At 33.8% G+C, this 60,948-nt stretch overlaps 3 protein-coding genes and 1 pseudogene across 3 annotated transcripts in view; 1 reads left to right on the top strand and 3 right to left on the bottom strand.

Moving 5' to 3' along the window:
* The window catches only part of LOC146945677 (chitinase 2-like), a 1,191-nt gene extending 726 nt beyond the window's left edge, over positions 1 to 465 (bottom strand). The window contains exon 1 of the mRNA XM_085743978.1: positions 1 to 465. This exon is cut by the window's left edge and continues 726 nt beyond it. Within this exon, the coding sequence (XP_085600104.1) occupies positions 1 to 346 (346 nt within the window). The 5' untranslated portion in view covers positions 347 to 465.
* A 20,885-nt stretch (positions 466 to 21,350) lies between these two features.
* Positions 21,351 to 23,141, bottom strand: LOC146945678 (UPF0481 protein At3g47200-like). The gene has a single exon (XM_085743972.1). The coding sequence runs from the start codon at positions 23,098 to 23,100 to the stop codon at positions 21,619 to 21,621; it is 1,482 nt and encodes a 493-aa protein (XP_085600098.1). The 5' UTR covers positions 23,101 to 23,141; the 3' UTR covers positions 21,351 to 21,618.
* Positions 23,142 to 30,163: 7,022 nt separating this feature from the next.
* Positions 30,164 to 31,132, bottom strand: LOC146945679 (uncharacterized; annotated as a pseudogene).
* Positions 31,133 to 55,832: 24,700 nt separating this feature from the next.
* On the top strand, positions 55,833 to 60,697 carry LOC146945680 (putative inactive cadmium/zinc-transporting ATPase HMA3). Its single transcript, XM_085743991.1, has 9 exons — positions 55,833 to 56,097; positions 56,385 to 56,642; positions 56,766 to 56,863; positions 57,211 to 57,466; positions 57,719 to 57,856; positions 58,409 to 58,733; positions 59,027 to 59,229; positions 59,372 to 59,574; positions 59,705 to 60,697. Exons 1-9 carry the CDS (start codon positions 55,917 to 55,919, stop codon positions 60,560 to 60,562), a joined length of 2,520 nt encoding a protein of 839 aa, XP_085600117.1. The 5' UTR covers positions 55,833 to 55,916; the 3' UTR covers positions 60,563 to 60,697.
* Positions 60,698 to 60,948: the final 251 nt, after the last annotated feature.

The following is a 60,948-nucleotide window of genomic DNA, read 5'->3' on the forward strand; positions in this document are numbered from 1 at the left end:
CATTGAAAATCCATACCTTTTTCTCCTTAGGATTGAATGGATATTTAGTGCCATGGCCTCCGATAGTTATCATAACCTTCATATTCTTATGTTCTTTCTTGTGTTTGAACACTTTTTCTGGGCTGAAGTAATCAAAGTTCCAATCGCGAACGAAATGTCCCGTTCCTTTTCCATCTTTATACACCTCAGTGGCGAAGCCTAGAATGAAGTGGAATTGATTGACATCATCATTGATGATATTAACAGGAAAATCATCTAAAGTTTCTGGGTCATCCTTCACGCCAATGTATTCTCGAAAAATTGTTGGCCTCAAAACGGCATTGATATTGTGAGAGTGATCAGACATTGTGATCGAAAATGAAAATATGGAAAATGGAAAAAATTGATAGATAGACAAATGCAACAAACTTATTAATTGATTTTCGTTGGTGGGTTTGATTGGTTTGTGTTGGAATTCCAAACTCTTGGTATGCCTTTTTATAAGCCTGCAAACTCAATTTAATAATGTATATATATGCAACTACTTCTAATTAAATATTGACTATACGAAGTCTTTTTTTTCTAATTTTTATTAGGAACACTAGGGGATGTCTTTGTATGCCTATTATTGGTATTTTAATTAAGTCTATATATATTTGCATTCTATTAAATCAAGTATTTGGTCATGGAATATTAGAACTATTTTGTAAACAAATCAGCGAGCAAACAAGAAAAAAAATTCAACATTAAGTATGTTTTCAATTGTTGCAAATTTTTTCAGTATAGAAAAATACAACAATAACCACTTAAATCTCACATACGAGTAGAGGAGATGAGGTTCGAATCAGATCATGACGTCTTGTGCTTCTTTCACTATTATAACAATGTATAAATCTATATACGAATTTGTACTTTTTTTTTATAAATACTAGCGAAAAGACAGGCACCGTCTTTCCGCTTTTTTTATTACGCTAACGTTTGAAAATTATTAACGGTGTTTTTTTTATGAAATTTTGATTTGGATTAATACTAAAAATATAAATGTTTGTTGCTTTCAAGTTATAACAAAGCAAACTAATCATGATTATAACAAAAAAAATATAATCTAAATTCTTTTTTTTTAATGACACCAACAACGATCTTTATTATAGAAAAGGTTGTTTAAGGGTATAATTGGGGACAATGAAAAAGTAAGTATAAATATATTCATCTAGTTTGTTACACTTTTTAAATGATAAAGGAAAAAAACAATATATATATATATATATATATATATATATATATATATATTCATATCGTGTTTGTTACTTTTTTTTAATATTTAAATTTATTCTTATCTATTTGTTACATGTGTTATTTGTATTCAAAATTGAGGGTATTTTTGGAAAGAAAAAGTCAGCCCAAATTTTTTTGAAAGGGGTTGTTTTCTTTATATATAGTATAGATAAAAATTTAGAGACGGATAAATTATTTTACAAAAAAAAAACACAATAACGGTAGTTTTACAGTTGTCTCGACGATGATTTGAACTCAGATTCCTGATTTTAGAAATGACATATTCCTATTCGCGAGCTATCAGCTCAAAGGCTCTAATTTTTTTTTTTTATGAGTTTATGTTTTCGGATTATGTTTTTCTTTTCAAATAAAAAGAAAATATATTCAAGTTATTTGACTAATTAATTAAGAGATTAGAATGATATCAATAATTTAAAAAAAATTATTTATGAATTAGTCTTACACATCATGTACTCATTATATTCACACTATGGTTGTTAGGGGAATTAGATATTATGGATATAATGCATAACATAATTCTAAATTGGAAATGGGGATGAATGAATCCACTCTATATATTTTTAGCAAAAAATTATATTCAATTGGAAGGACTTTTTGCTTTACTAAAGAAAAGGACTTGTTGCTATTTTTTTTTTCTTTCTGTGTTGACCCTTCAATTATATGAGGCAATGAATCTAAGAAATCTAGAGTTTGGCTGCAAGGTACGTAAAGTTTTGTCAAATAATGTTCTTTATTGGAAACGAACTCGGAATGTACCAAACAATTCATCACAAGGGGAGTTCATTAACAAATTTAGTTCAATCACTTGATTGCTTTTTGCTAATTAAAAAAATACCGCTACTTTCTTTCTTAAATAAATTATCGTCTTGAGCTTTTTTACAGTCTCTTTATATTTGTTCCTTTTCAAATGCATTGATCATTTCTTTAGGAACAAACTTCTAGTTATGTTATATTTTGCTTATTAGTCAATTATACCTTTTTATGGAACTTGTAATTTGTCCTAAGTAGATTGACATTTTGTTTAAACAAAAGTAAAGTTATATATTAAATAAAACGAAAGAGATACAAAAAGTTGGGGTATTAGATCCGACCTATGGTACCACTCAAACGGAGTATATCGTGCTAAAACAGATTAAGTGCCTAAATGCGATAGATCTGCCACGAACACACACGAAGCCAGACAAGTTACCACAACTGAAGATAAAGTAGAAACAAAACCAACCCAAACTCTCCAGCCCAAAGGATACAACAAGAATGGAACGGTATCTGCAGACCACGAAGCGCAACCACCGTTGCGGAAAGATAATCGGCATATCTCCAAAAAAAAATATGAATCCAAAATCACGACCCACAACTAGAGAAAACTGAATCCTAAGTATATATTGACTAGATAATATACTAAAACAATGTCAATAACTTAATATATAAATAATTTTGTATTATGACTAGCCTTTCATTAAGAACTTTTTGTGTTCACATTATGGTTGTTAGGGAATTAAATCTATTAACTTAAGATATAAATAATTTTGTGTTACTATTAGTCTTTCATTAAAAATTAAAAACTTTTTATGTTCACATCATGGTTGTTTGAGGAAAAAAAAGATTGCTTACCATCTCATCCAAGTGCTCTTGTCTTTATTATCACCGGATTTTAAGTCATCAGCCCCTAGCTCTAGGAAACACCACTTTAAACCATCATCACAACTATTATTAAATGTATAATATTGAAATCTTTTTTTTAATAATTGAAAAATATGTTTAATATAATTTTTTTATATCAAAGTTTAATATATTATGTTCAATAAAAAAAATACATTCATTTTGATATTGTGAGTTTCAATGACGGTAGTGCGTTTTCAGACATTGTTATTTTTTACGTGTCAATATTTTTTTATATTTGTCGAGCACGTTGAGGAAGAAAAAAAATTGAAACTCTAAAGAAATTGTTGGAACATTAGTGTGATGTTGGAAAATAAATTGGAAGATTAAACACCAAGTAATCATACTTTGATCTAATGTTGTGTGAATTGAAAAAATAGAGTGTGGGGGTCCCACATAAAATAGAACACACACATTAGTAGTGTTTAAATTGCGGTATTTAATTTTAAATACTTAATAATAATAAAAATAATAGTAATTATTATTTTTATTCAAGGATATCACTTCCCATAAATTTAGCTTATGGTGGTTGTGATAAGAATAAGAATTTAATTGAATTTCTTATATTTCCTTCATTCAAATCTAATAGTTTATTTCCTCCACTTTTGTGGATTTGTTTCTTTTGATCCTATCCACAAGTGTTGTTGAACTGATTAATGGATAAACTTCATTTTAACTTTATCCATTAAGAGTAACTGTTGTCGCAATTTGTGCTAAAACAGTTACAGAATCTCTATATACATAGAGGACTCCACTAAGTTCTAAAAACACACCAAATCGCACAGTTGATGCTTCCTATGCGGTTTCTCTCTTCTCCCTCCGACTTATGTTAACGAGTTTCTTCTGCTTCTACTCCTTTCTGTCCCTTCGGAATTAAGAGTGTTCTTAAGACCATAGTCCCTTTTCGGTTTAATGTCCCTTCGGAATTAAGAGTGGTCTTAAGTTCATAGTCCCTTCAATAATCTAAGTGTAACACCCACGACGTGGCTTTTGATATCCCGCCAGTTGGATACGAAAGGTTCCCGCCAGTTGGAACGGACACTATCCGTAAGGATGACCCCACGTTAATAAGAGGAACCGAATCACATCGGAATGAGAGGGATCCGGAGGCCGTGTAGGTATGGGACTACATGGTTGAAGGAAGGCTTATAAGAATTGTTAGGTACTATCCATATCAACAAGATGCATCTTCTTTTCGGTAGCCCATTCCATAAGAACTCCACAGTTAAGCATGCTTGGCTTGGAGTAGTACTAGGATGGGTGACCTACCGGGAAGTTTCCCGGTAAGCATGTGAGTGAGGACAAAGCATGCTGAAAAGACTTGTGTTGGTTTATGGGGTTAGTCGGCAATCCTGAAAGCAGTCTGGGATGTTACAAAATGGTATCAGAGCAGACCTCTCCCAGTACGGTGTGGTTCGGGGACGAACCAGGCGGAAGCTGGTAAGCATGTAACACCCACGACGTGGCTTTCGATATCCCGCCGGTTGGAACGGACACTATCCGTAAGGATGACCCCACGTTAATAAGAGGAACCGAATCACATCAGAATGAGAGGGATCCGGAGGCCGTGTAGGTATGGGATTACATGGTTGAAGGAAGGCTTATAAGAATTGTTAGGTACTACCCATATCAACAAGATGCATCTTCTTTTCGGTAGCCCATTCCATAAGAACACCACAGTTAAGCGTGCTTGGCTTGGAGTAGTACTAGGATGGGTGACCTACCGGGAAGTTTCCCGGTAAGCATGTGAGTGAGGACAAAGCATGCTGAAAAGACTTGTGTTGGTTTGTGGGGTTAGTCGGCAATCCTGAAAATAGTCTGGGATGTTACACTAAGTCCCTTCGGAATAATGAGTACTATTAAGATCATAGTCCCTTTCGTAATAATAATGTCCCGTCGGAATTATGAATGATCTTAACAGTATATAAATTATTTAAATATTTTTCTATTTGAGGAGAAATGGTGGTATCACCATATTTGAGTGGTCGTAGTACCATATTGAAAGTTTGGAGAACTTAAAGGTTAGAATGGTGGAAACACCATATTTGAGTGGTCTTAGCACCATATAGAATGGTAATAATACCATATTAAAGTGGTTTCAGTATTAAAGAGTGGTCTTAGTACCATATTCGAAGGTGTAAATCTCTCTTAACAGTATATAAATTATTTAAATATTTTTCTATTTGAGGAGAAATGGTGGTATCACCATATTTGAGTGGTCGTAGTACCATATTGAAAGTTTGGAGAACTTAAAGGTTAGAATGGTGGAAACACCATATTTGAGTGGTCTTAGCACCATATAGAATGGTAATAATACCATATTAAAGTGGTTTCAGTATTAAAGAGTGGTCTTAGTACCATATTCGAAGGTGTAAATCTCGAACGATTTTCTACAGTGCAGTAGTTAATCGAACAGTTGTAGATGGGCTTGTTTTATCCTGGAGGCGGCGTGGTTGATAGTCTACCTTGCACAATTTTAGGTAGTGCCACGAAACGTCTTAAAGAGAGCGACCTGGTCGTGACTCAACCTAGTAACAACTTCGGTAGATAATAGAATTTGGAAATCCAAATACAACAGTTTGGAAATCCAAAAACAACAATTTTAAGACGTTTTGATCTACTATGTTTACCGAAGAAGTTACTTATTAAGGTTAAGTTGTCTCTAAATATATTAAGGGTAAATCAAGCTATAGAAATACATTTTTTGACTGAAACGATGAAGTGATTGTTGTATTTAAATAACAACACTAAAAATTCAAATACGTTGAATTTGTTTGAAATATGGTTTCGAAATCAGATCCATATAGTGAAACAATAATTTGTTACAAAACAAATTATTTGTTACAGAACCAAACAAGTTTAGTTTGTTACAAAACATATGAAAAATGTTTGGACCGCAAAAGAAATTAATTTGTTACTAATTTGGTTTCGTCACGTACTCTTGTTACTAACAAGAAAAATAATTTGTTTCATTTGTTACTGAAAAGTAACAAGAATTACAATGACAAAGTTTTTTTATATAAAACTTAATACTCTTACGTGATGTATTTTTCAAACAATTTACGTGACGTTCCATAAGCTTATGCATTAAATTACACCATTGACAAATTGGGTATACATAGTCGCTGGTCAGCATATTAAAACGGAAAGAATTTATATGAGAAATTTGCTTCAAATATTTCATATAAAAATAAGAAAGAATCTGAATTTCAGATTTCTATTGAATAAGACTGAGTTAACTCAGACTTAAAGAAAGACTTGTGTACCATGCATTCTTGTGGGAAAAGACTGCACTTTGATGGTATGTTAAAAATTAAATTCTCCTTCTATTTCATTAGTTGTGTGATTTTAATATTTGACATATCAAAATTGATCATGAACAAATGTTTAATTTTAAACTTGAGTAACTTGGACTTAATTCCAACGTTATATGATTAGACAATTTTATTTATTGCAGTCAAGATATATGAACCAAAAGTTCATATAAATCAGAATTTAGAGAATATGAATCTCTAAACATAATAAATTATGATATGTGTGAATTTGATGACACATAAATTAGAAATAATAAAATGATATTTTTATCATATTTATTGATGACTGTCAATGTTGGAAAAAATAAAATTGATACGCTTGATATGTTCAATTTTTATAACAAAAAAAAATTGAAATTTGTATTGTATAGAGTACCCAAGTCTATGAACAAAAATTCTAATTAAGAATTTTTTGAAGAAAAGAAAATCCAACTTGTCTTATTTTTGAACTTGGGATTGTGTGGAATATATTTGGATTCTGGACTCCAAGAGAGATAAACTCACTAGTAGAGCCTATGAATGTGTATTCATCGGGTATGCGATAAATAACAAAACATATAGGTTTTATGACCTAAATGTTAAAGTGATCATAGAATTTAAAAGATGTCGATTTCTATATGTAAATGTTTACCCCTTTAACTAAAGAATAGTGGGGGCACTAGTGGGGGCTCTAATGGGAGCACGGCATTAGTCGGGGAATAAATTCCCTTCTAAAAATTAAGAACTAGTGGGGGCACTATATCTAATCACATTCATGTAATTAGAAATAGTTATGAAAACCTCATACGAGATGTTATAGAACCTCAAGGAGGTAGGAAAGCTAAAATTGCTAAAGAGTATGAACTTGGTTTATACATTGGAAGAAGATTCATTAAGCCTTAAAGAAGTTATATCCTCATTGGATGCTGAATTATGGCAAAAAGCAATAAACGATGAAATGAATTCTCTAGAGTCTAACAAAAACATGACACTTGGTTGACTTGTCTCATAGTTGCAAAACCAATCGGTTGTATTTGGATTTTGGAAAAAGGAACTAAAACCTGATGGTACGGTTAATGAATACAAGGCTCTCCTTGTAGTCAAAGGTTTTAGACAGAGAGAAAAATATAGACTTCTTCGACATTCATTCACCAGTCACGAAAATCAAATCCATAAGAGTACTAGTCCCTTTAGCCGCCGTTCATAACTCGATAGTACTCCAAATGGATGTGAAAGTTGCCTTTTTATGGTGAACTAGAAGAAGAAATCTATATTAAACAACCTAAAAGTTTTGTGATTCATGGACAAGAAAACAAGGTCTGTAAGTTAGATAATTCTTTGTGAGGTCTAAAATAAACTCTTAAGGAATGACATGAAAAATTTAACATTCTAATGCTATCGAATGAGTATAAAGTGAATGAAAGTAACAAATAATATTTGCACGATCATATGTCTCTATAAAGACGACTTGCTCATATTTGATTTAAAGATTCATGTTATGAATTATGTGAAATCATTGTTTATCAATAACACTGATAAGAAATACCTAGACAAAGTTGAAGTAATTTTTGGTTTCAAGATTACTAGATCAAAAAAGAGAACTTTTTTGATAAATCTCACAAAGTTGAGAAGATCTTAAGAAAATGTTATTATTTGAATGTAAACCTGCAAGCATATATTATGATCCAAGTGTAAGAACACTTGAGATGAAGTTAAACAAATAGAATATGCGAGCATCATTGGCAGTCCTTAGGTAAGCCAATGAATGTATTAGACCCGACATTGTCGATGTTGTAAAACTCTTGTGCAAGTTTACTAGTAGACAAAAGAAAAGCATTGCCATGCTATAGAAAGAGTCATGAGGTGAGAACAAAAAGTCCAAGGAGTGATTTAGGGGACATAAGATTTGGTCCCCTAAATCCCCTAATTGTGATATTAGTTTTGTTTCAGATCTCATTCACCATGATATTCGATGTTGGAATGCTCCGTTAATTAATGAAACTTTTCTCCCTTTTGAGGCTCAACAAATTCTTCAATTGCCAATTTCTTTCTCTCAATTGCAAGATGGATTTCTATGGGGTGCTTCACGGTCAGCTACTTTTTATGTGAAGAGTTCATACCATTTCTTAAAGGCAAGGCGTGAAGCAGATCGCTCACATAGCTCAATGCAAGACAATAATCACCAAGTGTGTAAAAAATTATGGAAAATAAAAAGTATTCCAAAACACATCCACTTTTCTTGGAGGATTCTACATGAAAAACTACCAGTAAAAAATGATCTGTTTAAAAGAGGAATAAGTAGTGATCCATTGTGTGTTCTTTGTGGGGAACATAATGAGACAATTTCACACCTCTTTATGGAGTGTCATTGGTCAAAGCAGATATGGTTTGCTTCTTCTTTAGGTGTGGTATTTAATTTGCATGATTCCAGGTATGTTCCTTTTCATAAGTGGTTAGAGGAAAATATTATTGATGTCGATGAGGATATTATAGTCCATGTTTTGGCCTTGTGTTATGAGATATGGTGTGCTAGAAATAAGAAATGTTTTGAGGGGACTGATGTTGATGTGGCTGCCACTATTCAAAAGGCACAAAGATCTATTGTGAATTTTAAGAGTGCTAGTAAGGTGTTGGTGGAGACACTAAGTGAAGGTCCAATTTTGCCAATATCAGATGTTCATTGGACACCTCCTTTTAGTGGTTTCTATAAGCTTAATGTTGACGCAACGGGTCCGGTAGAGGGTGATAAGTGGGGTATTGGTGTTGTTGGGAGAGATTATGAAGGTGTTGTTGTTAGTGCTAGTTCTTGGCAAGTATCTTCATTACCAGATTCAGAGGTTGCAGAAGCCTTAGCTATGCGGAAGGGTTTGAAATTTGCAAAAGACATGTCTTTTCTGAAACTTATAGCAGAATCAGATGTTTCAAATGTGGTTTTAGCGTTGAATCACTACTAGAAAATATACATTTCACAACAACGATTTCACATCAGTTGACAAAATAACTAAGGGGAAACATAACACGGTGGCATTTTTGAAATTAAATTGAAGTTTGATTTATCTTTACCATCAGTGGACACAAGTAGCCGAGGGAAAAACTAAATAACTAATAACATTTCCCATCAGTGGATTTTTGAAGTGAAGGGAAAACAAAAGCGGTGGCAATTCCGTAATTTTGACTAAACTTCTCTTAACCATTAGAAAACGATTCTTGTAGATCTTAGATCCCCTTTCATCTTTCAGATCCCATTTCTCTTAACCTCTGCGTTTCAAAACCTTCGCGTTAAAACCCATCTTATGGTAATAATCTCACTCATTGAAAGCAATCGTTCTCATGCAATATATCGACGTCGTTCTCAACATTTCACGCAATCTTGTTGTCGTGTTCCCTCAATCAATGGCGAGCCGTTGTTCTCACTGTCTCGCCGTTTCTTGCTATGGTTCTCGCTGTCACCGGAAGCAAAGCTCTTCTCCGGTAAGTTTTCAAAAAGTAAATGGGTTTTCATATTGTGATTTCTTGTTAACCCTAATTTTTATAAAAAAATTCAGGTTATTAAATTTAATTTATATAATATATTTCATTATGCTGGCTCACCTGAGACTTTTTTTGAATCCGCCATGAGCTTAATTTTATTTATGTTTCAAAGTATATTATTTACTTATTTAATTTATATAATATACTTTATTTTGGTGTGATTTACTTGATTTTTTTTGGTTCAGCCGTAAGCTAGTTTTATTTATGTTTCAAAGATTCTGAATGATATTATTGAAGAAAATTCTGAAAGATGATAAAGTTGGTGTTCGTGAGGTTTAGAAATGTTTTGACCATCGTGAGAAACAAAATCTATCATCATTGTTTTTTTTTTTTACAGAAAAAAATATCATTGGGTTTTCACTACAAGTAAATGGGCTTTCATAACTGTGATTTCTTGTTGTTGTTGTTTACTCCCTCTCTCTTTTTTTTATGAATTTTGCCTTGTTGATGATGTGCCCTTTTTAATTGGCTCACTGTTGTAAAATTTTCCTCTTTTTTCTCTCAATGTTTTCTTCCCAACATAGTGTCTTGTAAAAACTCTTTGGTAAATGCTTGTGGAGAATACTATATGTCTTTGTATAATGGAAAAACTTCCTGAAAGTATTGAATATTGCATGTGGTGGTCCTTTTGTTCGTAAGTGAGTGGTATGAACTTTGATAGCTTCTTTTGAATTATTAATGACTTTATTTGACATTTCTTAAACATTTATTAAAATATCTATATGTTACCTTTTCTTTTTGCCACAAAAGATCAATTGTGAAAGTTATCTATGTGCTTTCAATTTGTTACAGTTGTTTCATTCACTGTGATTATATTAGTGATGATATAATCTACAATTCACTTAATTTCTATCAAATGTCAGAGCTAGCAAGTTCTACAATAAAACTGAGAATGTATATAGAAAAATTGTTATGTATTTTGAATTTTAGTTAATCTTAATCTTAGTGTACTATGCTTTGTTGTTTATATTCAACGTAATCGCTCAATGAGTTAATTGAATTGAATCATTTTCCTTTTTAGTATGTTTAGTTTTCTTTTGACTTTTTAAATTCTAACCTTATTTTTATTTATAAATTGTCTTATACTTGCATTGTCTGTATGCTTTATTGCTGGCCTGATATAGTTTGGCTCTGTTGTCACATCATCGGACAACAGTTTGTGCAGCCTGCCATCTGCTGCGTTTAGCTAGGGTAAATGAGCAGTGTTAGGGGTGTGTGTGGCCTATGGTCTGATGCGGCTAGAGTTGTTGTCCAGAATTCTGAGTTGTGTGATTTTTGTTAGTGATTCTTGTTTCTTCATGCTGGTGTATCACTGAACTTTTTTTATTTTCCGCTGTTTCTGCCATATGATATAAGCTTGGCTAAAACTTGTGTGAATTATATCTTGTTTACGCAATGAGATCTTAACTTTATTTGGTTGAAATGGAGTCGTTTTGTTATTCCTATGTGTTAAACTTGTACTAAACCATAAGTTGGCTATTTCCTCATGTCATCTATCTATATATACATGTGATTGTGCAAAGTTTATAAGCAAGATTGAGATGTACTTGTTGGCTTTCTATGTTGATTGTACCACTGACAGAATTCTCAACTGTGGTCTTCCTCACATGATTGTTACTCCCCTTGCTTATTATTTGTAGGAAGAAATGATCTTAGTATGCATAGTTTGATTGATGTTGTTGATGGTCTATTTACTCAACTCAGGATCCTTGGACTTTGTCTTTCAATTGATGAATAAACTGACAATTTTGTGGTCTTAGGACAAAACAATATCCCCCTGTATTTCTAACTTATTTTAATCTACTTCTGTTGTAGTTACAAGTTTTTGGGTTGCTTTGAGCTTCCTCTTGCTATTTGTGTATCCAACTCCTGAACCTCCTGCTATTTCTCATACCTACTTGTCAGCTAAAGTTGTTCTGCTTCTGGTGTGACTAAGAGTCAGATTGGAAAGAGATAAATAGTGGCTGATTTATCATCTAAACAGATACATGTTGACCAATGTACATGGACCCTGTTTTGGATCTTTTTGCCTCGTGTCAGGATTTTGGATCTTTTTTTAACGAGGTATGTAAGTGTATTGCCCTCGATTTTTGAGGTATGTAAGTGTAACAATATGAAGTTTAATTAGGCACATGTTATTGTTCGAGAACATGAGATTTTTCTTTGGTATACTTATTGTTAAAACTATGTAGTGTAATCTTCGGAACTATGTAGTGTAAACTTTGATCTACTTAGATCATTGTCAACTAATTTATAGGGGTTAGTCTAATGGTTGTAAACTATAAAATTTTGATTGTGATTGATTTAAAGATGAAGTGAGGTGCTAAACGTTAGTGATTAGTCTTCAGGCATGGCATTCATTAAGAAAAGTTTCAGTCGATTAAAGCAACACACACACACACACACACACACACACACACACACACACACACACACACACACATATATATATATATATATATATATATATATATATATATAATGTTTAATGAATTCTATTAGATATATAGCTAAACATTTTTACATAAAGTTCATAATTAATTATTTTTGGAGTTTAATGATAGTGAAATGGAAATTCAACATGGTATAGTAGTTACACACATAATCTATAGTTTCCGTTATTTGAACCTTGGTCATGGTCAGAAGGCATCAATGGGAACACTTACGGTACGAAGTGAAGCTTTGATTTTTAGTTAAATTGCATCTTTGGTTCAGAGGGCAAGTCATGTCTCTCCTCCTGAGGTTTTCTGTAAGTGTTTTGAACCTCTGTTTTTTCTCCCTTCTTTCTGCCATCTAGGCTTTGTGGTAACCATTTTCCAATTAATAGAAACTAAAATTGAATATTTCCACTCTTCCATTTCCATATACAGTTAAGATTAAAAGTTTTTATTAGTGACACAACTTTACTCATATTATTTCATGTTTAGATTCAACGGAAAGATTTACTCCTCCTTCTCACATGAAAATTACTCTCACCTGACGGTGAAGGATGCAATGTCAAACAAAAGCTTTTCACTGTTGTGCTGGACGGGAAGGCTATTAAACTTCAAATTGTAAGTTACTACGTTAATGTGATTTAAATACTGAACAACTTGTTTTTGATTCTGTTATATTTAGGCTATTTTGTACATGTCTGAATATGTGATCAATGTTGGTTTTAATTTTAAGTTACTAAGTTAATTTTTAGGCTATTTTGTACATGTTTGTACACCTTGTTAATTTTAATTTATTTGAACCAGACTTTGAGAAAAGGCTTTGATACTTGTTTATATTTATTGAATATTCATCAGTTTGTTATTGTTATATGTGTTATATTTCAATCAACTTGGAGGGTGATCGAAATTTGCTGTAAATATTCGCATAGTTCCTTAATTTCGCTACTTGTTATGTTTGTCGCACTGTGCTTAATCATTTCCCTTTTCAGTGAACTTATACCACTATACCACTCTTTTCTGAATACTTCTGTTAAATTTGACCGAATTTATGTGACAACTAACAACATGACATTGTATCTGAAGTTGCAGGAAACGATCAAGCAAAATTAAGAAGAAATTCAATTTCATGCTAGTGAACTTTTTTAAGCTGATGGATTAAGTCTCCAAGTACAAAGAACATGTGTAAGAACTAGAACTTACAGATATATTTACTTTTAGTAACATCAGATTTTGGATAATTTTATGTTAACTGATGTACTTAAATTTTGAATTGTTGACATTTGTGTTATGCATGTTTGTTATGTGGGTAAGGACTAGAACTTACAGATATATTTACTTTTAATAACAATTTTTTTTGGATAATTTACATTATTGTGCACTTAAATTTAGAATTATGGATAATTTATGTTATGCATGTTTGTATATCATAGTAAGAAAAAATTTGGGTTTGATATGATATAAGAAAAAGACTAGATCTAACTTGGTAATGCAGTAAAAAAGTGGCATACATATTGTTTTTTTTTATTTTAATAAAGTAAGATTTCACATCAGTTGAGCCTGATGCTGATGGGAAAAATATTTTTTTTATTTCGAAATATTTGACTTCACATCGGTGGTTTCATTATTGCCGATGTGAAAACCCTTATGTTCATCTCTTAACAACGCTTATCACATCAGCGCTCAGTACCTCGATGTGAAAAAGCATATTTTACATCGGGCGTAGACCCGATGCGAAAAGGGGTGGACATACAACATCATCTTTAGTTACATCGGCTGGGACCCGATGTGAAAAGTTGAATTCCACTGATGGGACCCGATGTGTTATGAGATGTGGTGTGCTAGAAATAAGAAATGTTTTGACGGGACTGATGTCGATGTGACTGCCACTATTCAAAAGGCACAAAAATCTATTGTGAATTTTAAGAGTGCTTGTATGGTGTTGGTGGCGACACTAAGTGAAGGTCCAATTTTGCCAATATCTGATGTTCATTGGACACCTCCTTTTAGTGGTTTCTATAAGCTTAATGTTGACGCAACGGGTCCGGTAGAGGGTGATAAGTGGGGTATTGGTGTTGCTGGGAGAGATTATGAAGGTGTTGTTGTTGGTGCTAGTTCTTGCCAAGTATCTTCATTACCAGATTCAGAGGTTGCAGAAGCCTTAGCTATGCGGAAGGGTTTGAAATTTACAAAAGACATGTCTTTTTTGAATCTTATAGCAAAATCAGATGTTTCAAATGTGGTTGTAGCGTTGAATCACTACTAGAAAATATACATTTCACAACAACGATTTCACATCAGTTGACAAAATAACTGAGGGGAAACATAACACGGTGGCATTTGTGAAATTAAATTGAAGTTTGATTTATCTTTACCATCAGTGGACATAAGTAGCCGAGGGAAAAACTAAATAACTAATAACATTTCCCATCAGTGGATTTTTGAAGTGAGGGGAAAACAAAAGCGGTGGCAATTCCGTAATTTTGACTAATCTTCTCTTAACCAGTAGAAAACGATTCTTGTAGATCTTAGATCCCCTTTCATCTTTCAGATCCCATTTCTCTTAACCTCTGCGTTTCAAAACCTTCGCGTTAAAACCCATCTTATGGTAATAATCTCACTCATTGAAAGCAATCGTTCTCATGCAATAAATCGACGTCGTTCTCAACGTTTCACGCAATCTTGTTGTCATGTTCCCTCAATCAATGGCGAGCCGTTGTTCTCACTGTCTCGCCATTTCTCGTTATGGTTCTCGCTGTCACCGGAAGCAAAGCTCTTCTCCGGTAAGTTTTTGAAAAGTAAATGGGTTTTCATATTGTGATTTCTTGTTAACCCTAAAAAAATTCAGGTTATTAAATTTAAGTTATATAATATATTTCATTATGCTGGCTCACCTGAGACTTTTTTTGAATCCGCCATGAGCTTAATTTTAGTTATGTTTCAAAGTATATTATTTACTTATTTAATTTATATAATATACTTTATTTTGGTGTGATTTACTTGATTTTTTTTTGGTTCAGCCGTAAGCTAGTTTTATTTATGTTTCAAAGATTCTGAATGATATTATTGAAGAAAATTCTGAAAGATGATAAAGTTGGTGTTCGTGAGGTTTAGAAATGTTTTGACCATCGTGAAAAACAAAATCTATCATCATTGTTTTTTTTTACAGAAAAAAATATCATTGGGTTTTCACTACAAGTAAATGGGCTTTCATTACTGTGATTTCTTGTTGTTGTTGTTTACTCCCTCTCTCTTTTTTTTATGAATTTTGCCTTGTTGATGATGTGCCCTTTTTAATTGGCTCACTGTTGTAAAATTTTCCTCTTTTTTCTCTCAATGTTTTCTTCCCAACATAGTGTCTTGTAAAAACTCTTTGGTAAATGCTTGTGGAGAATACTATATGTCTTTGTATAATGGAAAAACTTGCTGAAAGTATTGAATATTGCATGTGGTGGTCCTTTTGTTCGTAAGTGAGTGGTATGAACTTTGACACTAGCTGCTTTTGAATTATTAATGACTTTATTTGACATTTCTTAAACATTTATTAAAATATCTATATGTTACCTTTTCTTTTTGCCACAAAAGATCAATTGTGAAAGTTATCTATGTGCTTTCAATTTGTTACAGTTGTTTCATTCACTGTGATTATATTAGTGATGATATAATCTACAATTCACTTAATTTCTATCAAATGTCAGAGCTAGCAAGTTCTACAATAAAATTGAGAATGTCATATAGAAAAATTGTTATGTATTTTGAATTTTAGTTAATCTTAATCTTAGTGTACTATGCTTTGTTGTTTATATTCAACGTAATTGCTCAATGAGTTAATTGAATTGAATCATTTTCCTTTTTAGTATGTTTAGTTTTCTTTTGACTTTTTAAATTCTAACCTTATTTTTATTTATAAATTTTCTTATACTTGCATTGTCTGTATTCTTTATTGCAGGCCTGATATAGTTTGGCTCTGTTGTCACATCATCGGACAACAGTTTGTGCAGCCTGCCATCTGCTGCGTTTAGCTAGGGTAAATAAGCAGTGTTAGGAGTGTGTGTGGCCTATGGTCTGATGCGGATAGAGTTGCTGTCCAGAATTCTTAGTTGTGTGATTTTTGTTAGTGATTCTTGTTTCTTCATGCTGGTGTATCACTGAACTTTTTTTATTTTCCGATGTTTCTGCCATATGATATAAGCTTGGCTAAAACTTGTGTGAATTATATCTTGTTTACGCAATGAGATCTTAACTTTATTTGGTTGAAATGGAGTCGTTTTGTTATTCCTATGTGTTAAACTTGTACTAAACCATAAGTTGCCTATTTCCTCATGTCATCTATCTATATATACATGTGATTGTGCAAAGTTTATAAGCAAGATTGAGATGTACTTGCTGGCTTTCTATGTTGATTGTACCACTGATAGAATTCTCAACTGTGGTCTTCCTCACATGATTGTTACTCCCCTTGCTTATTATTTGTAGGAAGAAGTGATCTTAGTATGCATAGTTTGATTGATGTTGTTGATGGTCTATTTACTCAACTCAGGATCCTTGGACTTTGTCTTTCAATTGATGAATAAACTGACAATTTTGTGTTCTTAGGACAAAACAATATCCCCCTGTATTTCTAACTTATTTTAATCTACTTTTGTTGTAGTTACAAGTTTTTGGGTTGCTTTGAGCTTCCTCTTGCTATTTGTGTATCCAACTCCTGAACCTCCTGCTATTTCTCATACCTACTTGTCAGCTAAAGTTGTTATGCTTCTGGTGTGACTAAGAGTCAGATTGGAAAGAGATAAATAGTGGCTGATTTATCATCTAAACAGATACATGTTGACCAATGTACATGGACCCTGTTTTGGATCTTTTTGCCTCGTGTCAGGATTTTGGATCTTTTTTTAACGAGGTATGTAAGTGTATTGCCCTCGATTTTTGACGTATGTAAGTGTAACAATATGAAGTTTACTTAGGCACATGTTATTGTTCGAGAACATGAGATTTTTCTTTGGTATACTTATTGTTAAAACTATGTAGTGTAATCTTCGGAACTATGTAGTGTAAACTTTGGTCTACTTAGATCATTGTCAACTAATTTATAGGGGTTAGTCTAATGGTTGTACACTATAAAATTTTGATTGTGATTGATTTAAAGATGAAGTGAGGTGCTAAACGTTAGTGATTAGTCTTCAGGCACGGCATTCATTAAGAAAAGTTTCAGTCGACACACAAACACACACACACACACACAAATATATATATATATATATATATATATATATATATCATGTTAATGAATTCTATTAGATATATAGCTAAACATTTTTACATAAAGTTCATAATTAATTATTTTTGGAGTTTAATGATAGTGAAATGGAAATTCAACATGGTATAGTAGTTACACACATAATCTATAGTTTCCGTTATTTGAACCTTGGTCATGGTCAGAGGGCCTCAATGGGAACACTTACGGTACGAAGTGAAGCTTTGATTTTTAGTTAATTTGCATCTTTGGTTCAGAGGGCAAGTCATGTCTCTCCTCCTGAGGTTTTCTGTAAGTGTTTTGAAGCTCTGTTTTTTCTCCCTTCTTTTTGCAATCTAGGCTTTATGGTAACCATTTTCCAATTAATAGAAACTAAAATTGAATATTTCCACTCTTCCATTTCCATATACAGTTAAGATTAAAAGTTTTTATTAGTGACACAACTTTACTCATATTATTTCATGCTTAGATTCAACGGAAAGATTTACTCCTCCTTCTCACATGAAAATTACTCTCACCTGACGGTGAAGGATGCGATGTCAAACAAAAGCTTTTCACTGTTGTGCTGGACGGGAAGGCTATTAAACTTCAAATTGTAAGTTACTACGTTAATGTGATTTAAATACTGAACAACTTGTTTTTGGTTCTGTTATATTTAGGCTATTTTGTACATGTCTGAATATGTGATCACTGTTGGTTTTAGTTTTAAGATACTAAGTTAATTTTTAGGCTATTTTGTACATGTTTGTACACCTTGTTAATTTTAATTTATTTGAACCAGACTGTGAGAAAAGGCTTTGATACTTGTTTATATTTATTGAATATTCATCAGTTTGTTATTGTTATATGTGTTATATTTCAATCAACTAGGAGGGTGATCAAAATTTGCTGTAAATATTGGCATAGTTCCTTAATTTCGCTACTTGTTATGTTTGTCGCACTGTGCTAAATCATTTCCCTTTTTAGTGAACTTATACCACTATACCACTCTTTGCTGAATACTTCTGTTAAATTTGACCGAATTTATGTGACAACTAACAACACGACATTGTATCTGAAGTTGCAGGAAACGATCAAGCAAAATTAAGAAGAAATTCAATTTCATGCTAGTGAACTTTTTTAAGTTGATGGATTAAGTCTCCAAGTACAAAGAACATGTGTAAGAACTAGAACTTACAGATATATTTACTTTTAGTAACATCAGATTTTGGATAATTTTATGTTAACTGATGTACTTAAATTTTGAACTGTTATATTTGTGTTAAGCATGTTTGTTATGTGGGTATATTTGTGTTATGCATGTTTGTTATGTGGGCAAAAACTAGAACTTACAGATATATTTACTTTTAATAACAATTTTTTTTGGATAATTTATATTATTGTGCACTTAAATTTAGAATTATGGATAATTTATGTTATGCATGTTTGTATATAATAAGAAAAAATTTGGGTTTGATATGATATAAGAAAAAGACTAGATCTAATTTGGTAATGCAGTAAAAAAGTGGCATACATATTGTTTTTTTTATTTTAATAAAGTAAGATTTCACATCAGTTGAGCCTGATGCTGATGGGAAAAATATTTTTTTTATTTCGAAATATTTGACTTCACATCGGTGGTTTCATTATTGCCGATGTGAAAACCCTTATGTTCAGCGCTTAACAACGCTTATCACATCAGCGCTCAGTACCACGATGTGAAAAAGCATATTCCACATCGGGCGTAAACCCGATGCGAAAAGGGGTGGACATACAACATCATCTTTAGTTACATCGGCTGGGACCCGATGTGAAAAGTTGAATTCCATTGATGGGACCCGATGTGTTATGAGATATGGTGTGCTAGAAATAAGAAATGTTTTGATGGGACTGATGTTGATGTGATTGCCACTATTCAAAAGGTACAAAGATCTATTGTGAATTTTAAGAGTGCTAGTAAGGTGTTGGTGGAGACACTAAGTGAAGGTCCAATTTTGCCAATATCTGATGTTCATTGGACACCTCCTTTTAGTGGTTTCTATAAGCTTAATGTTGACGCAACGGGTCCGGTAGAGGGTGATAAGTGGGGTATTGGTGTTGTTGGGAGAGATTATGAAGGTGTTGTTGTTGGTGCTAGTTCTTGGCAAGTATCTTCATTACCAGATTCAGAGGTTGCAGAAGCCTTAGCTATGCGGAAGGGTTTGAAATTTGCAAAAGACATGTCTTTTCTGAATCTTATAGCAGAATCAGATATTTCAAATGTGGTTTTAGCGTTGAATGCTCACCAACAGTCTTCCATGGCTCTATTATTCGAGATTGTATTAGTTTTAAAGGTAGTTTTCGTAATTTAATTTTTTTTGCATATTAGGCGTGAAGCCAACCAAGCTGCTCATTATTTAGCTAAATATGCTCTTAAGAATTTAGATTGCATATGGGTCGAAGAAACTCCGCCTTGTATTTCTGCAGTCTTGACATTTGATTTATTGCCAGACTTTTGTTAATGAAATTGTTTTTCAAAAAAAAAAAGTTATCTATTATCTGTAATAAATATTAGGCTTAATAGCAGTTTTAACCCCCTAACTTTCCCAAAGTTGCGATTTTGGCCCCCTAAGAAAAAAACTACAAATCTGCCCCCTAAGTTTTGCACCTATGGCAGTTCTGGCCACCAAGTCCAATTTTGACTCGGTCTACGCTGACGTGGCATCCTAAGTTTGGTGCCATGTGTTTTTTTTTTGTCTTGGGGGGCCAAAACTGCTACAGTTGCAAAACTTAGGGGGCGGTTTTGTAGTTTTTTTCTTAAGGGGCCAAAATCGCAACTTCGTGAAAGGGGGCGAAAACTGCAATTAAGCCTAAATATTATCAGTAATAAAATACACTTTTTTTTTTACAAACGTACAAATCTTTTTTTTCCGTGAAATATATACTTGTTTTGTTTAAGAAAGCATCTTGCTTGAGTTTCTTGTAGTAATTGACCTCTTTCTATTATAATGACCATTTGCATCCACTAGTAATTGTTTAAAGTTGCTCTGTTAATTTCAATTCAAGGACATGCAGTCATTTCCCTTATTGTTTTTAAGGAAAAAAATCATATTTTGTTATTATTGATAAAGTTTATGTCCTATTCTGTTTTCTGGAAATGATATCTCAGCTTTCGAGGAAATATAATATTTTGTACTTGCTCGGTTTTAAATTGCTTGGTGTAAAAGGCAAAAACTGAAGCATTGAAGTCAAATTTAATTCACTGCAACTGTTACTTAATTTAAGGAAGTCTTTGTATTTATTAGTATCAAGACATGTCTAAATAATTCAAAAACTAGTTTTTGAATTATTTAGGCATGTCTTGATACTAATAACCTTGTATATGTTTGGTACTGTCAAATTTCTTGTAGTGCAAGGTATTCACCCTACACAAATAATTGAAATCAATGGAGATCTTGATGTAGCAACAAACACTCCACAAAAAGTAACAACAGTTACATATCTTAGCTCTTCGAACACATCCAAATGATCAACAAACCACCCATCAACCTGCACTAATACACAAAAGGTTCGGTGTGCTGCCTAGTTTAATGATGAAAATGAAATTTGGTGGAAGAATTTTCAAGTTTGTTGTGATCAACAAGGAAAATTTTGTGTCGAAATTCTTTCGAGTTAATCTTCAAGACAAGAAATAAGCTGTTTTCTAATTCCTAAATCAAGCAACTGTGCTTGTTGGAAAGTATGCTACTAAATTCGAGGAACTGTCTCATTTTTATCATCCTTACCGTAATGCTAACAGTGATGCAAAGTGATTGAAGCTCGTGAATGGACTGCGTTCAGAGATCTTATATGGAGTTGTGACTTTAGACGCGAATAATTTTGTGGATAAGAACGTTGTTGGAGGGTCTGCGAATCCAAGGGTACCACGGAATTCATAAAACGCCTTGATTTTCCTTCTCTATGAAAAAAAAAACTATAAATATATGCTCCGACTATATATAAATACAAGAAGAGATTGCAAGGTAAAACTATCTCACAAACAATATCACAAAGAAATAAAATACTTAGAAAGAGAAAATAAGATAACCACCACTTCACCTAAAAGTGATTGTATCTAAAAGCTCTTAAAATAATAGTCTTAAACAATCAACAAACCATTCATAGAAGAGACATCAATCACATGTATGACAAGCATCAATCCCTGATATGTAGATGTTCAATTATTAGAACCATGGTCGGTTTTTTTAGTGACATCGTCGAATACTGTATAGTGAGGAGGGTCACGAAATGGAATTATAATCAAACTTCTTATCACGGAACTGAACTTTGCTTTCTCCAGTTTTGTGGCCGCATCTGCGAAACCACAAATTGCTTGTATGAATGTGAAATAAAGAGCCAAAAGAGCACCTAATGTAGAAAGTCCCACAGCCCAACTTGTTAAATAGTTATGAACAAGCGAAGCTCTGAATCTCGCACGCCAACAACCCAAATACTCATTCGCCTCATTCACAACTTTGTACAAATATGACTCATTCATATCAGGAACTATTTCTTTAGCTATGTTGTTGATTAATTCCGCGACGTGTTCATCACTCCCTAAAGAATGATGAATAACCCCTTTATAATGAAGAGCAGAAACATCCTGAGCTGAATTTATGAGTCTGTTTAAGAAAAACATGTAAGTTGTCATGTCTGGATTGCATCTCTTGTGACATTTTTCAAATGCAACTATGTTGCGAAAAACAGTACCTCTGTGATCACCAATGTACAAAGGTGGAATAGTTAGTTCCTTTACCATAACTCCCCATTTTTTTCCAAAGCTTATATCCATTAATTCTCTACTCTCACATGCTTTAATTTTCACACCCCCTTCTTTTAGTTCTGTTATTGAATGAATCATCTGGCTCTGACATCCTCTTGGTTCATCGCCAATGAGTTTTGGCCTTATGTTGTATCTTAGAAGATCAAGAACATGTTCTATTTTGAACTTGTAAGATGTTTGACATTCAGGGGTTTTTCGTGATTCGGATTGAAGCAATTGGTAGAAGAATTTGAAAGAAAGATTGTAGAAACTCATTTGTGGATGAAGACTATTGTTTTTATCGGTTAGCTCGAAAAGTTTTGTTAAAACAAACATTGGAAGTTGGTTTTCAAGCATTATCATCTCACGACGAATGGTTGGTAACATCCATCTACTAAGAGAAGGGACATGTTTGAATTCGTTATCCGATAAATCCCTCAAGAGTTGAATGATGAAAGAACCATCAACCAACATCATCTTTAGAAACTCATCACTGCTTAATTTGATTTCACCCTTGTAACAGCTTCGAGCATTGATTTCTTCTTTCTCAAGAAACTTGCAAGCCTCTTCTAATTTGGCTCCATTTGCACCGTTTGGATCGAAGAGACGGTGAAAAAACTTGTTTTTCAGAACTTCCATTTCTTGCAAGTGTTGTGATCCATAATGGTAAGGACCTATTGAGATATTGCTAGGTATGTAGGCTTTTGGTTCAACATTTAACATATTTGGTGGGACTCTATATATGCATACACTCTCATTTTTTTCTTCAGGCTTTATACTTTGTAACTCTTTCTCAATAAGACCCCTCCAATATTTTGAACTTCTCATAGCAGTGCCATGGAATTTTCTTTTGATGAGTTTCTGAAAAGTAAAACTAATGAGCTTATTAGAACTCATGCTGGAAAATTGAGAGAGCAAGAGAGCTAACAGGTTATCTTGTCATCTTCATAATAGAAAAATCATGGCTATTTAATCTGCAACTGGTCAATATTTAATATTCAAGTCAACTTTTGTTATGCAAAGTAAAATGTACATAATATCTTACACGTTATTTTTTTTTTTTTTTATGGTCAAGTCTCCTATTTACGTTTATATTTCACCTAAAAAAAGTCTTCTATTTATATTTGGTAAAGTCACCTATTTAAATTATTATAATTGTACCCCTCAAAAAATTTATTATAATCGTAGTCAGTAAACCAACCACATATTCCGGGAAACTTGCCAATTTTAGATTTGCAATTTGCAAAAGTAATTATGACAACACTCATACCGTATTTTGCAATTTTAATAACAACAAATTGCAGGTAATTAGTTTCATTGGTTTGATGGTCAGAATATCATTCTTAGACCTTCCAAAACATTGGATCAAAACAAGCATAAGGAGGAGAATATAGAAAAAATAAAAAATTAACAGCAAATTATTTGAAGTCACGTTATTGTTTTTTATTAAATAATTTTAAGTAAGAGAAATGCTTAAAAGCACGACGGCAACTGTCGTGGGATCTGCACGACATGTATTCCACAGCATGCAGCTTCAGATTTTTTTTCTTTTATTTCAATAAAAAAATTATTTAAATAATGGAGGAGATGCCACGTTAATTGTCGTGCGGGTCGTGCGGGTGCATTTGTCGTGCACAATAGCACCGCTCTTTAAGTAATAATTTTGTCTTATGTACCGATAGTCACTTTTTTCTTATGGGTTCAAAGTATTCTTGTTTTTTTATATATTTGTGTTTGATAGGGCAGTTAAGAAATACGAGGAGATGTGGAAGACTTTCATTCGAAACAAATAGGGTTTTGTATAAAAATAGCAAGTTGCTTGCTATATATATATATATATATATATATATAATGACTTTGGAAAAAGGGGATTTTACGACGTAGATGCCTACTTTATAAGTGCCCTTCCAAGATACTAGGTCTTAGGAATTAGTAATAGGGTAATGTCTTGATTTATTTCATTATAATTTTTTTTGAAAAACTGAGTGTTATTATAAATGAAGAGAAATACCAACCTTATATACGTAAAGCTTCCTATTATATGATCCTCTGGTATCTTTGAACAATGCTCCTTTATCTTCATTTAAGGGCATACTAGCCATCAACTTAAGCAAGCGTCAGGGATAGAATTGACCCAATCATAGACCTCATCATGGGGTATGGGGACGGGTTACTACATAATCTCGTGTATTGTCTTTATATATGGTATAGATATTGAATTGAACTCTATAATTTTAAATTTAACTCCAAATCGAAATATATGTAAATGAAATGTCAAACTATTTTTGTCCATTGCAATTTATTTTTTGAGAAATAATATTAAAACACAATTATTGATAAAAACAACTTAGACACCATAAGAATTATTGTGCTTGATGCGATTCATACCTCTCTCTTCTCTCCTTCTCAAATCCTAGCTGTCACCCCTTTCTTTTTCTTCTTCTTTTTCTTCTTCTTCTTCTTTTTCTTCTTCTTGTCAGAGGGGTGATTTAGGGTCAATTATGACCCAAAAATCACCCCTTCGAGTTGTTTTTCCTTCTATCCTAATTGAATAAGTGATTTCACATATTTTCTGTTTTCTTTCGTTTGTTTTTGTGATTTCGTCTATGCACGACTCTGTTTGTTTTTATTTCCGTCTTTGTGCGGTGTGTTTTTGATTTCCCGTCTTAGTGCGGTGTTTATTTGATTCATGTTGAAAGATTAGCTTTGAGCAAGTGCAGATCCGATCAATAACAATGACTTTGACGTCATCAACGTTGCAGATCTGGAGACATGAGTATTCCGGAAACTTGAATATAGTCGTATTAGTCATATTTGTAGGCATAGGTACTTTACCGTTTTATGCTATTAATATGGATGCTGTGAGTTTTTTCACATATTCATCCTTTTTGTTTTTAGCGAATTTGGATTTGTATTGTATCCATGTACTCTATCAATTTAAATGAATGAATATAATTTATTTTTGTAAAAAAAAAAAAAAAACACTTAGACACCATATGTGGAATAGAACTGATCCATATTTATTGTGTGTGCAAGACAATTTGATAATTTTATCTCTTTCATTTAAAAAGGGACAATGATGTCCTAACCAATAATATGAAAAGGACAATTAGATCCTTGACAATAATTAGAAAAGAAAATCAAGTCCCATACAATATTTAAAAATGGACAATTTAGTCCCTTTGATAACAAAATTAATAAATCTTTGTAAGATTTTTAAGAAAGAAAGACAGTAGTATCCAAAATCAACCACAAGGTATTCAAAAATCTAAAACATAACCAAATGAGTCTTCACTAGTATATTTTACTAGACATATTTTTTTAGAGGAATTTTACTAGGCATATTTGTATGACTAATAATAAAAAATAAACCCTTGTACTAATTACAAGCTCATTTCATTTTTAAAATAAATTTTAAAGGTGATAGATTGTTTGTTCAAAGCAACTTTTCACATCACAAACAATGAAAACACTAAGAAATAGAGAATGATAGTTATATAACATCACAACTGTTTCCTATTTATTTTTTTATTATATCTGATGTGGTAATTCTAAGAGTTTACATTTATTGTCTATGCAAAGTTGTTTTGAAGTGATACACCACCACCTTTAAACTCAAAAAAAAATTACAAGTCCATTTCCCCCTAAATATATTACAAGCCCATCATCTTTCCTTTTTATTTTTATAAAACCTTTAAATTTATCTTTCACCTCTAAGAAAAAAGTCTCCTATTTATATTTGGTCAACAAAAGAAAAAGTCACCTATTTAAATTATTATAATTGTACCCCTCAAAAATATATGAATATAATCGTAGTCATTAAACCAACCATATATTTTCCAGCTATAGTCACATTTATTTTCCAGCTGATATTGTACCAACCGTATTATTATAATCGTAGTCAGTAAACCAACCATCTAGAGTTTAAAGGTTATTGTACCAAAAAAAATAAATAGTTTAAAGGTGATAGATTGTTTGTTCAAAGCAACTTTGCACATCACAAACAATGAAAACAATAAGAATTGGAGAATGATAGTTACATAACATCACAACTTTTTTCTATTTATTTTTTTATTAATCTTTTGTGGCAATTCCGAGGGTTTTCATTTGTTGTCTATGAAAAGTTGTTTTGAACCGAGGCGACACTCCACCACCTTTAAACTCTAAAAATAATTACAAGATCATTTCTCCCTAAAAATATTACAAGCCCATCATCTTTCATTTTTTTTTTTTAAAAACCATTTTGGGTATAAAAAAAATAAAAAATTGCTCATCTCACATACAAAATTGCTCTCCTGCACCATCAAAAAATCATTATACCCCTAACGACAGTTAACTATCGTTGCACTCTGATGTGCAACCAGCAGTAGTCGGTTTGTCTTAGTACCTATAACTCATAACCACTTTATCTGTATGTTTAAAGATCATGGAATGCTTGCAGTATCAATTAATAAGAATTATGAGTATCAGGAAATTTAGAAGCAAGCAAGGAGAGATAAGATAGCAAGCCAAGTCAAAGGGTTCAAGAAAACAGAGAAAGTAGATTCGCTAAGGGAGATCAAAGCGAGTCAAGTCAGAGAATTGAAGATGGATTATTGGAAGATAAGATTCCTTAAACGAGCATAAATTTACTTTAGCGATTTAAGGTGAAATTAGTGACCTATTGGATGAGCCGACAATTACTTCATACTAAAGAAATCTCAATTTAGCACTTGTTTGCTTGGAGAATTTTAACTTTTCTGCGAAGTATAAATAGCAACTTAGATTATAAATTTTGGCATTCGCAGAATTTCTAAAGTTACAAAATATAGAGTTTGAAAGGCGACCAAAAATTGTGGAAAGACATTGGAATACTGTATCATCAAGATTTTAAGCTATTTCGTCTCATTCTCATCTATTTGTACTTGCTACCATGAGTATATGTAGAATTGAGATTAGGTGTAGTTAGTTATGTATATTATGTAAACTCTTGATCTAGATATGTGTGTGTGTTGTTTCATTAAACTGTATCAATGAAGATATTTTTGCACTTAATGGTTTTCCAACATGAAAATCCAAAACAGAAATTTTGATTAGAAAGTAGTAGAAATAGACTTTTTACATAAGGGATCTCGAGTAGTTACATATGCAGATGCTAGTTTTTAGACATAAGGCTATATTTACATTCAAAAACTACTAACCTAACTTAATGTTATTGATGAATTAACTGAGCGAGACATCTGAAGTTGATGGGTATAAAAACTATCTTGTCGTTTTTCAAACATGAAAATATATGATGAGTGATAAGTAAATATATAATTGAAACAATGAAATTATATAATCAATCAATCAAGATGATACATTAACTTAGAATATCGTTGAATTTTCTGTATATTAGCAAGTTTGTGTGGATGTGAAAATTAAAAATATTTTGATACCATCACACTAGGCGCAAAACAATCGGCACCCAACAAAATCACAGCACCGCTAGCAATAGATGTACGATTTTGCCTCCCCCCATCCACACCTTCAACCTTTATGACCAACACCATCATCAACACCCATATCTCGGAATAAACAAAATCTCCTCCCTTGGAACCACCCAAAGGTTGCAGCCGGTGACCGTATAAGTGCACCACTCTCGATTGAAGTTAAACAACCAACGCGAGAACCGCCTCAAAACGAAAGCCACAACGAAAACCATAATGACGCCACAAACGAAACGCAACGAAACCACCCATCATCCATGGCGCAAGATGAAAGAGCCTCCAGAGTTGCTAACCCATCTCTCTCTCTCACACACAACAAAATGCACGTACATAAGAAATGCGTTGATGGTGGTGAGAAAAGGTATAAACCTGATTCATCTTGATGTAGACTTTCACGGCGACGAGGTGGAAACCAAAAACAACAAGGGTGATGTCGAGGCCAGGAGTTTTATGACACATCTGATTGTCAAGCATGGGATGCTTCCTCCTCTCGTCCCTCCTCCTGTAGAACTCTATTGTATGCATCTCTCGATCCCAATTTTTCTGATCGAACAAATATCTGGAGACCGACCTATTTCTCTACCAAAACCACCTGAAACAAACTGTTAGAGGATGGTAGTGCAGAGGGCCAGAGCCACTCCTTGCACCACCACAATGGCTGCTACATCTTATCCGAGAATTGTTTGGATGAAAGGGAGATGGCAGTGCGAACTTAAAGTATAATATTTTTTTAATACATTTATACTAAAAATAGGGTACTTCAAGATTTTTTTTTTTTTTTTTGAAGAAGCTAAAATATTTTTTTAATACATTTATACTAAAAATAGGGTACTTCAAGATTATTTTTTTTTTTGAAGAAGCTAAATTAGCCCACCTAAATTGGCATCAGAGAGAATCGAACTTGAGACCTTGAGGAGACCTTGAGGAGGAGCACACTCCCAGGTCTCAAGCCAATACCACTTTTTTTACATGCAGTAGTAGACTTTTTTTTTAAGGAATGTAGTGGTAGACTTGTTTTGTTGTTGCTGATAACTTCTGTATCGTTGTAGACTTTCTCTCATGTGCATCCAAAAAAAAATAAATCAAAATAAAGTAAGCATGGTTGTTAAGGTTTATTAAAATAAAGTAAGCATGGTTGTTAAGGTTTAGGCTTAATTAATGATTTGGCCCCTTAAGTTATTTGTTGGTTACAATTTGGTCCCATAATTTATTAACGTACGTTTTGGTCCCTTAAGTTAGACTCTGTTAGCCAAATAAATCCTGACTGTCATTGGTTGTCATTTGAAAAAAAGATCAAACGCTTAATATTAAACAAACTACTGAGGTCTTTGGTAGACCACTTACAATGTGTATACATCTTAGCCATTATGTTAATGGTTTTGACGGTCAGGATTTATTTGGCTAACAAAGTTTAACTTAAGGGACACCAAAATGTAAAGTTAATAACTTATGGGATCAAATTGTAACCAACAAATAACTTAAAGGATCAAATCATTAATTAAGCCTAAGGTTTACTTATCTTTAGGCCAAACTATGAATTACTAGAAACCTTTTCTATAAGAAACAGAGGGTTAGTAAAAAACCTATGGTTTTGTAGGAATTTATTTTTGTTGAAAAAGAAAAACAAACTGGATGTAACAAATTTATGGCTTAATTGCAATTTCAGTTCTCGTATTGGTCTTCCTAGCTATTTGTTCAATTTCTGCATTTTGGTCTCCCAAATTTTAAATCTGCAATTTTAGTCTTTAGTTTTTTCAATCTTTGAAATTGAAGTCAACCTTTCAACCGACGCTGATATTGCACAATTTTAAATGACATGGCATGAACTTGGTACACACAAGAAAGCCATATCATATTAAACTTAAAATTTTTAACATCCCGAAACTGAACAAATGGGGGAGACTAAAACTTTAATTAAGCTTAAATTTGTTTAAAGCATAAGATGTGTCAAGAATAGGAAAAGTGCAATAGAATTCACAAAATTTAAAATCAAAACAGCCCAAAGCTACTACAAAGCAAAAGATTCAGAGATCAAATGATGTGGCTTATTTGCTGGTCTCAAATTAATGATTCTATTTTCTCCAAGCCCGGGATTTCTTGTTTTTATTATGAGTGGGAGGTGGAACGACCTATTCTATGTTTGGGCTGATCGAGATTTGTGTAGGGGGTTCACTAGGGTGATCTATGCTCGAAGGTGTCGGCTGGTTGGTTCTTGTACCTTTTCTTGGCAAGAAGGTTTTCCTCTGTTCTTTTGCTTGGGTTCTTTGTTCAGTTCATTCTTTGTTGCTCTGGTTGCTTGAGGTGCCTAGCTCCGGATACATTTTTTTTTTTTTTGAGAACAGCTCCGGATACATGTTTTCATTGTTTTTGCTTTTGCCTTACGATTTGGTTTGTTTGTCTTCTCTTCCTGTTTGCCTTATCTCTTGCTATCTTTAGCTTGTGTTGCTAATGTTAATTTGACATTCAAAAAAATAAAGAAACGATAACTCATGTGCCTAAACACACTTTTCTCCATTAGAAAAAATATGCTTTAATTTTACGTACGGATTCTAGTTCTCTTCTTGGATTTGCATGGCCAACATCGTCCCATGGCCATTCTTGGCTTCTCAGCCACGTTATTTGGTTTCTCCCTCACAATCGCAGAATTCAACCCCACTCTTAGCTTAGTCTTCTCAGGATCCTCCCCATCTCCCTCTCCATCTCTCTCCCCATCATTCTTCGGCTTCGTTTCTGGCCTCAAAGTGATAGCAGCATCCCCAATAGAAGCTGGTCCCGGCTTACCATCATCAAGCACAAAACGGATCTCCTCAGCACGACGAAGATACTCTGTGCATTTCTGAGTAATAGCTAGCTTCTCTGATTTTAGTGTTTTTCTCGTATTTGAGGTGTGTTTTGAAATACTCTAAAGCGTTCATGTATAAAGGAAAAGCTTTTGTGTAGTTTCCAGCATTATCTTCTTGCACAGCTTGTTTCACGTATTCTATTGCTTGTTCCTTGAAAAAAGCGGAATTAAACCCCGCTCTTAGCTTACTCTTCTCAGGATCCTCTCCATCTCTCTCCCCATCATTCTTCGGCTTCGTTTCTGGCCTCAAAGCAACAGCAGCATCCCCATTAGAAGCTGGTCCCGGCATACCATCATCAAGCACAAAACGGATCTCCTCAGCACGACGAAGATACTCTGAAAATTTCTGAGTAATAGCCTCTTTGATTTCAGGGTTTTTCTCGTATTTGAGATGTGTTTTGAAATACTCTAAAGCGTTCATGTATAAAGGAAATGCTTTTGCGTAGTTTCCTGCATTGTCTTCTTGTGTAGCTTGTTTCACGTATTCTATTGCTTGTTCCTTGAAATTGCTATACATTTTCTTCTCGTTCTTATGGTTAACGATGAACCGATGATTGCATAGACTGATTGAGAATTGGGAACTTGATGGAAACCCTAGAGCAACTTACTAATTAATTGCTTCTTGTGGGTTTGATTGGTTGTGGTTGGAGCCAACTCTTGATAACCTTTTAAAATCCAACGGATCCATTTAATTAATGGGGTAAATTAAAATAAAGTATGCATAAACTTGCCTATTCTTTCTATATTAACTTTTTTGTTTGACTTCTTTAAAAAAATATAAAAAACTATTTTGTTTGACTGCCTACAAAAAATGAACTTTTTGTTTGACGAAACTCTTCCAACTATGCCGGCATATTTGTATATATCTTTTTAGGAAAATTCTATGGTGAAGTCATGAGAATGACTTTTCTGATGAAGTTAACAATATAACATCAAAAATGTAGTGAGTAACACCCCACTGTTTGTACAATGACATCAAAAGTTCAGTCCTCATAGTATCATCAATTTATCAGATTAACAAGACTACACATAATCTAATTTTATCCTATCTTGTTTTAAGGTTAACAGCCCACAAAGTGTAACACTTAAGACTATAACATAATATCATCAACTCTGTTTGCATGTTAAAGATTCCAACGATAAAATAGTACATGTAAGTTCAAGATGTTGCAAGCATTACTAGATGAATTACTATTGATCATTAATCAGTAATCAACAATTTAAAAATGAATCAAACATTAAGATTAAAATTAACTTTTTTAAAAAAGTCAATTTCCTGACTGCACCGTAGAAGCTCCCATCTTTTTATTGGTAGAAGGGAATAAGTGTGTGTCTATATATATATAGTAAACCATTTTTTAGCAATATAATACATATCTAAGAAATTTAAAATAAATAAATTTTAAAAATATAAGAATATTAGGACAAATCTTTCCCAAAAAAAAAAAGAACATTAGGTGAAAGGTAGCCACATAAATTAATTACATAAAAATAATCACATTAGAAATTAACTATGAAACATGTACCTCAAAAAAAAAACTATGAAACATGTATGTCCATATGTATGCCTGTGTTAAAATAATCAAGGTTTAAATGTGTAATTGGTCCTTGCACTTTCAACAGATTTTGGCATTGGTCCCTGCACTTTTTTTTGTTTGGCATTGGTCCTTGCACTTTGTAAAAATATTGTCATTGGTCCCTGCACTTTTTTTTGTTTGACATTGGTCCCTGCACTTTGTAAAAATATTGGTATTGGTCCCTGCACTTTATAAAAATTTTGGTATTGATCCCAATCATTTCATGCCACGTGGCACCAATACCAATATTTGTCCAAAGTGCAGGGACCAATACCAATATTTTTACAAAGTGCAGGGACCAATGCCAAACAAAAAAAAGTGCAGGGACCAATGCCAATATTTTTACAAAGTGCAGGGACCAATGTCAAACAAAAAAAAGTGCAAGGACCAATGCCAAAATCTGTTGAAAGTGCAGGGACCAATTACACATTTAAACCAATAATCAAATATATACCGGTTAAGAACTATAGTAGTATATTATATTTTGTCAAAAAAAAAAACTATATATTATATCTAGTCTATAAACTCTAATGTCTTACTCAGTTATAGCTAAACAAAGGCATTATGTTTCGACACAGTGTGTGATTATAAACCTATCATAATGTCTCGCAACTAGCATCTACAAATGTCAAAAGATCAATTTTGAATTGAACGTCGGATAAAACCATTGATATAACAAAATATGATGTATATATAACCGATTAGGTCAAGTATCTACATTAGATTCATAGAAAACTACACCTAATCTCAACTACATAGAGAATTAGTTATAGATAAACTTACAAGACATAACGAGGGAAAAATATTTATAACATTGAAGACGATCCCTCAATCTTCTCTGCCTTCAGCTCCCTCCCATTAGATTGATCTCCCATTGGAGATACTTTAACAAAATATTGCATAATTATTCTCATTTGTGAAATCAAAATATAATTTGCACTAAGAATAAGAAAAAAAAAATAAGAAAATAGGGTAAAATATCAGCCTGAGAAAAGAATCTACGTTAGATATTGTTGTGTTTAGTTATTAAGCAACAATAGCTTCATTTAACAATAAATTACAATACTACATGCTTAATTTTTTTTTCTTTTTGAAGAAAACATACTTGAATATTATGTATCAACCGCTTGTTGTTTACCAATTTTATTTTATTTTGTTAGGGTATTATAAATTTGATTTATGGCTTTTTGCGTAATACACATATGATATACCGGTGGTTGGATATGGATACTCTAATATACTAATTTTGAAGAAGCGTCATGGCAACCAATTCGGTTTACATGGTTACATTCATATCTTTCACAACAGTTAAATCACAGTATATCGATGTTATATGCTTATTGAACTTGGTTATCATATTATAAAAAATTCTTGACACTATGAATAAAATAACAGTGAAATATAGTATTAGAGAAAGAAGAAGAAAATAGGAAGAGCAATAATAGGTTACTTGCTATTATTCAGATAAATGAGTCTACCAATCAATCTCCTGTATGAAGGTACATCACTATAGGGTGCACTAGAATCATTATGAAGCTTGCAAGAGGGGTCAGAAGGAGTAGAAGCAGGTTTGCAAGCAAGATGGCCTGTGTCAGTCAGTAAATCAATGCAGTATTTTCTCTGACAAAGAGAGATACCTGAAGAGGAATGTGCAACCTCTAAGCCAAGGAAATATTTCAATTGACCAAGATCCTTGATTTTGAAGGAAGCATGCAGAATGGCCTTGATGGATTGAATTTCAGTAAGAGAATCACCAGCAACAATCACATCATCCACATAAACAAGTAACACTGTGAATGAATTATCAGTCTTTTTGGTGAACAATGAATGGTCAGAAGTGGATTGAGTAAACTTATGATGAATAAGAAGGGATGTGAGTTTCTCATACCACTTTCTACTGGCTTGTTTCAATCCATAAAGTGACTTAACCAATTTACACACTTGATTAGGTTTGGATGGAGTGATGCCTTGAGGAACAAGCATGTAGACATCTTCCTGCAAATCTCCATGAAGAAAAGCATTGTTGACATCTAATTGATGAATGTGCCAGTGATTAATTGATGCCAAAGCAATGACAATTCTAACAGTTGTTAATTTTGCAACAGGAGAATATGTGTCAAAATAGTCCAAACCCTCTATTTGATTATAACCTTTAGCAACCAAACGTGCTTTGTACCTTTCTATAGAGCCATCTGCATGATACTTGATTTTGTAGATCCATTTACAACCAATAGGCTTCACATTTGGTGGTAAATCAACCAGTTTCCATGCATGTCCCAGTATTCTCAAGAGCAGTCAGTTCAGTTTGCATAGCTTGATTCCAACAACTGAATTTGCTTGCCTCAGCATATGTGGTAGGTTCAGTATGGGAGTCAAGGGATAAAGAATAAGCACAATGTGAAGGTGACAAATTTGAAAAAGACATGTAATGGTGAAGAGGATATGAAACATTATTAACATGTGAAGCTGAAGAGTGGTCAAGACTGCAGACATAGTCTTGTAAATGAGATGGTGGATTGACATTTCTAGATGACCTTCTCAGAGCAGGAGGTGGTGGGAGGGATGGTGGAGAAGGAGTGTCATCATGAGGAGAAGGATCAATGTCAATAAATGTGGGTGTAGGTGGTGATGAGGATGGGTTACTTGCAGTGGAAGCATCTGATGGGAAATAATCCCAATCAGTGGTGACAGAAGAGGAAGAAGGAGGGTAAGGAAGAATATGTTCATGGAAACTGACATGTCTAGAGATATGAATCTCTCTAGTGTGAATATCTAATAGGACAAAACCCTTAAAACCAACAGAGTAACCTAGAAACACAGATTTTCTGGCTCTAGCATCTAGTTTTGTTCTATGAGAGTGAAGAGAAGTAGAGTAACACAATGAGCCAAAGACCTTGAAAGTATCAATATCAGGAACTTTATTGTGAAGTAACTGATAAGGAGAAAGATTGTTTAGAGTTGGAGAAGTGACTCTGTTGATTATAAAGGTTGCATGTAGGAGAGCATATGACCAATAGGAAGCAGGTAACTTTGACTGATAAAGAAGGGCTCTACCTACATTGAGTATGTGTTGATGTTTCCTTTCAACCCTACCATTTTGTTGAGGGGTCTCAACACAAGATTTGTGATGAAAAATACCTTTAGAGGCATAGAATGAATTTAAAAGAAACTCAGGACCATTGTCACTTCTAATGGTTTTAGGAGTAATATGGTATTGGTTTTCTATAAGAGTGATAAAGTTTTTGACATGTTGGGACACTTCAGACTTGTGTTTTAACAAAACAATCCAGACAAATCTACTATAGTCATCAAGAATGGTGAGAAAATATCTGTGATTATGTACAGAAGGAATGGATAAAGGGCCCCAAATATCAAAGTGCAACAATTCAAATTTACTGGAAGCAACAGACAAACTATTGGAGAAAGGCAATTGTTTTTGTTTAGCAAAATGGCATATATCACAAGTGGCGTTGTGATCAAAGGTTAATGAAGGATAAAGGGAAACCATATGAGACAATCTTTTATGGGAAACATGTCCCAATCTGAAATGCCATAAGGCAGAATGAGGAATGGTAAAGGTTTTATTGGTGGAAATGTGATTAACAGATACACTATTATGTAAAGGAAATGCATTGGAATCTAAAACTAATCTATAAAGACCAGCAAAAGGTTCACCCAAACCAATCATCCTCTTGGAATGAAGATCCTGTAACAAACACTTATTGTCATGAAAAATGGCACAACAATTGAGAGATGAACAAAGCTTAGAAATTGAAATAAGATTGAAATTGAATGAAGGTGAAAAAAGAACATCAGCAAGATAAAGGTGAGGTGTGAAGTGGATAGTGCCAGAATATTCAACTAACACAGAAGAACCATTAGGTAAATTGACAGGTTTTGGTGCAATTTTGTGGAAAGAAGTGAACCAATGTGAAGATGAAACTATATGCTCATTGGCTCCAGAATCCAATAACCAAATATCTGATTTAGAGGATATAGAACAAGAAAATATGGAAGCAGAGATACCTGACTCAAGTTTGGAGATAGAAGTGGAATTGGAAGGAGTGTGAATATGATTGGCACTTGAAGAAGGAGTGGAAACTGTTGGTGCAGGAAGCAAATTCACTTGTTGTAGCAAACTAAGCAACTGATCATATTTCTCTTGAGAGATACTAGTGGTGGAAGATGAAGAAGCATCATTGCAACTTCCTGATTGAGCCTCATTATCATCAAAACTGCTTGAGGCATTGACAGAAGCATTGGACTTCTGAGAATTTGGATTAGGAAATCCATGTTTCTGATAACAATATTCAATGGTATGATTATTCTTGCCACAAAAGGTACAATGTCTAGGTGGCTTTGATCCAGAGTAATAGCCCCTCCCTCTGCCTAAGGGTTTGCGTGCATCAGAGGCATTGATAACAGATAAAGGTTCATCAATGGAGGAATGCAATGAACTATTGTTACTTTCCTCTTGTATGACCAATGAATAAACTTTGTTAATGGAGGGAAGTGGATCAAGCATGAGCACCTGAGTCTTAACAACATTGAATTGATCATTTAAACCAGTCAAAAACTGTATCACCTGATCTTCAAGCCTGAAATTGCGAGCTTCACGCATGGCAGCACAACGACATGAATGAGGACAGGTGCAATGTGGCATGGGACGATGTGAATTCAATTCTTCCCAAAGAGTCTTCATCTCAGTGAAGTAATCTAACACTGATTTTGAACCTTGCTTCAAATTATTGATCTTGGAACGAAGAGTAGCAATACGAATACGATCAACTTTGGAGAAACGTTCTTTGAGATCTAACCACGCATCAATGGCGTTTTCATGAAATACTAGGATTTGTGCAATTTGAGGAGTAACAGAATTGATTATCCAAGATTGAATAAGATGATTACACCGTTCCCAAGCAGCGTGATTCAAATCATCATCATCTGGAATCTCCATAGATCCATCAATAAACTTCAGCTTATTTTTCGCGCCAAAAGCACGAATCATGGAACGGCTCCATGCAAGATAATTTGATCCATCCAATGGAGGAGCAACAATCACTGAATTTGGTCCTTCACTTGGATGAACATAGAACACTGATTCAGTATCAGGTTGGTTGTTACGAACCATGGTGAATTTGCGAAGAAAATTGCGAAAAACAGAGTGCAAACGAAGTGCAACGAAGTGCAAAATCAACGATAGAATCAAATGCAGATAAGAAAACCGTGAAGGTTTCTGCAAAAATCAACGAGAATCAACGAAGAAGATGAGAAATTGGATCGTAACTAACTTCTGTAACTAACTTCCGCCATGGAAGAGAGAAAAAAAGCTCTAGATACCATGTTATGAAACTCAAAGAATGGAAAAAGTGACAATGGTCCTGAGTTTCTTTTAAATTCATTCTATGCCTCTAAAGGTATTTTTCATCACAAATCTTGTGTTGAGACCCCTCAACAAAATGGTAGGGTTGAAAGGAAACATCAACACATACTCAATGTAGGTAGAGCCCTTCTTTATCAGTCAAAGTTACCTGCTTCCTATTGGTCATATGCTCTCCTACATGTAACCTTTATAATCAACAGAGTCACTTCTCCAACTCTAAACAATCTTTTTCCTTATCAGTTACTTCACAATAAAGTTCCTGATATTGATACTTTCAAGGTCTTTGGCTCATTGTGTTACTCTACTTCTCTTCACTCTCATAGAACAAAACTAGATGCTAGAGCCAGAAAATCTGTGTTTCTAGGTTACTCTGTTGGTTTTAAGGGTTTTGTCCTATTAGATATTCACACTAGAGAGATTCATATCTCTAGACATGTCAGTTTCCATGAACATATTCTTCCTTACCCTCCTTCTTCCTCTTCTGTCACCACTGATTGGGATTATTTCCCATCAGATGCTTCCACTACAAGTAACCCATCCTCATCACCACCTACACCCACATTTATTGACATTGATCCTTCTCCTCATGATGACACTCCTTCTCCACCATCCCTCCCACCACCTCCTGCTCTGAGAAGGTCATCTAGAAATGTCAATCCACCATCTCATTTACAAGACTATGTCTGCAGTCTTGACCACTCTTCAGCTTCACATGTTAATAATGTTTCATATCCTCTTCACCATTACATGTCTTTTTCAAATTTGTCACCTTCACATTGTGCTTATTCTTTATCCCTTGACTCCCATACTGAACCTACCACATATGCTGAGGCAAGCAAATTCAGTTGTTGGAATCAAGCTATGCAAACTGAACTGACTGCTCTTGAGAATACTGGGACATGGAAACTGGTTGATTTACCACCAAATGTGAAGCCTATTGGTTGTAAATGGATCTACAAAATCAAGTATCATGCAGATGGCTCTATAGAAAGGTACAAAGCACGTTTGGTTGCTAAAGGTTATAATCAAATAGAGGGTTTGGACTATTTTGACACATATTCTCCTGTTGCAAAATTAACAACTGTTAGAACTGTCATTGCTTTGGCATCAATTAATCACTGGCACATTCATCAATTAGATGTCAACAATGCTTTTCTTCATGGAGATTTGCAGGAAGATGTCTACATGCTTGTTCCTCAAGGCATCACTCCATCCAAACCTAATCAAGTGTGTAAATTGGTTAAGTCACTTTATGGATTGAAACAAGCCAGTAGAAAGTGGTATGAGAAACTCACATCCCTTCTTATCCATCATAAGTTTACTCAATCCACTTCTGACCATTCATTGTTCACCAAAAAGACTGATAATTCATTCACAGTGTTACTTGTTTATGTGGATGATGTGATTGTTGCTGGTGATTCTCTTACTGAAATTTAATCCATCAAGGCCATTCTGCATGCTTCCTTCAAAATCAAGGATCTTGGTCAATTGAAATATTTCCTTGGCTTAGAGGTTGCACATTCCTCTTCAGGTATCTCTCTTTGTCAGAGAAAATACTGCATTGATTTACTGACTGACACAGGCCATCTTGCTTGCAAACCTGCTTCTACTCCTTCTGACCCCTCTTGCAAGCTTCATAATGATTCTAGTGCACCCTATAGTGATGTACCTTCATACAGGAGATTGATTGGTAGACTCATTTATCTGACTAATACAAGGCCAGATATCACTTTTGCCACTCAACAATTGAGCCAGTTCCTCACATCTCCAACTGAACAACATTTTCATGCAGCCACTAGAATCTTAAGATACCTCAAGAAATGTCCTGGCCAAGGTTTGTTCTTTCCTAGAGATTCATCTCTATGCTTGACTGGATATTCAGATGCTGACTGGGCTGGATGTTTAGACTCCAGAAGATCCATTTCAGGCCAGTGCTTCTTTCTTGGCCAATCCATGATCTCTTGGAGAACTAAGAAGCAATTGACTGTCTCAAGATCTTCTTCAGAAGCTGAGTATCGTGCTTTGGGTGCAGCAACTTGTGAGCTACAATGGCTTCTTTACCTGCTTCAGGATTTGCATGTTACTCTTGCTAAAGACCCTGTGCTCTATTGTGACAACCAAAGCGCCCTCCATATTGCAGCCAATCCAGTTTTTCATGAAAGAACCAAGCATCTTGAGATTGATTGCCATTTGGTGAGAGAGAAGTTGCAAGCAGGCATCATGAAACTGCTCCCTGTTTCTTCTTCTGATCAGTTGGCAGACTTTTTCACTAAGCCATTGCTTCCCCAACCTTTCAACACTCTCTTATTCAAGCTGGGAATGTTAGACATTTACCATTCTCCAGCTTGTGGGGGGCTATTAGAGAAAGAAGAAGAAAATAGGAAGAGCAATAATAGGTTACTTGGATCCACTGGTGGAAGAGTATGATCCACTGGTGGAAGTCCACTGGTGGAAGTTGATAGTACAATTGTACTACACTCTTTTACAATTGTACTACACTCTTTTCTCTATAAATACTCCTTGTAACTTCATTTCCAAGTAATGAGAATTGATACTTTTTCCATTCTTTGAGTTTCATAACATATAGTTTTCTAAACACACATAGGAGTCTAAAAGACCATAATTCACTATTCATTTGATTTATCATATCACGAAATCTTGAAGATAAGATAAACAAGTGCAAAAGGTATATCCTATCAATATATTGTCGTTTGATTGTTACACTAGAGATGCACATAACCATTCATCCTCAAACTTTCACTGTTCTTGACAATTCAATAGTTATTTCATCATAGGCTCCACATCCAATACTCAGTACAATATAATTGAACAATTTATTCACAACATTCAAGTACGCCTAATATGATATTACAATTTATTCCAAAAAAAAATGATATTACGATTTATTGTTAAATATTTATAATGCTTAATAACTAAACAAAACAGCTGCTAACGTTGGCGCAACACAAGCCTATGCCAAATGATATTTTGCATATCTATTTTGTCCATAATTAAATTAGAAACATTATGCTTTCCGGATATTTTGCTCATCAATATTCAAATGAAATTTCGCACAAATATATCATCCAAAAACACATGATAAAAAAAAATAGCCAATACTCTTTTTACAAAAATAAAATAAAATAAAAATTCTTCTATCAAACCTAGCTTCAACATTAGTCCTCGTGAGCTTAGCTCAGTTGGAAAGGACAATGCATAAAATATGCAAGGTCCGGGGTTCGATTTCCGGCCACCACCAAAAAAAAAAACCTTCAACGTTATCAATCCATGATGAAGGGCTTATTTATGAAATCACTGAAAACCCACCATATTTTGCAAAAACAGTAATATTCACATAGAATAAAATGAAATCTTTAACTTGTGTAACTTTATCACTATTTCTTAACTGTTATTATTTTTTTAATAATAAGCAAATGTGAAATATGTTTTCTAACACATAGAATTAGAATACTTAACTGTTATTATTTACATAATAAGCAAATGTTAAATATGTTTTCTAACACATAGAATATGTATACGAAATTTTTCTTAGGAGCTAAAAAAAGTTTTTGTGAGTGAGAGGCTTAGAGTCAAAGAGAAAAGAGCGAGCGAGTGAGAGGCTGGATGTTATACATTGTTTGAGAAAATGTTTGTGTGATAGTGGTGTGTTTTTTTTTATTATTTTATAGAGTTGTTGCTTCTGTTATGGAGAGGATTTGGGAGATTGAGAGTTTACGAGATGGTGGTTTTGTTGGAGTACAATGAATAGAGAAAGTGATTGAATATGTATGAAGTTGCTCTATATATAGAAGAAGAAAAACAGTTTATCTCCTTTAATTTGTAGCTATCATTTACAATGTTCAAAAGTTGGGTAAGAATTTGTGTACTATATCTTTAAAAAATTTAACCATTAATTTATCCATATTTTGGATAACGACAAAAGATCAAAATATTGTTTTTCCATCGTTTGACCGAGTATGAGACAAAACACACATTGTGTCACAAAGTAGATATGAGGGAGGAAAAAGTGAAGCAATAACATCTCTACTTTCCGATTACATATTATAATCTACGTTTATGTTTTTCCTTCTTTTACTGATGGTGCAAATTATGCAATTGGGGGGAGATACATTTTGAATTTAATGCCTCGTTTGTATTAGCATAGTGTTGGATATATAGCTCAGACATATGAAGCACAAACACAAACCGTGAACAGACATTAGCTAACATATCGAAACGGATAATAATTTGAAAAAATAATGCTAGATATGATAGTGTCCGACACTTAAACACAACTAATATGAAGAGTGTTTTTGTTTCATAAGTTGTAAGTAACTAAATTTCCATCCGTTCCATTCCTCTTGTTGTATTCTATATGCATTATGACCGGTGGTGATTGGTTAAAAGTAAAGTGGGACAGTGTTTTGCATATTCGAGTAATTTTTGCTTGTCGCAAGATTTTAGACATAAGATTTTTTTTTTTTTAAGGATTTAGACATAAGATTTAGAAACACAAATAAAAAAAAAAATTGGATACACTCATAAAAATGAAAAAAGGTAAAAATAAAAAATAAAGGAAAAAAGGTAACAAACGAATAAATTAAATAATTTGAGACTTGGAATATGATCCTCCTCAAGTTTCAGGTTCCATTTTCTTCGGTTTCAATTTGGGTGGACTAATTTAACTTCTTAAAAAAATATATATATTTTTCAAATAAATAAAAAGGTATGTAGATTTTAGACATAAGATTTTTTTTTTGAAGGATTTAGACATAAGATTTAGAAACACAAATAAAAAAAAAGATTGGATACACTCATAAAAATGAAAAAAGGTAAAAATAAAAAATAAAGGAAAAAAGGTAACAAACGAATAAATTAAATAATTTGAGACTTGGAATATGATCCTCCTCAAGTTTCAGGTTCCATTTTCTTCGGTTTCAATTTGGGTGGACTAATTTAACTTCTTAAAAAAATATATGTATTTTTCAAATAAATAAAAAGGTATGTATTTTGAAAATTGCTTTTTTGACAATGAATACTTCCTATTGACACAAGTAAATGACGCTTTTACCCCAGCGGTAGTTAACAACCGCTGGTCTAAGCGCCGGTAGTTAACAACCGCTGGCTTCCAGCGGCAGTTAACTACCGTTGTGTTCGTGATATATTCAAGTCAGTAGCCATGATCCAGACACTGTCTCCATCTTCACCATCACCATCTTTCTCTCAAATTTTCACTCTCTCTCACTCTCTCTCTCTAAAAAACTCTACCAAATCATCCAAACATTCTTCCACTAAATCACAAGTAAGTTATCACTTATGCTATTGTCATACATTTTAGTTAGTATATGTGTTTATAATTTTAGTTGTTGTTTAATTATTAAATTTTGAATATTTGTTTTTAATATAGTTATGTTTGTAGATCTGAAATGCTATTAACATATATTATGAATACCTGTTATAATGAAGTTAATTTTAGTTGTTGTTTAATTATTAAATTTTGAATATTTGTTTTTAATATAGTTATGTTTGTAGATCTGAAATGCTATTAACATATATTATGAATACCTGTTATAATGAAGTTATATTGCTTAAATTTATAGTTTTTTTTCGAATTTCATTAATTTTTTAGGGTTTGAATATTTGTTTTTAATTTAGTTATGTTGTAGATCTGAAATGCTATTAACATATATTATGAATACGTGTTATAATGAAGTTATATTGATTGAATTTATAATTTTTTTTTGAATTTTATAATTTTTTTAGGGTTTGTTTAGGATTTTTAGGGTTTATGTCAAATTTTCACTACAAGTGTTTGAATGAGTTTTTCATTGATTATTTTAAATTTCTATGTGTGTAGATTTGAAACAATGACCGGGTGGATCGACGTTCATGCAGAATTCAACGGCGGAGAACCTCAGAGGTTGAAGGTTCGGTGCCGTGATGTAACGTTAAGAGGTCTCAAGGATCAACTGAATGAATTCAACCAAGCACTCAACCGCAGAGACACAAGGAGGGTGCAAAACATTCGGTATAAACGTCCAACGCTCGATAAGGGGAGAGTATCATTCACTTGGGTGGAGTTAAAGAACGACGAAAACGTGACGAGCATGTTTTGGGAGCACAGCATGTTCCAGTGGATCGATATGCGGGTGACATTGCTGAGATCAACTAAAGATATTATCAACAGCTTGATTCCGCCAGAAGATCGTCATTAGTTAGGGTAAGGTGCATTCCAACTACAACAATTGTCTTACTCTAAAATGGGGTAATTCAAACTTGCCAAACGGCGAGGACTCAAGCATTTCGTTCGGTGTTCATGTTTTTCCTTTGAAAAGATTAAATTTTTGTTAGGCTGGTTTAGATGAAGGTATTAAGTGTCAAGGAATGGACCTCATTTCGGTGGCACTTGAATACCTTCATCTAAATCAAGCCTAACAAAAATTTATTCTTTTCAAAGGAAAGCATGAACACCGAGCGAAATGCTTGAGTCTTCGCCGTTTGGCAAGTTTGAATTACCCCATTTCAGAGTAGGTCAATTGTTGTAGTTGGAATGCACCTTACCCTAACTAATGACGATCTTCTGGCGGAATCAAGTTGTTGAAAATATCTTCAGTTGATCTCAGCAACGTCACCCGCATATCGATCCACTGGAACATGTTGTGCTCCCAAAACATGCTCGTCACGTTTTCGTCGTTCTTTAACTCCACCCAAGTAAATGACACTCTCCCCTCGTCGAGCGTTGGACGTTTATACCGAATGTTTTGCACCCTCCTTGTGTCTCTGGTGTTGAGTGCTTGGTTGAATTCATTCAGTTGATCCTTGAGACCTCTTAACGTTACATCAAGGCACCGAACCTTCAATCTCTGAGGTTCTCCGCGTTGAATTCTACATGAACGTCGATCCACCCGGCCATTGTTTCAAATCTACACACATAGAAATTAAAAATAATCAATGAAAAACTCATTCAAACACTTGTAGTGAAAATTTGACATAAACCCTAAAAATCCTAAACAAACCCTAAAAAATTTATAAAATTCGAAGAAAAAAATTATAAATTCAATCAATATAACTTCATTATAACAGGTATTCATAATATATGTTAATAGCATTTCAGATCTACAACATATCTATATTAAAAACAAATATTCAAACCCTAAAAAATTAATAAAATTCGAAAAAAAAAATTATAAATTTAAGCAATATAACTTCATTATAACAGGTATTCATAATATATGTTAATAGCATTTCAGATCTACAAACATAACTATATTAAAAACAAATATTCAAAATTTAATAATTAAACAACAACTAAAATTATAAACACATATACTAACTAAAATGTATGACAATAGCATAAGTGATAACTTACTTGTGATTTAGTGGAAGAAAGTTTGGATGATTTGGTAGAGTTTTTAGAGAGAGTGAAAATTTGAGAGAAAGATGGTGATGGTGAAGATGGAGACAGTGTCTGGATCATGGCTACTGACTTGAATATACACAAACACAACGGTAGTTAACTGCCGCTGGAAGCCAGCGGTTGTTAACTACTGGCGCTTATACCAGCGGTTGTTAACTACCGTTGGGGGTAAAAGCGTCATTTACTTGTGTCAATAGAAAGTATTCATTGTCAAAAAAGCAATTTTCTTTGTTTAGTTTTGTTTTTGGGCCATTTAGTTGTTTGGGCCTTGCTGAGTCTGTTCAGTAAGCCCATTGTTGTTTCTGTTTTGTGCCTTATGCTGAGTATATAAACTCAATTGTGTAATCTCTCTACGATTAAGAAATTGAATACAAATCAAGGTTTTGCAAAACCAGTCTTCAATATAACACTACTCATGTGTTTTTCCATCACCAAATATGTTGAGGTTTATAATAATCTTTTGTACATAGTTTTTTTTTAGTTTGTAAAAGGACGAGATTTTATTAATTCAATAATTCATGATAGTACACCTCATTAACCTCATTCGGCACATCCTCAATCCAAATACAATTTGGGTTAGAGAGGGCTTGTTGGGCCATCTTATGAGCAGCTTTATTACAATTTCTAGAGATAAATCTAAAGTGGCACGTGTCAAAGGCTGAATGCAGAGTCTGGATCTCCTTTATAATCAAACCCAAATACGATATATCTTCTATGTTGCCTTTCTGAACCATTCTCATCACTCTTTCGTTATCCCCTTCAAAAATGATGTTATTAAATCCACAATCCTTAGCCAGATTCACCGTTTGGAGTAAGGCTTGAGCTTCTGCTAGGATGACTTGTCCAAATCCGGTGGTTTGCCAGGCAACAGCTGCCATGACTAGCCCAGATTCATTTCGAATTAAAGCTCCTAAACCCCCACCTTCCAGGCATTTGAAGATTAGCGTCACAGTTTGCCTTTACCATACCCACTGTAGGTTTAGTCCATTTGGGATGCTGAGTACGAGCAGCAGGATGCATATGACGAGGGAGTTGCTTCGTCGGGTCATGGGGTTGAAGTTTGGTGTTGAGGAATTCAGATAAGCTTCGTTCAGCTCGTTGGGCAATCTCAAAGTCAGGTATGTTTCTGTTTTCGAAAAGACTTATGTTTCTAGCATGCCAGATGTTATATGTTATAGCAGCAATCTGAACCATGATGTCTTCCTTTTGATGTTGTATGGAATGTGAAATCCAATCTGTAAAATTAGTAATAGGTTGGTCAAATATCTTTAGGTTCAGACTTGAACCAAACCAAGTTTGGGTGATTAGGGGACAAGTCATAAACACATGATTTGTAGTTTCCAGTTTCACATTACATCTGGGGCAAAGGGGAGAGCAAAGGATACCCCTTTTCCCCAATTCACTTCGGAGAGGGAGGGCATTAGCTAGGATTCTCCATAGTATAGTTTTGTGTTTGGGTATTGTGTTAAGACCCCATAGTTTTTTCGATATAGTGGTGTCTGTATGGCTGGATTCTGGCTCTCTGTTAGACCTATTCTTCCACATTTATATAGTTTGGTATCCACTTTTAACAGAGTAGATACCATCTGGTTCTTGCATCCACATGATCTCATCACTTTTAGAGGTATTTATTATGGGGATTTGTTCAATGGCAGAGATGTCAATAGGTAGAAAGATATTGTTGAGCAACTTTGTGTTCCATCCAGATCCATCAGGAAGAATAAGATCCTGAACATAGGTTATGGTAGAGGCATTTTGAGCAGGAGTGAGAATCTTGAAGTCAGTGTGTGAGGGTATCCAGTTATCCACCCAAGTCTTGGTTTTTCTGCCATCATCAATCCTCCAGCAACAACCCTTATGTAAGATCCATATAGAGGTGAAAATACTTCGCCAAGCATAGCTAGGGTTATTTCCAATAGAAGCCTGGAGGATATCCATATGAGGGAAGTATTTGGCTTTAAAGCACTTAGAGATTAGAGATTGAGGATTTGTGTGAAATCTCCACACTTGCTTGGCCAACATAGCTAGGTTAAAATCCCTAAGGATTTTGAAACCCATACCCCCCCCTCCCCCTCATGTTTAAACTTGAAGAGTTTTTCCTTTTGAGTCCAATGTATTTTCCTCTTGTCATTAGTGCCTCCCCACCAAAAGGAGCAAACAACATTCTCTATCTTGTTGCAAAGGCCTTTAGGTAGCAAAAAGCAGCTCATGATATAGGTAGGTATAGCCTGGGCTACTGCCCTAATCAACACTCCTCTTCCTTCAAAGGATAAACATCTTTCCTTCCATCCTTTCAATTTTTTCCACACCATGTCCATAATAAAATTAAAATCATGTTCTTTGGATCTTCCAAAGTGAGTAGGCATTCCCAGATATTTTGTAATATTTTCACTAATCTTAATAGGTAGATTGTCTTGAAAAAGTTTCTTTAAGTTAGTGGAGATGTTGGGACTGAATGAAAGTGTGAAAAACACAAGAAGGGGGGTTGAATTGTGTTAGACGTTTCTTCGTTTTCTCTAAAACTCAGAGCACTTAATTTCAGAAGCTTGAAGAACTGCTTCTGAAGGGAGTGGTCAGGAGTGTATGCAGCGGAATAAAACAGAGAGAAAGGAAGGAAGAAAGACACAAAGCAATTATACTGGTTCCTTCCACAATCCGGAAGTAGTCCAGTCCCCCTTGCACTTCCAAGGAGATTTCACTAGAATGTAATATCTGATTACAAATGCTCAAGCACACAGCAAGAGACTTCCTTTGCTCAAGCACACTTCGTAAGAGTCTTCCTATGCTCAAGAACATAATCAAGAGACTTCTATGCTCAAGCACAACTGCAAGAGACTTCTAAAAAAACAAGATTACAAAGAATAATGTTTGAGGATGAACACTTGATGTACAATCAGAGGTGCTCACAATACAATCAGATACAAACTCTAAGACTTAAGAATTTCTAAGATAAGAACTTGAAAACAGAAATTCTAAGTGACTTTGAAAGTAGAACAATTTCAGCAGAGTTTTGGCGCTTGTAAATTTTAGTAGAGAAGGTGGTTATACAGTTCGTACAAAGTACAATGTCAACGCTTTCGTTTCTTTTGCAAGCAAATGCCTTCAACCACCTTTGAAATGACCGTTGCAAAGTTCCACTAGTCTTCTGCTGTCTTTAGATGAATTTCGATCCATGAAACAACTCTTGAATCCTTGAATTTTGCAAATCCAGTTGATCTTCAGCTTCTGGTGAAAAACAGCTTCTGATGAGGCAGCTTCTGATGATGTAGCTTCTGATGATGTGGCGCTTCAGGACCTCTAGTCTTCAGGAGCACTAGTCTTCAGGAGCACTTTGACTTCAGGAGCGCTTTAGTCTTCAGGAGCATTTCTCCTTCAGGAGCGCTTTAGTCTTCAGGAGCACTTAAGCTTCAATTTCATTGATTTCTTTTGCTCTTTATTTGCTCATTCAGAACCTTTGTATGATGTAAAATTTTAACTATGGTCTTGTACACTTGAACAAATATTAGCAATTCTAATTTACAATTTTTAATGCCTTGTTATCATCAAAACTCTTTAAGGTTCATTGTTAAACACATTTTGTTCCAACACTGAAGACCATCTCTGATTTGTTGAGGTTGACTTGTTGACCTGATGATTCTTGGTATGCTTCTAAGATCTTCATAATCACCTTAGCTTCCTCTGGTTTAGCCTTACAAAACAAAATAATGTCATCATCATATAGTAGATGTGATATAGCAGGTGCATTGGTCGCAATAGACACCCCATGAATAAGGCCAGCTTGTTGAGTAGAGGTAATCAAACCAGATAAGATTTCAGCACATAAAATAAAGATGTAAAGGGAGAGGGGGTCTCCCTGTCTTATACCTCTATTAGGATTAAAGGAAGCAGTAGGCTGGCCATTAATGAGGATAGAAAAACTAACAGAAGTAATGCACTTCACAATAGTCCTAATGAGTTTGTTAGGAAAGCCCATGGCAGTTAAGGTTTGATCAATAAAAGACCATTCCAAACTATCATAAGCTTTGGCAATATCTAATTGATACCAACATAGCCATTATTTCTTTTCTTGGGTTTTTTAAGATAATGAAAAGTTTCAAAGACAATTAAAGAATTATCAGTGATAAGTCTTCCAGGAAGAAAAGCACTTTGGTTTTCATGTATAATGTGTGGGAGAATCTGTTTGATCCTATTAACCATAGTTTTGGTAACAATTTTTAAAATCACATTGCATAAGCTAATAGGTCTAAAATCAGAAGGTTTAGTAGGATTATTTATTTTTGGGATACGACTGATATAAGTGTGGTTGATGTCTTTAAGAGTGCCTTCATTATTCAGGATATTTAAAACATAGTCCAAAATATCAGGGCCAATAGTTTCCCAGTATTTTTGATAAAAGAATGCAGGGAGACCATCTGGACCAGGAGCTGAATTAGCTTTTAGGTTCATGATGGCCTCTTGTACTTCCTGGGCTGAAAACTCAGTGTTTAAAAAATTAAAATCTGGAGAGGAGACTCTGTTTTGGACTGAGTAAAAAATGTCCTATTAATATGTGAACTCTTACTATCAAAAACATTTTGAAAATAACTGGTGAAAATAGTATGAATTTTTGAACTTTCCTGCCAAAGGTGCCCATTCTCATCCTGAATGCTAGAAATAGTATTTTTCCTTTTTCTTTGACTTGCTCTGTTGTGAAAGTATTTGGTGTTTAGATCACCATGTTTGAGGCAGTGAACTTTGGCTCTTTGAGACCACCAAATTTCTTCTTGAGTGAGAGCATGTCATCAAGGGCTGTTTCAACCTCCTAAATTTGCTTCATGATGGAATGGGATGGTATCTTGCTTTTGAGTGTAGATAGTTCAGCTTGAAGGTTTTGAATTTTCCTAGGTATGTGGCCATATTTAGAGTATCCCCAAGTGTGCATTTGCCTCAGAGTACTCTGTAGCTTCCTTGTGCTGTCTTCTAGAGTATTATGCCACACTTGTTTGATAATTTGGGGGCTTTCTTGGTCTTGAGCCCAAATTTGCTCAAATCTGATTATTTTTTGTGCTTTTGGGTGAGTAAACCTTCATTGGCAGCATAGAACTCTAGAAGGATAGGGTTATGATCAGATGTGTACCTAAGAAGGTGTTTATTAGAAAATCTGGGAAAGGAATAAATCCAGTCAGAGGTAGCACAAAATCTATCTAGTTTTTCCTTTATGTGATCATCATCAATTTGATTATTAGCCCAGGTAAAAATGTTTCCTTGGTAGCCTAAATCTGTTAGATCACAATTATTTAAGGTTTCATTAAAAAGATTAGTATGAGTGTAATCAATATTATTTCCCCCCATCTTTTCAGAGCTATTAAGAACAAGATTAAAATCTCCAAAGATAAGTCATTTGGATGATATTCTAGTTTGATAAATCTCCTAAATAGTTTCATAAGTGAGGTGCTTTTGGGAGTAATAAGAGTAACCATACAAGCCTATAGAATACCAAGATTCTAACATATTACTAGAGGTAATATACATATAAATATGATTTTTATTAGAATTAAGAACATCAAGCTTAATACAATTGTTCCAAAGGATGGCAAGCCCACCAGATCTATGTTTATTAACCAAATTATAATCATCTAAAAACATATTATCAAGGGGACCACAAAGGCGGCTGGACTTAACTTTCGTGTCAGAAACTTTGAGTCTGGTTTCCATTAAAAACACTAAGTCTGGGCAATGAGTTTTTAAGAGCTTTTTTAAGGCTCTTACTGTAGAGGGCCTCCCAAGCCCTCTGCAGTTCCAGGAGAGTAACTTCATTTCTGCTGGCTGGCCTTGTCCTCAAGGCTTGCCATCTTCCTTATTTGGTTAAGATCCTGATTCTGAGGAGAGGATGTGATATCTGTAGAGCCCAGTTTCCTTTTCATGTCTTTGCTGTCTGTTGAATTTGAGATCCTGGCAGTGGTAGTTGTCTCCATTGTGCCTGAAATGCTTAGAGTAGCCAACTGGGGAGCTTTCTGTAGGTTAATTGATACCTTTGGTGGGGCTGATGTAGAGTTTTGTTGATGGTGGTTGGGTTTAGCCTGCTGAGCCTCTTGTTTGTGAATCTTCATAGCAGCCATTTTGTTTATCAATACTTTAGGAATTGGGCTGAACTGGCCCCCACTTAAGGACTTCCTTGGGTTACTACAGAAAGTTTTCTCCTTCCTTTTCACAATTCTGCGCCCATAGCTCTTTGATCTGAGCCAAGCCCCCCTGGGGTTTGTGCTTCCTTCTATCTGAGTACTAGGATTTCTCCAGTTCTCTTGATTATGCCCAACTAGACCACATCCAAAGCAAAACATTGGGAGATTTTCATACCTGAAATCCACCCAATTAATGCCATCATGATCATTCCCTATATACATTCCAGCACGTATAGGTTCAGTAATGTTGAAAAGGAGTTTGACTTTCACAATTCTGGCATTTTCAGGGAATTCATAGATTCCAACATCCAAAACCGAACCTAGCTGTTCCCCCATTTCTTGTCCCATAGTAATAGATTTGCAATGAAGGGGTAAGCCCCAAAACTGTATCCATAGAGGATCATGAGTAAAATCTAAGCTTGTAATATCAATGTTACGCTCCCAGCCATGCAAAAGTAGCCAGCAGTTCCTGATAATCCAGGGGCTACCTTTAAGAATCCTTTGTAGATCTTCCTCTCTGTCCATCTTGATTTGGAGAATTCTGTCTTCCAACTCACTAATTTTAAGGCCCTTAGGGTTGCACCAGATACCTGAGAGTGTGTTGAAAAGCACTTGAGAGGAGATTGATTTGTCAGCCAAGATTTTGCCAAGAATGCTATTCTTGCATTGATCAATGCTTTCCTGAATGTGATTATCCTGATAGTAACAGAATGGTTCAGTAGAATTTTCTTCTGTGAAATTTTCTTCTTGATACTGATTCTCAAAAGTTGATGATGGTTCATTGGTTTCTTGCTCAATCCCTGTTGAATCTGAACTGGTTCCTTCTCCAAAGGGTGGCTGATGAATGTATGTGAATTCAATCTGATGGGGTGAGGGGATCTGAAGTTTTGGAATCTTGGATGGTTGTGAAAGACCTGTGGGGCTGAAGTTTTGATATTCTGGATTCATGGTGTTTGAGGTGACACCTTGGTTATGGGTTGGTGCTAGAGACATGTTGATACGGAGAGGAAAGATGTTAATTATAGAAAAAATTCTGGGTGGAGGGAAGAAAGGGATAGATCAGAGGCCACAAGGAAAAAAAGGAGAAAAAGAAGTGGAGAGGAAGATGATGATAAGAGAGGGGAAGAAACAAGCAAGAAATTGCAGTTAGAAGCTAGGAGAAAGATAATCACCAGAAGGTGCAGGAACTACCAAAAAAGGTGAAAACCAGGATCAACTATCTATCAGTTATGGTAAAAAACTGATGAAGGAAAATAGGGAAGAGGCAAGGACGATTAAGCAATGGATGTGTTGCGATGAAGGAAAATCTTGAACAATCTTGGAGAAACTGGTGTGTTGCGATGAAGGAAAATCTTGAACAATCTTGGAGAAACTAATCGCTCCAAGAAACTAGGGAATCGCATCCCATCGCCTAAGTGCCAGTTTTTAAAAATATTGAGTACTTTGAGAATAATTTACATAGTAACTGGTATAAATAATGAAAATGTACGTAGGATATATAAAAAATTGATTTTAATAAGAAGAAACTATTTTTGTGAGCATGATAAAATAGGGGTAAAAAATAAAATTAATTTTTTTTTCAAAACTTGCGTTTAGTTTAACTTGCAAATATGAAAAATGTGAGTCCATTAAGTTTAATTTTTTTTCAAAACTTGCGTTTAGTTTAACTTGCAAATATGAAAATGTGAGTCCATTAAGTAAAAATTTAATAAAAATAAATTTAAAAAAATAAAACTTTTTTTTTTTGAAAGGAAAAAATAAAACTTATACTACATAACCGCGATAGTACTAAGTAGGCCCTCAAAACAAAAGTATTAAGTAGGCCAAATGCATTTAAGGGGTCCATTAAGTTTAGCATATGTCTATTAAAAAAAATAGCGTTTGTATCGAGTTTTTTTTTTTGACAAAAGCATTTGTATCGAGTTAGTTTTTTAAATATTTTTAATTTTAAATTGATTTTTTCTTAGAAAAATAATTCAAATTGATTGTTTTTTTTTTTGGTACATTTCAAATTGATTGTTTAAGTGACACTATATTTGCAATTCACACGTAAACACTCTTTAATATAATTGGATGGAAAATGACAACATTAAAAAAAAAATCTCGAAAAAGTTTCAAGTTCAAGGTCTGGTGCTGTTGGATCATTTTGTTATTGTTTAAAACAATAAAAATTAAAATTCTTCAATACACTTATTCAATAAAGCATCACACTCATCCTTTTCCTTACAAGAAGTCACACATAGCAGACATAACTTCTAACCAAATTTTGTTATATTCCACTTTAAATTCCTTGTTTCACATGTGAAAATGACAATTGATTATTTTTAGCTTGTACAAATTTTCTTTCAATTGTACAATGGTTTGTGTATTGCATTTTAAAGCAAACTTTCCCCTCTCTCACATGTGCCCATGTGCTACTTGGTGTGCAAGAAATTTTCAAAAATATCAAATTTAATTAAGTTGGATTTAACGTGGCTAAATGTTATTTAAATTTTTCAATTATGGGTAAATGATATGATGACCTTTGATTTAGAGAATACCTCAATTTTAGACCGGTGCTGCAGCTGCAACATGTTCTTGTCCCCATTACCGTCGACGTTTGGCAACTTGAGGAGGGGAATGCGCAAGCGGATTCAGGTGCCTTGGTAGTTGCGGCTGCAGGTAGCTCTTCTTCCATTCAGTCGCATCCTTTTTCATTGCTTCGTCTTCTGCTTGCCTTGCTAACTAGATTGCTTTCGGGTTTATTTTTGCGGTCTTTTGGATCTGAGAATTGTACATCAATTCTTAATTGATCATTGACCTCGCATAAACAACTCAAAAGTAACATAGTAGTAATGCACACTATGAAAGTAATAAGAGGATAATATTTCTTTCTCGTATTTTGAATAAATTGACAGAAAATTAAAATGTCTAAGTAAAATCAAATTGGTTTATTGAAATCAACAAATCCATTGCAACGACCCAAAAAAATAAAATTGATAGATATTTGACAAATTTATCAAATTTTGACAACTAATAAAAAAAATTGTATCCACTTAAACTATTATTATCATCTAAAATGCGACAATTAAACTACTGGTTTGGAGATAATAGGGGAGTTTTGTCTTGAAATTAGTTTTTCAATTAAGGATTTTCCAATCATTTCTTTGTCACTATTTGGTAGTTATAACAATTGACTATTCTAATTCTATGATGATGATAAATTATTAAAACAAACTAAGATAAACATTTTGGCTCAAAGTTCAGTTTATCTAACACAAAGTCATAATTCTTTTTTTTTTTTTGACAGAACAAAGTCATAATTCTTTAGATGAACTAATGAACTAATGTTATCAAAAACATGAAAACGCTAATTTTATAACGCATGTAAAAAAATTTTGGTGGAAATTGATTTTTTATTTTTGGAAATAACACACGTAGGTGATTCAATAATTCTAAGGTCATAATTCTCGGATTCGATTTTCTCCGTGTTAATTTGGATGGGCTAATTTAACTTCTTAAAAAAAAATATAAGGTCATAATCTAAAGAACAAATATCTTGTGTATGATCATATAGAGAATTTCTGCAAAAGTACGTTTAATACACATTATCCGATTAATTCCTCCTACTTATGTATCATGCATAGAAAATCTTATTATTATTATTATTTTGTACTTGCATAGAAAATCTCTTGTGGTTTTGTGTTTATTTCAATACTTTTGATTTTTAAGGTTTATTCTATAGAAAATGCTATCTAGGAATTATTGGTTAAGAAAGCCAATATAATAAAAAAAAAATATCTTAAAATTTGTGTAGTCCAATGTTTAAAGTTTAAAAGATGTTTTTCACAATACAAATTTGTCATTTTTGGTTAATGTGAACTTATTGTATTTGGATTCTCAAAATCACGGTTGCTTTGTGTTGTTTTTTACATAAAATCACGGTTGCTTTGTGCATGTTAATTGCAGCATGAGTTTGTTTTATTAAAAATATTTCGCCATATTCAATATCTAGTTCACCAATAAGGGTCTGTTTGGTTCAACGGATGGAGGAAATGGGAGGGATTTTAGGGTCCGTTTGATATAAGATGAGAGATAATATTTTTAATTTGACGTGTTTGTTTCAATTTTTAGAAGGGAAAGAGAGGGGAGAGATGGACTTGTTTGCATATTATTAATAGTTTTTTATTCCAACTCTTTTTCTAAGGAATCACACCGCGCTCTCTCTCTCCTTGGCTCAATGGTATGTATCCTCCAAACTCTTCAACTCTGCACCACGACATGTCATCACCAAGGTTTTTTATTCAAACAAAAATGTGTTCAATGGTAAAAACACATCTTCATACAAGTTGATATGTTGCGAGTATGTTCGTAGATCCATCTTTAAGTGTTGTAGCAGTGTTGAATGTGTGATTGTATTTAATATACTGTATCAATTTGAAGGAATAAATATTGTTTTGTTTTTGTTAAATAATAATAATAATAATAATAATAATAATAATAATAATAATAATAATAATAATAATAATAAACTGCGCCCAACATGTATATTGATGTGCATGTAACCCTTTTATCAACCATCTAAGCAATAGTGACAAGAGGAGAACTTTATAATATGTCTTTACATTAAACAAATGATGGTAACATCCGATAAACTCAAAATTTATCAAAACGTCAGCTACATTTTCCTTCATCAAAGTCAGCTATTACCTTCTTATATTTTAATTATAAAATGCCAAAAAAAAAAAAAAAACAGAGAGAATTAGGCTTAAGACATAGAATGAGGCTTAAAATATAGAATTAGCCTATTGTCTTTTTATTTAGTCTTCAAGGATCTGTGTCTTAAATTTTTCCTTTGGAAATTGATTGAAATAAGAAACATAATAATGGTTGAAAATATAAAGAGAAGCAACTTTGAAGTGTTGGGAATGTGTTGTGCTACAGAAGCAACACTTGTTGAAAGAATTCTGAAACCTCTTCATGGAGTCAAAGCTGTCTCTGTGATTGTTCCTGCTCGAACAGTTACTGTTGTTCATGATGTTCTCCTTATTTCTGAGTCACAAATAGGTTAATTCTATGTTTTTCACCTATACAACATGAATTTGTATATCTTAGGGATCAATTTGAATATCTAAAATATTTAGGAGTGTGAAGTTGACTTTTTTCTATTTGAATATCAACATGAATTTGTGAAGTTGTACTTACTTTGTTTCTTGGATTCATGTTTGGTTTTACTGTTATTTATACTTTAACATATGTTTATGATTAAACGCTCTAATCGTTAGAGTATTTAATCATGAACATATGTAACATATGATTAATCGCTCTAATCGTTATTTATGTGATTGTTTCAGCTGATGCACTAAATACAGCAAGGCTTGAAGCCAGTTTTAGACCACAAGGAGAGACCAATAATGAAAAGAAATGTCCAGACATACTTACAATGGCATGTGGCTTGTTACTTGCACTTTCATTTTTGAAGTATATATATCCTCCTTTGGGATGGTTGGCTCTTGGTTCTGTTGCCATTGGATTCCCTAAAGTTCTATTTAGGGCTATAGCTTCCATTAGAGCTCTTACTCTTAATATCAACATTTTGGTTTTATTGGCAGGTACCATTTTCTACAAATGTCTGAAAAATGATACTTATGCGCGATTTATAAAGAAAACATGTTTGCATTGGTGGAGTGTTAATGTGATTCAATGTTCTGTTTATGTCTCATCGTATGTTGCAGTATGTGGTACTGCTGCCTTACAAGATTTTACAGATGGTGGAGTCATCATCTTTCTGTTCTCTATTGCTCAATGGCTTGAGACAAGAGCAACTCATAAGGTTTTGTGATATCATTTTCCTCTTTCTCGTTCACTATGCTGTTCTTTCTTACTTCAGTAACCTTCATTACTCGATTAATACCAAATTTTATGTCGTTAATTTGTTTTTGCTTCTTGCTATATTAATGTACTTACAAGTTTAGTATGCATAATGTACTATGGCTTCTTGCTTAAGGGAAAAATAGTTAGTCCAAACCTTTTAGTGTGCATATTAATGTACTCCGGCTTCTTGCTTTAGGGGAAATAATATTTTCGTTTTGTTTTCTCATGAACGCACAAATAACTATAAGAAAATATTGGACATTTGAGTTTCATGTAAAATACCTTATTACATTATTACATTCATAGGCAATGGTTGCGATGTCTTCTTTAACAAACATGGCTCCTCAAATGGCCATTGTTGCTGAGACCGGGGAACGTGTTGATGTCAATGATGTTAAGATGAACACTGTCCTTGCAGTCAAGGCAGGTGATGCTATTCCTCTTGATGGAATTGTTGTGGAAGGAAAGTGTGAAGTTGATGAAAAAATGTTAACTGGAGAATCATTCCCTGTCACCAAAGAATCAGATTCACTTGTCTGGGCTGGAACTATTAATATGAATGGTTGAGAAACTTGACGTTTTCTATCACTACTAGAAAAAAAATAAATTAAATTAGCGATGAATATTAGTGACAAAATAAATTTCTCTCTGATTTCCCGTCACTAAATATAGTTACGGATTAAAAGAAGGACTTTACGTTTTCTCTCTAAATTTTCTTTGCTAATTTAATTTTTTTTAGTATCTCCTCTTTTACTCTCTCTCTCTCTCAAAACATTACCTATCCTGAAATAATTTTTGACACATATGGTTTCAGGATATATAAGTGTAAGAACTACAGTGTTGGCAAAAGACACAATGGTCGCCCGAATGTCAAGACTTGTTGAAGAAGCTTCTAGCAGAAAATCACAAGCACAAAGATTCATAGATAATTTTGCAAAGTACTATATTCCAGGTATGTATCATGTACATCAACTTTCTTGTGGAAGTGGAGAAAATAATTTTCACCAATTGTTGTTTTCACTGTCAAAGTTTACACCTTAAATGAATTATTATGTTTGTGAAATACAAAATCTTAATAATTGTCGGGAAGTCCACCTCAAAGCCAGTATTCGTGTAGCACAGCAGAAGCGTGGTGAGGCCGATATGTCCTTGATTCAGAATCATGATTTGTTTTTGGTAATCATGTTGTTAGTGCGAATCAGTCACCGACTTTGCCAATGGCTAATCTCCACTGGGGAACCTCGTTGGCCAACTTTATTGGGGTCTCCCCTTCCAATCACATTTTTTCTATCGACAAGGCTTAAACCCGAGACCTCGTTCAAGGGATCTGAGTTCAGTTCCATTTGAACCAATGTAATGTTGGTATCAGAATCCCATGCACTAATATGTATATATTGATTAAGCTCCAAATAATGTGTCTGATTAATGTGTCTAATAATTACATATTACAACATGAAGGAATCTGATTAATTAATATTTGAATTATGTTTATGTTGTATTGCAGTGGTTGTGTTGATTTCAGCTAGCATTGCAGTGGTTCCAGCTGCATTAAGTGTTCCTGATATGGAGCCATGGTTTCATCTAGCACTTGTGGTTTTATTGAGTGGATGCCCTTGTGCTCTTATCCTTTCCACACCAGTTGCAATCTTTTGTGCTCTCACAAAAGCTGCAATAAGTGGATTACTATTGAAAGGTGGAGATTATCTTGAAACACTTTCTAGAATTAAGACGGTGGCTTTTGATAAAACAGGCACCATAACAAGAGGAGAGTTCTCTGTAACAGATTTTGGTGCTGGAGATGACATCAACAATGAGACCATACTGTACTGGTAGGTTTTCATTTATCTATCGTACATAATAATGCACGTACTTTAACCCACTTGGGTTGCTCTGGTGGTGTTGGCTTGGGACCTTGGAGTGTGCTCCTTTCAAGGTCTCGAGTTCGATTCTCCTTGGTGCCAACTTCGGTGGGCTAGTTTAACTTCTTCAAAAAAAAAAAAAAAAAAACATGTTAGTACTTTAGGCCTGTTTGAATAAAAAAATTCATTAAACAGTTATAGCATAAATGGTTATCATAAAAGTGCTTATTTATAAGCTATTTCGTTAATGAAAAATTTTGTAGGATTTCAAGTATTGAGAGTAAATCAAGTCATCCAGTGGCAGGTGCACTAGTGGATTATGCAAGGTTGCATTCTATCAAACCAGTACCAGAAAATGTGGAGAATTTTCAAAATTTTCCAGGGGAAGGAATTTTCGGTACAATTGATGGTAGGGATATCTATATAGGAAACAAGGGAGTTGGTGTCAGAGCTATATGTAAAAGAGGTGATTGTATTCAGAACTTAATTCTTGAAGGATTTCTAATTTAGAATATTTGAATGTGCGCTTCATTACTCATGTTTATATGTTTATCATTTCATGTGATAGTTTTATGCACTGTAATTGAATTACTATATCATTTTCATAGATGATTGCAAAGTGAAAGTTCATAGACATGAGATTTCTACCAAGAAACAAAACTGTGGAGAAACTCTAGTTGGAGTTTTCAGCCTAGTTGATGCATGTAGATCAGGTGCTTTAGAGGCAATGGAAGAGCTAAAGTTATTAGGAGTCAGATCAGTCATGTTGACAGGAGATAGCTCTCAGGTTGCCATGTATGTTCAGAGTCAGGTATGATCAATGTAGTCTATAGTCAATTTAACCAATAATGCACATATTTCTAAAACTACAATGAAGATTTTGTTATTAACCTTATTAGTTTTGACCATTAATGCTTCATTTGTTTACTTATTCCTTTCAGTTAAACAATGCTATAGACATAGTTCATGCCGAGCTTCTACCACATGAAAAGGCAAAACTCATTGAGAATTTCAAGAAAGAAGGGCCAATAGCCATGATAGGAGACGGCATAAACGATGCTCCTGCATTAGCTACAGCAGACATCGGCATATCAATGGGAATCTCAGGTTCAGCTCTTGCAAATGAGACAAGTCACGCGATTCTCATGTCAAACGATATACGAAAAGTACCTGAAGCGATTCGTTTAGCAAGAAAAACAACTAGAAAACTCATTGAGAATGTCATAATTTCAGTTGGATTCAAATCTGCCATACTTGCATTGGCAATTGCAGGTTATCCATTAGTTTGGCTAGCTGTGTTAACCGATGTTGGAACATGCTTACTTGTGATTCTCAATAGCATGTTGATTTTACAAGAGAATCACAAATATGAAAAAAGAGAATCAACCAAAGGTTGGAAATATGGTAAATGTTTTGAAGATAAGACCAAACCATTACTTAACAAGCAAGGTAATATTGATGAGGAAAAAGGGCTTCTTAGTAGTGAAGAGTGTGGTAAAGATTGTTGTAAAAATATTACTCATCATGTGGAAACTTCAAACACAAGAAAAGATGAATCTTGTGGAATTTCAAAGTTGAGTTTACTCAATGGAAATGACCATGGAAAGTTTATGTTTGTTGAAGTTCATGTTGGGAAGCCTTGTGTTATGATACAAGATTCTAGCATTGCTACTTTGGAATCTAATACTGTTTCAGAGACAAGTGGGATTACTAAGTGCTGCAAGAATAGATGCTGTAATGATAGTGTTGATGATATAAGTAGCATAGGTGAACAGTCAGAAATTATTATTATTCAGTGATTCTTGGCTTCATTGGCAAGTGGGGAGAAAAGTTCAAAGTAATTATATTTTGTTTATAACTTTGTGGTAGATATAAAATGAAGGCAACATGTAGAAAATTTCATTAAGAAATCATAAGGAAAATTTTTGTTAAAAGATTTTATTTTTTTAAATGTCAATATGTTCTGTAAAATGAAAATTGCCCGATTTATAAATATCATCTCAGAATTTAGATTTGAGTATAACTCATCCTTACCAAATTGTTTTATATGGTAAAGAATATCTCCTCTTTTAGACAAATATGCAGATTATATATAACCAATGTGAATTTTTTTTCTTTCTTTGAGAAGAGACTCTTAACATACACACATACTATACATTGATTAATTTGACTCAAAGTTAATAAT

This window comes from Medicago sativa, chromosome 2 (assembly GCF_051527215.1).
Source record: "Medicago sativa cultivar Bolivia chromosome 2, Bolivia_mono, whole genome shotgun sequence".
NCBI classification, from domain to species: domain Eukaryota; kingdom Viridiplantae; phylum Streptophyta; class Magnoliopsida; order Fabales; family Fabaceae; genus Medicago; species Medicago sativa.

What these genes read in the sequence shown, in the direction of transcription:
- LOC146945678 (XM_085743972.1), bottom strand. Translation starts at nt 23,100, where the DNA reads ATGAGTTCTAATAAGCTCATTAGTTTTACTTTTCAGAAACTCATCAAA.
- LOC146945680 (XM_085743991.1), top strand. Translation starts at nt 55,917, where the DNA reads ATGGTTGAAAATATAAAGAGAAGCAACTTTGAAGTGTTGGGAATGTGT. An exon ending in AGACAAGAGCAACTCATAAG is followed by an intron (nt 56,864 to 57,210) that starts GTTTTGTGATAT and finishes TTACATTCATAG; the next exon opens with GCAATGGTTGCGATGTCTTC. An exon ending in CCATGTATGTTCAGAGTCAG is followed by an intron (nt 59,575 to 59,704) that starts GTATGATCAATG and finishes TATTCCTTTCAG; the next exon opens with TTAAACAATGCTATAGACAT.